General features: G+C 42.4%; 4 protein-coding genes across 6 annotated transcripts in view; 2 read left to right on the top strand and 2 right to left on the bottom strand.

Annotated features, from left to right (window-relative positions):
• Positions 1-395: 395 nt before the first annotated feature.
• ARHGAP25 (Rho GTPase activating protein 25) lies at positions 396-16666 on the top strand. 3 transcript variants are annotated; one of them, XM_048928230.1, is made up of 11 exons: positions 396-777; positions 4479-4672; positions 6758-6827; positions 7199-7318; positions 8065-8272; positions 9790-9922; positions 10357-10430; positions 10954-11075; positions 11305-11510; positions 12139-12722; positions 13480-16666. In XM_048928230.1, the coding sequence occupies exons 1-11, from the start codon at positions 717-719 to the stop codon at positions 13688-13690; spliced, it is 1983 nt and encodes a 660-aa protein (XP_048784187.1). In that variant the 5' UTR covers positions 396-716; the 3' UTR covers positions 13691-16666. The 3 variants fall into 3 exon arrangements, with proteins under 3 accessions (XP_048784187.1, XP_048784186.1, XP_048784188.1); XM_048928229.1 differs by having other exon boundaries at positions 6740-6827; positions 13480-16665; XM_048928231.1 differs by lacking the exon at positions 396-777 and having other exon boundaries at positions 4558-4672; positions 6650-6827; positions 13480-16664.
• Positions 16667-24045: 7379 nt separating this feature from the next.
• On the bottom strand, positions 24046-29909 carry BMP10 (bone morphogenetic protein 10). The gene is made up of 2 exons (XM_048928101.1): positions 29498-29909; positions 24046-26182 (listed from the first exon to the last, which is right to left on the bottom strand). Exons 1-2 carry the CDS (start codon positions 29829-29831, stop codon positions 25239-25241), a joined length of 1278 nt encoding a protein of 425 aa, XP_048784058.1. The 5' UTR covers positions 29832-29909; the 3' UTR covers positions 24046-25238.
• Positions 29910-41931: 12022 nt separating this feature from the next.
• GKN2 (gastrokine 2) lies at positions 41932-45474 on the bottom strand. Its single transcript, XM_048928283.1, has 6 exons — positions 45222-45474; positions 44632-44685; positions 43969-44100; positions 43283-43393; positions 42532-42685; positions 41932-42020 (listed from the first exon to the last, which is right to left on the bottom strand). The coding sequence occupies exons 1-6, from the start codon at positions 45231-45233 to the stop codon at positions 41932-41934; spliced, it is 552 nt and encodes a 183-aa protein (XP_048784240.1). The 5' UTR covers positions 45234-45474.
• A 12387-nt stretch (positions 45475-57861) lies between these two features.
• GKN1 (gastrokine 1) overlaps positions 57862-60948 on the top strand; it is a 3623-nt gene continuing 536 nt past the window's right edge. The window contains exons 1-5 of the mRNA XM_048928253.1: positions 57862-57949; positions 58583-58639; positions 59022-59183; positions 59610-59720; positions 60546-60699. Of these exons, the coding sequence (XP_048784210.1) occupies positions 57938-57949; positions 58583-58639; positions 59022-59183; positions 59610-59720; positions 60546-60699 (496 nt within the window). The 5' untranslated portion in view covers positions 57862-57937. The remainder of the gene's footprint in view (positions 57950-58582; positions 58640-59021; positions 59184-59609; positions 59721-60545; positions 60700-60948) is intronic.

Raw genomic sequence — 60948 nt, 5'->3', positions numbered from 1 at the left:
ACCCACAGCGTTTCCCCAAGCAGCAGCTCCATTTTGCAGGCACCACTGTTGCAAACCAGGTGCAAAAACCCTAAACCACCTTTGAGTCATAGAATCACAGCATGGTTGGGTTGGAAGGGACCTTACAGCCCACCCAGCCCCACCTCCTACCGCAGGCTGATTCCCCCCACCAGCTCAGCATGCTCAGGGCTCCGTCCGCAGCCTTGGGGCACCTCCAGGGAAATGACCCTCTTGTCACCTGGGGATGCAGTCAGACATTGAAGGACGCTATTCTGCAGCTGTGGTTGCTTTGCTGCCCAGCAGTGCATTTCCCAGAACCCTGTGCTGGGCTTTGCTGCTGTGCCGAGTTCAGCCACTTCCCCAAATTCAGCCAACTGCAGCCCTGGGCTCCTGGTGCGGGTTGGGGCCACAGCACTGCGTCCCCACACAAAGTGGAGCAAAAATTAAGGCAAAAGCAGTGCCTTGGCAAGAGGGGGAAGCAAGGCAAGAGCTTGGCGGGGCAGGAAAGGACTTTTATGGGGTTGCTTGCAGAGGAGGGAGGAGGAAGTAGGTTGGCAAAGCAGCCGTCAGCGGGCCCTCGCGCTGCGTTGGGGGATCAGACCCCAGGCAAAGGGGAGCCACGGGGCCATCCGAGCTCCACTTCAGCACTTCTCCTAAGCTGCCCCCTCTCCCCCCCGCCCCCCGGAGACCCAACGCCAAACCCTTTCTGATCCACAATGTCCCTCAAGCTGCCACGGAACTGGGATTTCCACCTGAAAATGGATGCTGCCAAAATAGGTACTGTGAGTGCTTCTTTCTGCCATTCTTCAGCCTTTTTGGGGTCTGCAGGGTGCTTGCATTCAAGCCCTGCAGCCATTGCAGCTGCAGCCCAAACCCAAAACCCTTCTGGGTGTCGGCATGGGGAGGTGGCCCTGGTGGCTGTGTTGGAGACAGCATATGGTTTGCAAATGATCGGCGAGAAATGCTTTGCAAGAATCTCTTTGCAAGAATTGCTTTGCAAAGCTGCACTGCTGTGTAGTGGGAACACAGCTGGGGTGGCCCTGTGGGGTTGGGGACAGAGGGACTGGCAGCATGGAGCTGCTGCCCACTGGAAATACAGGTTTTGAGCCATTTGCTCCTTTTGCTCAAAGCCCATTTGCTCGTTTTGCTGAGCAAGTCTTGCAGGAGGTGGAGCAGTGCAGGTGGAGGAAGCATCCTCGCTCTTTCTCAGGTTTCTTCTCCCACCTGACGTCACCAATTTCCTCTCACCAGAGGTGAAAAGCCCTGTGTGGCTTTGCTGAATGCTTTCCTGACTGCTCCCAGGCTTTGCACAGCTCCCATCCACCGTGGGATCCATTGCAGCATGAAAACCACTTTGAAATATCCTGAGTATATTTCCTCAGGAGGAAGAGCCCTCCATGTTGGGCTGTATGGCCAAAATATCACAGCATTTGGGTCAAACACCCAAGGAGAAGAGTTTAGATGTGAAGAAGGAGTTCATGAGTGTGTGCAGGCAGCAAAGCAAAGGTTCTTAATGGTGCCAAAACATGGCCAAGGTGAGCTTTGGTAGCTTCATTAACCAAGCAGTCTCTGCAGTTCTGAGTTCATCCTAGATTGCACATCAGCTTGCAAGCTCATCTTGGCTCTGTTTTCTTGTAAAGGCTGTTGGGACTTTTATCTGAAGCCTCTTTGGCTGAGGCTGCCAAGCATTGCTCTGCACATGGCCCTGGTCACCTAAAGCTGCACTGCAACACGAGGTGTGTGTGCAGGACCTTGAGAGCTCAGCTCCTTGCAGTGACTCTCATCATGCTTTGGGGTGCCTGCTCCTCTGTCTGCAGGGATGTGACTCACGAGTGGAAAATCATCTCAAATGAGTCACCATTGCCTTTGCTGGATTCTCCTGGCTCTGTGCACTTCCCTCTGCATGTCTCCAGTGGTGACCACAGCTTTGAGAGCCCTGGGACGGAGTGCTGAGTGCTGTGTGCTTCCCCATGCTGAGATGAACACACACAATTTATTTCCATGAAAGAGAAAGCTTTGTTTGCAATTCTCATTGTAAAACCTACTGTAGAATGTTTGCTTCTGCTGGGTTTCATTGCATGTCCCCAGCATTCCCTCCAATGGGAATGCTTGCACGAGATGAGGATTTGGAGCAGGGACCAATGGTGATGCGGCATCGCAGTGGCACCTGCTGCAATGCCCCCTGCAAATGGCACTTTGGCAGAGCTCCTCTCTGCGGTGCCCAGGGCTGGAGGAGGAGAGAGGCTGTTCTGGAGGAAACATTCAGCTTCGGAGGCGGTTACTGCAGGAAATGCTTTGGGGAGAGCAGTGTTTGCTCTCAGAAAACTCTTTCCTACCATGGATGAAGGGCTGCAAACGCTGAGCCACCTTGGGAATAACTTTACCTCAACCCCACGTGAGATCTTCAGTGCTGACCACAGGAGGTAGAAATATGGAAAAGTGGTCAGTGAGGGACCCACAGCCCCAGTATCTCTGGTTTTGTTTAAACAGAGGACTTTCTACTGGGCAAAAAATAGCAACACTGCTTGCAAAGCCAACCTCTCCTCAGCAGCTCCCATTGCACACCTCTGTGTGAACCCTGCAGCCAAAGACTGCTCATGCAGTGGGTACAAACAAGCCTGCAAAGCTCTTTTTTGTACTTAAGTCAGCCCAGAGCACAGGCAGAGCGAAAATACACCTGCATGCATCATGCTCACGTATGTAAGGGATCATGGCTGGGCCACACATGGTTGCATGTCTGGTGTTTAGGAAGAGCTGATGAGAAAGCAAAGGGAACGCAGTGTACTTCACTGTTCTGTCTGCATCAGGGAAGAAGGATGAAAATAGGAACAAATTGTATTTCCAGCAAGGTCTGGGCAATTTTAGCTCAGCAATTTAAGCAGTGTAGCAGCAGCAGCGAGGTCACTGCCTTGATGCAGAGCAGAGCACTGATGCTGTGGTGATGGGCCGAGAGATTGAAATCATCAAAAAAGGGTAATCAAAAGTTCCCTTCTTCATAAAAGAGATGATTTTTCCTTGCAAGCTACATGTCAATGCAGTACCTGAGCTGGGGAAGATCAATAGAGCTGACGGATGGAGACAGCTCAATTGGGATAACAGCATCACCCTGAACACCACTGCATCCCAAATTCCTGTCAGCTCAGCCGTGAGCATGGACCCAAAACTCATTGCCCAGGAGAGGGTGGCAAATCCCTTTCAAAGGTCCCTGCTCACAGTGTCCCACGTCAGCACCCAATGAGATACGAGCAGCACCTTCACCAAGCATTGGATGCTGATGTTTGGATTCACCATGCTTCTTTGGAAATGGATTTGCAATACTGTGGTGAGCTTGGAGTGCCCCATCCATGCTGAGCTCTGGAGGATGACGGCAGAACTCAGTGGAGCTTCTTGCTCCAGGGGATTTTGGAAGGGGAAGTAGGGCACAATCCTGATCTGCATCATCCCTGATAGATTTGCTAACCACACAGTGATAAATGCAAAATATTTTGCACCTTCATGCTCCTCACGGGTGCCTATGTAGGTGCAATCCCAAATACCACCAGGCTGCAACGGCTAAGTGTTAATTTTCCATTTTTTAAAGCTTATCTTTTGCACAAGGCCAAGGAATCCCCCAACACTGGCAGCTCTTGCTTTTGCAGCTCTGCTGACCAACTCAAGGGGAAAAGCATACACTTGGGTTCAGAGCACTGGGTCAGCCACAGCTTCCCTTTATCACCATCACCATTAGCTTTAGCAGGGGAGATGTCAGAAGTCACCATGTGCAGAGCAGAGAAATTGAATTCCCCTGCAGTCACACACTTGGTTCTATCCTAAATGCTCCCCCCACATGGCTGGGTGGGCACTGGGGTCCTACAGTGCAGAGTAAAACCCTGCCAGAAATGATTCTTCCTGAGGCATTTGCTAGCAAAAATAAGAAGCTTTTATAGAGGGGCCATGTGCTGATCCATGGCACAAGATGCATGGGAAACATCCATGCAATAGGAGATGGGGGCACCGCAGTAGGAGATGGGACAGCAGCAAATCTCCCCTTCCTCCCTTGGAAATTTCCGGTCTCACTGCAGGAGATCATCCCCTTTAGCAACATCACACAAAAGGCAAAACTTCATTTTCCAGGCAGTTTTGTTGCTGGTTTGTATTTTTTTGGGCCAGGCTGGATCACTCTGATCTCACAGCTGCAGCCTGTTTGGGGTGGGGATAAGAAAACACACACTCCCATTAGGGAGAAAGAAAAAAAAAAAAGAGAGAAAAAAAGAAAAAGCTTATGATTTTCTTCTCGCTTGCAAGACAATGACTCCCACGCAGGAAAAAGGAAGCACAGGCTGATAGATACTGCAGCCACTTCCTTTACAATTAGCCAGCCAGTTTGCAGGGTGCAAGCAGAGGGGCTGAGAGCTCCCGCTGCTTGAATTGGGCTGGTACCTCCATCCCCTCCATCCCCTCCATCCCCTCATCCCCCAATCCTGTCCCCATCCCCACAGCCCGCTCCAGGAGTGTGATGAGCGGTGAGGCTATGACCCCCCAGCCTGGCCCCCCCAGCGCCATGGAGCGGCCACTGAAGCTGGGTTGGCTGAAGAAGCAACGCTCCATTGTCAAGAACTGGCAGCAGCGGTACTTCGTGCTGCGGGGCCAACAGCTCTACTACTACAAGGATGAGGATGACACCAAGCCGCAGGTAGGCTGGGGACTTGCTTTGCTCTTTGGGGATGGGGCTGGAGTTTGGTTTTAAAGAGGGTTTGTTGCCTTGGGGTGGTAACAATGATGGGATATCCTCATAAGGATCTTCGTCCATGTGCTGAAATTTGTATGGTGCCCACAGGCATCGCCTGTCCTCCAGGACAACAGACGTAGGCCAGGGAGACGTGGCAGCGCTGTGTTTGGGATGAGCACACAGGGCACGTGAGATTGGACCCATCTCATGGGATGCTTGTAGGAGAAAGCAAGAAATCTTTTGGTCTTGAGACAGCCGTGACAGACCTCGTGGCTGGGGTGGGAGATGGAGTGAGGGGCTCCTCTGAGGAGAGAGATAAGGAAAGGAAATCTTTCTCCAGCCCTTTAGTTCACATCCTATCCTGGCAGGGGGTTGGGCCACGTGGATGGGGTTTGTTCCTTGGCCCTCTTCCACCCTGCACAGCTGCAGGAAACCTGTCCACTGCCTGCTCCTTTCAGAGCTAGAAAGTTGCTGTGTTTGGATGGTTTTTGGATCTCCAAGAGGTCACAGCATGCACATCACCCTGTGCACAATGCCTGCGATCCCTACTGCGGCACAATTTAGGTGTTTGTACCCAATGTCCCCAGCCTTGCCAGCCACACCAGTGTTTGGGTCTCTTTTGGGGCTGCGATGAACCCTCTGTGGCACCCACCCAAACCATTGCTCAGGGGATGTGTTGGAATACAATTGCTGGGAGGAAATCAGCTTGTTTTCCCTATGTTTGTGGATAATTTCAACCGTGTTCTCCACACTGTGAGAATTTTCACCACCATCTTTTGCTTGCTCTGGGGGAAAGAGCTTCCTTTTTGCCAGAAAAGATGTTCAGTGTGCAAACTGGCGCCAGCAGCAAAAACAATTCCAAGCTAACACAATTCCAAAGGGGAAAATGATCAGCGGAGCCTGGGGTGAAACAAGGGGCAGAGGTGACGGGACAGATACCCTGTTTATGGCTTTTTCCCCTCTCAGAGGTGTTTGGGAGGAGCTGTTTCCCCAGCTCTAACTAGAAATGTAGAAACTGAAAGTGCTGTATCAAAGCTGATTGCTGCTTTCAGCAGCCCTCCCCATCAGCACACCTCGCTTCAAACTGTTCCCACCAACATTCAGCTTAATGCCACCACGTTTGGGGCTCTTGGAGAGCTGATGGTTGAATCCTCACTGCCCATAGGAACCCAACAGCTTTCAGAAGCCTGAAATTAGGGAGAAACATCACTATTTCTGTCCCGGTAGGCTGCCAATGCTGATTCATACACCCACTCCATCCCACGCGCCTTGTCTGCTCCCCACCCATCCCCTCCCACAGTGACCAAGCTGTTGGCTCTGTTCATTTGTGAAAGGAAGAACCAAAGGAAACAGCTGCTTGCTGCTTTGCTTTTCTTTTTTTTCCTTTCTTTTTCTCAATTTTCTTCTTTTTTCTCTGCCCCTCTCCTGCAAACTTTTTCTGTTTTGTTTTTAAGTGGCACTGAGTTACATGAAGAAATTTCCTGTTCCAGTGCAGCAAAAAGAGGCTCTCTATGCACTGTCAACTGTCACGTCCCTTCTCCTTTGCACTTTCTTCCTCTATCCCCAACAGGGGTTAAAAAAACATGAGAAAGGAGGAAAACATGAGAGGGGAGGGAAAAACAAAAGAGGAAATCAAACAGTGTTCTCATTCTGAAAATAACTTCAACAGAAAAACTGGCACTTACAGAGTTATTGCTTGAAGTCATTTTTAGGAAATACACAGATATGTATTTATATATATATATATATATGCATCCTTTATGAAGTTATTTTGAGGATATATATATGTATATATAAAGGAGTTGCCATCCCAGGAGATGTTCAGGGAAAGAGTAGATGCGGCACTTGGGGACGTGGTTTAGTGGGCATGGTGGGGGTTTGTTGGGGTTGGACTGGATGATCTGCAATCTGTCTCAATTTCTGCAATCTGTCTCAAACAAGGGAGTCTGATGCCCAGGACTGACACTACCTCGTGTCACCTCTCAGAGGTGGGACGTGGGGATTGGCAGCTCCTGCTCTGCTTGGTCCTAGGGCTGCCTGTCTCTCCAGGGAAGCACCATCAAGGAGGTGGCTAGCAACCCAGAGGAAGGAGGGAAATTTATCTTTGAAATTATCCCAGGTGAGAATGCTTCCTTCTGTTTCATTGCATGCTTGTTGGGATGGACTGATGGCCCCAAACCATTTGGGCAGGTCATTGTGCCTGCCCTTTTCCTCCCATTTCTTTCCAACACCTCCCCCAGCACTGCATAAAAAACCAATGTCTTCCTTTCAACGTCCATGTGCTGGAACATCCCATGTTGTCACATTAAGCACTTTCTGTTCCCTTCTTAAAACTTCAGTGAGGCTGAAACATTAGAGAGCTGCTTCCTTTCTCAGCCAAGCAGATGTTATTAGGAGAACCAGGAGCCAAAAATATTCAGCAAAGAAAAGAAGAATTTGCCATTCCTACCCCAACCTTCACTATACATGGTCTATAAATGCTTTTTGCAGGGCTCTCTGGAGACCAGAGCCGGGCTGGGCAGGATACCTGTGTGCTCATGGCCAGCTCCCAGTCCGACATGGAGGAATGGGTTAAATCCATCCGACGGGTGCTGGGTTCAACCTCAGGAGGTAACAGGCAGTGGGATCAGCCCTTGGAGGGGTGGTTTCATAGCATCTCACACTCCATGCTGCTGCTGAGCAAGGGTTTCAAAGCTGGGCTCCTAATTCCAAGAAAATGGGACATGCAATGCTTTAGAGACCTTCCTTGAGGTTGGACCTCATGGTGTTGGTCTGCTGCAGAGTTAAGCAAATGGCCATCAGATTTCCCTGCTGCTTTCAACCTCTTTTGGGAGCCTCTTCATTGCCCCGTTGACTCCAGAAATTGTCATTCTTGAGAACAATTCCAATTCCTTCCTACTGAAGGATCCTATTCCTAGTTCCCCTTCCCACTCAATCCATTCTATGGTTCAGTGACATTCAATGAATCATTGATAAGGCACTGAAAAAAAGTCTCACCTTCTCCCTGCCACTGGCACAGGCTGCCCAGGGAGGTGATCAGGAGCTGTGGAGATGTGGCACGTGGGGACATGGTCAATAATGGGGATGGGTTGGGGTTGGACTTGGAGACCCTTGTGGTCTTTGCGACCTTAATGATTCCATAATTATACAATTTAATCATTTTGGGAATATAATTGTTTGGAGGATGTCCCATTTTGCTATTATTTCTCTGGGAGCAGTTCCCTTCGCACCTCAGCTTGCACAGCTTTTGGGAGCTCTCACTTTTAGGAAGAAGTGCTGCTGTCCCCTTTGCACACAGCGCTGAGCACCTCAAGCAAAGCTGTTGGGCTCCTCTAACCCCAGTGTCTTCTTCCTAGCGGTGTTTGGCCAACGCTTGGCAGAGACCATGGCCTACGAGCAGAAGTTTGGGCAGCACCAGGTGCCCATCCTGGTGCAGAAATGTGCCGAGTTCATCTGGGAGCACGGGGTGAATGAAGAGGGTATCTTCCGCCTCCCCGGCCAAGACAACCTGGTGAAGCAGCTCAGGGATGCCTTTGATGCTGGGGAAAGGCCATCATTTGACAGGTAATGTTGATTCCCTCTTTTCCGCTCAGCTTGCGCACCAAAATCTGGGGAAAAGTGGCCTCTCCCCCCTGCAGGATCTCAGCAGTGCACTGATGGAGACCTGGGGCCAGCAGAAGGGTTCAGCACACAGAGAGGGGCTCAGCAGAAACCCTTCGAAAGGGTTATTATGAGAGATGGATCTGTGGGAGGAGTTTAGGGACACCAGAGATCCACACAATGAGTGTTGTTCCAGACAGCAAAGAAGGCAAAGGGAAGAGCCTACAAAGCACATCAGCTAAGGACAGAGGTTTGGGGAAAGAAGAGCAAGAAGAGAGGTGCAAATATGTTCAGAGAATACCCTAAACCTCACAGAAGTAATTTCTTACCCTGACAGCCCATTGGCTGCTTTTCCCACAGAGAAATAAGAGAGGGATTTTGGCTGCTCAAAAGCTGCCTCCTCCCAAATCCCTTCCTCTGCCGGGCTGAGAAGGAAAAGCAAATCCCCTAAAGCCAAGAGAGCCCCCTGGTGCTGCCTATAACCCCCAGGGAGTCTCTGGGGAGAGACGTTTGCTGCTTTCGAAGCATAACAATCCCAGCCCTTCATTTTGCAGCTGAATATTTCTTGCCTTCTGTGTCCCCAACACACTGTGTCCTGTTACAACCTGTAGGGGGGTCATAGGAAGGTGAAACTTTTATTTTTTTGCATAATAGTGTTTTGCAGCAAGGGAAGCTGGCACTGCTCCTTGTACCCTGCCATGTTAACCCTACAGGGCTCAGATGAGCATCACTGCAGCACCTCCTGTGCACTTCACATAAAATATATCTTCAGCAAGGCCAGTAAAGGGGTTTCCAGAAAGGTGAATACTGCAAGGTGCTGGGTTTGCAGCCAGTTTGGGTTTGCACTGGCACACACAAAGCACAGCATGACTGAGGGGGGAGCCTTGGAAAACTGTTGGTAAAGCCTGGGCATCCAGGATGTCTATTGGTAGGCCCTACAAAAATATGGCTCTGAAAAAATTCCTCTGTGATTCTGTGGGTTCGTTAAAAAACCCCAACCAATCCTAAAAATAAATGACCTGGGAGATTTTTGCTAGAGGTTTATAAGAGTTTAAGCAACTTCAAGGTAGGTCAAATGAGACTTACTGTCTTGACAGTATCCTTTTGACATAATGTAAACTACATGGTATGCAAAGCTGCAAACATCTGGCCCGGCAAAACATCTTCAGTAATTGCTGTTAATCGTCCAAACCCCAGGCAATGCAGAGTGGGGAGCTCCTGCCAAACGTGTGAATGCCTGCAGACTGGGTTTGCATGCAAAATTCAGCACAGGCTGGGGACGTGCAGCAGGGAAAATCTTCACCAAGCAGATTATTTGGCCAAGTGGGGCCATTCCCTGACTTGGGGTGCCCTGTGAGCTGCTACTGGCTTTTTGTTGTTCCCTGTTTATAGTTCTGCAGCTCATGCATCTATACACAAAGCATGGAGCAGGGCAGGGATTGCTCGCCGGCTGGGTTTGGGTCTCACCTGTGGCTTTGCAGGGACACGGATGTGCACACTGTGGCCTCTCTGTTCAAGCTGTACCTACGGGAGCTTCCTGAGCCAGTTGTGCCATGGATACAGTATGAAGATTTCCTGCTCTGTGGCCAGATGCTGGACGTGGACCAGAAAAAGGTACAGAAGTGCATTCGTTTCTCTCCTTCTGGACTTAAAATCAAAGCTTAGGTTTCCATAGCAGATCTAAGGCATGACAGCAGCTTCTGCAGCTGCTGTCCTGTGGTGGAAGGCTCCAGGTAGCAGCAAGGATGGGAGCAGGGGTGTGGGTGGGAGTCAGATGAGTGAGATGCAATGAGAGCTGCCCTGTCCTAATGCTGTGTTTGGGTGGAAAAGCAAGAAGGTACTCGTGGGCACTGCTCCTATGCACATGAAAATGAGACAGAGAGCATCCCCAGTCTGTGCTGGGTCTCCCTAAGAAATGGCATGGCCACAGTTGCAAGCAAATGCCAGGAGGTGACACCACACAGGGATGGCTGAAGCAACACAGAGCCTCTCTTCAACCCATGTACACCCGTGCATCTTCACAAAGCTGTTCCTTAACTTGCATTTAGGGGCATCAGGACCTCCTGAAGCAGCTGTCTCTTCTTCCCAAAGACAACTACAACCTCCTCAGCTACATCTGCAGGTCAGTCCTTTGCATCAGATACAAACAGCTCCAGTTAGATGGTGAGGAGGAATATCACCCTAAAGACTGAGGCTGACTCCCCATCAGCCACTAGATCCTCACTTTTAAGAGAGTTTCCACCATTGGGCTGAACATCTCAAAGATATCTGAATGTGAATGCATACGAACTCACTTATGAACTCCTGAGAATATAAACCAGCATAGCTTTTTTTAACACAAAGCTTTGCATAATGAAGCAGCCAGCTTTCACTCTGAGTGATGTGTGATTTTTCTCTGGTTGTTAAATACTGGATGGATTTTCCCCCTTTTTTCTGTTTTTTGGGGTGTGTGTTGGCCATCACATGGTTGTTTTCTTACTGCCACCAACAAGACCCAGCTCCAGCATACATTTGTAAGGCACTTACATTCTTCTATGCTTGGGAATTAGAGGATGAGAACAGAGTAATTGGATATCTAAGGTATCTAAGGCTTTTGTACAGTCTTCTTTCTCTGATTGGAAATGCTTGCCCTTGGGTTCTGATAGGTTTCTATATGAAGTACAGCTGAACTCCGGCGTCAACAAGATGAGTGTGGATAACCTGGCAACAGTGATTGGAGTGAACCTCATCAGACCCAAGATAGAGGATCCTGCAACTATTATGAGAGGTGAAAGTGACTCCTGGAATAACTGATGTCTATTTGGTATAATGAAGTACAGATTTGCACCCACAAACTTGAAAATTAAAAACCTGAAATTAAATATTTTCTAACCTAAGGAATTGTGTATTCCCTCCAAGGATTTCATGCAATTCAGGAATTTGGTGAATTTTGCTTAGAGAGGTGTGAAATACTTAGAAAAACAAATGAAACTCAGAGAGTCTCTGATTTCTTCCAGGCACGCTGCCAATCCAGAAAGTGATGACCGTGATGATCAGCAACCATGCAGACCTCTTTCCCCCATCCAAGGACGTGCCGCCCTCCCCAACAACCCAACAGAACGACAAGAAAGCCCCCATCCTGCGCAGCTCCGTGGGCTGGGACTCTGCAGAGGACTCTACATTGCCCAGGGCAGAGAGCTCAGTCCAAAGGCAAATGGCAAGGGTAGGTCCTTGGGGAATAAAACAGGAGCCCAATAAATGGCTGGTTAATGACTGTGGGATCAAATGGGTCAGCAAGCCATATGAGGGCTTGCTATTTATAGGATAAAGAACCGTAACTGTCATCCCTGGAAACAGACCTGGAAAACAAGCTCTTTCCTCTGGAAAACTTACTGTTCTTGGAAAAATGGTTCTTTTACCTAAAGTTTTTTTAGTTAAAAGGCAGAAGAGATGAAGCTTTTTCCGTTTGTGTTGGTGATGTGAAAACATTGAGGGGTAAAGTCTTTTGTCAGAAGGAAATAACCTCAGCAGAGAACTCTTCTTAATGGAAAACGCAATGTAATCCAAAATGGAGTCACAGAGTGCCTTGGGTTGGGAGAGACCTCAAAGCCCACCCAGTTTCAACCCCTGCCAGTTTCAACTGGTTGCCCCCAAGCAGATCAGGTTGCCCATCCACAGCTTCTCTGGGAGCAGTGCCAGGGCCTTACCAGCTGATAAATACCAATTCTTATGGACAAGCTGTGGCCATTCCTGCTGTGTGAGTCAACGTGCCCTTTGTCAATATTGAGGTCTCTGCAGTCACTGCCCACAAACAAAATGAGAGATCCTAATGCTTCCACTCTGTTTTGCAGAAAGACAACCCAAGTGCCAGCTGTGCTCCTGGGCTGGCTGTGAGCTCACGTGCACCCAGCGAAGATACTGGCGTGCAACCATCCAAAGATACACTGGGAATGTGGAAAATGCAAGCAAGGAAAAGGACTCAGACTTTACCTAACAGAAAATCCTTCCTGACTGCTGCATCTCCAGGGGAGAAAGGCAGCAATGACAGGAACGACGTATTTAACAATGACTTTTGGAAAGGCTCCACACAGAGCAACCCACGTTCTGTGCTCACTGAAGGACATAAGAGAACGTTATCTCATGATCTTTTCAAACTGCTTGACCTTCACCGGGCTTCAACTTGTGACAACGTGCCCACCTCCCATGTGGAAAGCAGCAGCTCCAGCCCCAGTCCTGCCAGCAGCTGCTCTGATAAGGAATTCCAGCCCTGCCTCAGCCCCTGCCATCAGCCCCAGGAGCCAACCAGCCCTGCCAGCAGCCCTTCCGAGGTGTTCCAGCCTGCTCCAGAGAGCAAGGAGTCCCTGCAAAACATGGTCCTGAAGCTGCAGAGAGAAATGGATGCGCAAAAAGAGACTTACGAGGAGCAGATTAAAAGGTAACGTGCTGCCATGCGCTGCTCCAAGGGTTGGTAACATCTTTATTGCAGCAGCAGAACTGCATAGGATTATTTACCAGCAATACCCTACAGCATGTAACTGCAATGACTAAGGAAAAAATACAGCATTATAGTACATTATCTCAAATTCAATTCTGTGTGCTGTGCTCTCATGACTTAGTAGTGTGTTACTGCATTGTTGACATTCTGTAGTTCTTATTACATCACTGTATGCTACTGTAATATTTTTGCAATAATTACATAGTCGTATTTATCATTATTATACTATTATAGAATCATAGAACTGTTTGAGTTGGAAGGGACCCTAAAAGGTCATCTCCTCCAAACCCCTGCAATGAACAGGGACACCCAGAGCTCGATCAGTTGCTCAGAGCATGTCCAGCCTGACTTTGGGTGTCTCCATGGATCAGCGTGCACCATATCTCTGGCAACCTGTGCTAGTGCCTCATTGCCCTTATTGCACTATCCAGAATTCAGTAGCAGTATTATTACTGCATCCAATGGTTGTAGCCATCACTGTAACTACAGCTTCACATACTGTTATCATATCATTATATACCACAGATGTTGATTTCTTGCACTGTGATGCATGCAATGATGATCAGGGGATCAGGACAGCACCTCCTCTAGCTTGCTTTACTGCTTAACAACAGAGAGGTCAGAGTTCTGGAGAGTCAAACTCTCACTTCTCATCCCTCTTCTGCTCCAAACCTTTGTGTTCTGTTTCTGTCTGCAGCCTTGAGAAGGAAAACTACGACGTTTGGGCCAAAGTGGTGAGGCTGAACCAGGATATTGAAAGGGAGAAGAAGAAGTCTGAGGAGCTGGAGCTGAAGCTGAAGAACATGGAGCGCTTGCAGGAGGACTTGGAGAAGAAAAACAAGATGCTTGAGGAGGAGATAAAAACCATTGCTAAATCCAGGAGCAAAAGTGATGCCAAAACCAACTAGGAGATGACATCCAGCTGTGCACAAACATAAAATGCAGCTGCACGAATCCAAAGGAATTGCCAAGCAGGACCTGAGTCAGGGACTTGTGTGTCCAGTGCCCTGCGACTGGCTGTGGGCTTGTGTGGAGGAAGGAGCCTGGAACTTAGAGGCTGGTTTATGCTCTGAAACAGGAAATTTCCAAAATACTGTTTAGCTTTTTCTTGTGTGTTTTTTCAAGTCCTCTTTCAGCTGCTCAAGTTACCTGTAGAACAGGCCGATACCTCGTGCTGCTCAATCAGAACATCTTGCACACAAAAAACCCAAAGCAACGAGAGTCCTTCCTGCCAGCCAGCTGGCTCTGTATTGGAGACACCAGCAGTGCTTCTAAGTGGAACAGAACATCCCTAAATCCTGGAGCTGGGAAGATGGAAAACCCCCAAAGTCTTGGGTGGCACAGCCCATCTCACAGCATGCCTGGAAGCTGGGCTGCAAATGCTGTCAGCGACACAACCGAGACATTTGCATCAACATATGCACTTGGTTATTGCTCTTATAGAGCAAGAGAAGCCCAGACAGCTTGTTGTGTCCATCAGGAAACCTCGTGCCCCATCCCTTGTTGTGCTGTGCAAGACATTGATAACAAGGCTCCAGCTGTGAAATCACAAAAAACACAACTTCTTCAGTTAAATTGCTCTTCACGCATTTAAACTTGCTGATTCTTACAGCCATATGTATATAAACACAGCATGGTCGCTGTTGAGGCTTTGGAGTTTCACACACCCATACTTGGAGCTCTCTATCTTTCATTATTTCATCAGGATTCTCTTGGCCCCTTGGTGGAAACCTGGGTTTGCAACCCAGTGATGATGCTGGGTCTCTGCCCATCACTTGCTGCAATTGGTGTGAGGACTAATCAACATGGCTAATTGTAAACGTGTTGCTTTGGCTGCTTGCTTTTGCACTGCCTGCCAATGAGTCTCCACGTTGCTGCTGAAGGTTTTGGTGTAGGAAAAATAGAACAAGACCCTGAAACCTCATTGATATTCAGAAGGGTGACCCACAACACAGCCTTGGCTCAGCCAGGGTACAGAAAGGGGATCAGCAGGAGTTATCAACAAAGACTTGTAGGACTAAATGCACTCTTTTGTGCCAACCACAATGGAGTTAATGCAAATGGATTGCTGTTTCTGAGGACTTGAAGTGAAAGTTCAGCTCCAGACAGGCTGCAGAACTGCTTGGCAGAGATCTGCAAAGAAAAGAGGACTGAAGAGAGAAAGAGATGCAAAAGAGACTGTGAAAAGAGAAAGATGGGAGTGGGAAAGTGTTTGTAGAGAATAAAAACCATTATTGGGTACTTAGCACTTGCTGTGGGGGAGTTCTGTAGCACTGAAGCTGACAACTCCTCAGGCTGAAGCTCAGACATAGTGCATGTATTGAATCTGTCCTTGCTCAGCCATGGTTGAAAAATCCAGGTGAAGGAAATGTGTGTAAGAGTCGAGCTGCAGTTAGGAGCCTGACCCATAAACAGAACATTCCCATGAACTCAGACCTCAGAACTCAGACTGGTGGAGTGGGTTGATGGTCGGACCAGGTGATCTTAGATGTCTTTTCCAACATTCCTGGTTCTGTGATCTAGTCGTGAGGCCTGGGAATCATTTGGGGAGATGTTTCTCCATCAGGTCCAGGAGAAACATTGTGAGCATTGGGCTGGAAATGCCACACGCTCTTTTCTGTGCAGATCAAAAGTGTGAAGAGGCAAATAATTCCTCCACGGCCCACAGCAAAGCATGATGACGTAGGAAGGCTTGGCTGCAGCTCAGAATGCTGTGATTAGGACAAGTGCACGTTAATTTAGTATAAACTGTGCATTCCCCCATTTCCGTTGCAGATAGGCAAAATAACCTCTATCAAACCACAGCTGTTTCTGAGGAGCAGAGTAACTTCTTTGAAGATATTCTGCCCATTAAAATGTGGAGTGTTTATAGTGGTCATATTTAAAAGATAGACTTTCCAATGGAGGTCAGGTGGCCTGGAAATTCCTAAGTGCATGGGGGGAGCAAGCAGCTTCTGAGAGCAGCATGGGCATCATGTGAGCTGATGGGTTCTGTGGGATAAAAAAAAGTGTTTTGGTTGGTTTTTTTTTGTTTTTTTTTTCGGAGAGAGAGATAGCAATGGGTTTAGAGAAGCATGGGTCTGCCTATGACTGACATATAGAAACAGCCCCATGGGTACATCTCTCCACTCAAAGACTGAATGTTGGCCGTGCCCAAGTCCTGCTCTGGATGTAATGCACTTCCAGATCTTCTGCTGTAGACAGCAGGACATGAGGTTCTCTAAAAACTGAATGATGTATGATCTATGCTTCAGAGCTGCTACTGTCACATAAAAATACATTATTTTTGTTTACAAGAGAATAAATAATAATCCCTGTACGCAGATCAGTCTTGTCCTGGGCATCATAGAGTTAGAAAGTTGCATCACCAAAAAGGCTTTTTCAGGCCCTTAGCCATCACACTGCACAGCCACAGGGGATAAAAGCATCCCCTACAAGACAATGGGAAAGCTTGTGAGATTGCCTAAAAATCACCCATGGGATTATTCTTTCTCTGTAAGAAAGAAACTTCCAAATTAAAGCAACTAAACCCACAGATCTGAATGCACCTCAATCTACTAAATCATATAATTATAAGGGTTGGAAAAGACCTCTAAGATCTCAAGTCCAACCCAACCCATCCCCACCATGCCCACTAACCATGTCCCCAAGTGTCACATCTCCACCACCTCGCTGGGCAATAAGTGTCAATGCATCACCACTCTAAGATTTTTTCCCTATATTGTGCATTATGGAGCAGAGATGTGACTTCTTATATGACATATTTTAGCCCTGCTCTCATTGTCTAGCATTCTTTGCACTGTAGCAAAAATCAGTTTTGCTTTTCTTTGGGATTTATTGCATTCATTTAGTAATTCACTTTGTTGTATCCTGGCATTTAGTAGACGTGAGAGGCAAGAAAGTAAAATTATCCTTCCCACACTCTTCCTGCTGGATCCCAAGCCAGTCACGCTTATGCTGACTTGTCCCCTCATATTTTATCAAAATCACATTTTTGGCATGATAGTAACTTTCCTTTTTTGGCTTGGCTACTGCAGAAAATAGCAAGTTGCAGTGGGAGGTGAGGTAGACGTGTGGGAAATGTGTCCAGCCATTCTTTAGGATGGCTTCTGCAAAGGAAAGGAAAGCAGTGAGAACATGTTGTTCTCTCCAGGAATGAGAGAGCATTGTATGTCCTTCCTGCACATACTTGATACCTCCAAAGCAAGTTGATTTTAAGAAGAAGCCAGCTCTTAATTTCAGCCAAATACACAGCCTGAGTGATGCGAAGTTGGGTGCAGTTTTCCTGACTGTTAGGCTCAACCTTCAGCACACAGCAAATCCACCAAGATGAAAACCCCAATAAGCAGAGAGCTCAGCAAGGAGGCAGCATCTTATTTACCCCCTGTGTGAGGAGGCTTCCAAAAAAGCCATTTTTCATGCATAGCCCTGCCCAAAAGGGTGCCTAGGTGCCATCAACACCTTCTGAAAATCTGCTTTATCGCATATAAAAACACAACATGATATTTCAGCCCTCTTCACACCACACACTGTTAACAGGGACTGGGAACAGAGAAATGTTCCTTTAATGTTGTCAGCTGGCCGTGATGCTGTTTGCCACGTCCAGGGAGATATTTCCAAATGAGAGCATTTTGGAAGCAGCCAGAGAGGTGAGGACAGGCTTTGACCTCTTGTTAAAGAAGTTGAGATTGGTTTGGCATCTGCTTCCCAAGCATGTGAGACGACAATTTTTTGCTCTCTTTCCACAGAAGTGTTGCCTTGTTTCCTTCCTCAGCTTCCTCAGTGACAAGGACCAAGCACCCCAAGGACAGTTAGAATCATAGGAAAAGTAGAATCACAGAATGACTTGGGTTGGAAGGGACCTCGAAGATCCTCCAGTTCCAACCTCACTGCCATGGGCTGGGTTGCCAACCACCAAATCAGGTACCTGATCAGGTTGCCCCATCCAGCCTGGCCTTGAGCACCTTCGGGGATGGGTATCCATATCCCTTGAGCTGTTCCCAACACAACAGCTTCAGACAATACCTGTGAGCAAAATGTCAACTGTCCATGGAAACTGTGGTGCTTCCAGACACATACGTGGAGTGGGAGAATCCTTATTTCTCACTGACTTGTTCCTGTCCACTGTGAACAAGTCTGAAATGTGGATAAATAGCATTTACAGGCTGCACGGTATACAGGCTTACAAACTCACTGTTGCCATGGGACTGGATCTTTCCCCTAGCTGGCAGTGGGAGGAAGTTGGCTTAGGGTCAAGCATGGCACAAGAAGTTACAAAAAAGCTCCAGGAGATTAAATTGCTGTCATCCACTCTGACCTGCTTCAGCTCACTCAAATATAAAGCTTTGCTAATAATGGCAAGCGGAATTGCTTTTAGGAATAAATCATAGAAAAACCTCCGTTCCATTATATCAGGATACTCAGAAATCCTATTCAGGAACCCCAACCAAGGCAAAGCCCCCCCAGCATCCCATCAAAACATGGAGCCATGGGCATCTACACTGTCTTTTTAGGACACTGACGTCAGGCTCAAGAGATTAGTTTGCTTTTTGCTTGACCTTCCACATACCATAGCAGTCCATCCATTTAAGGTACCTGCCAACCAAAGCCGTTCTATGAATCTATGACCCTATTTTATCTTGGATGCCAGTGAGCGAGGAGCCCATTGCCATTAAGCTGAGCCTGCACCAGTGCAAGTCTTGCAGTGGCTTGGCCAGGAAAGGCAAAGAAGGTTGCAGCAGATGACTCAATGCTCAACGTATGAGTAAAAATCATGAGTTCTTCTGCCTTGACAAAAGTCAGATTTTTGTTTTCCAACACAGAAGTCTTTGAAAATGTTTGCACCATGCAGAACCAGAGCCAGATGCGCAAGTCTTGGATCCCAACATCTATAAATATTTGGAATAATAACTAGATTGCCAGACTTGCGAGACAACCCTTCCTGCCTGTCCTGGAGCTCGTTAGCCCCCCCCGGCTGTGCCAGGAGATGCATGCTCTGTTAAGCACAGCCTGGGCTTGTAGCTCAGGGCACGTTGCTTATCTATATTGCACTAATAAGGGTGGACAGAGGAAGCACAAGACATGCAATCTATATTGTTAAGCTAAATCTGTTTTCAGCCTTGATTGGCAAAGGGGGGTGAAAAAAAGCAATGCAAGCTGGAGAAATCCCAGGGAGAAAGCTGAGTGTGTCACTGCTTTTCCAGCAAGAATGATTTCAAAATTGATGCAAGCTTATAAATGAAATTCTAAAAGGAATTTGGACTGAAGTGGTGCCATGCTACTTTGTGCCTACTCCAGCAGCAACCAGCTGGTGTAAGCCAAAATAAACCACTGCAATGTCTCCACTGCTAGATCAGCCCTTGGTACCCCTAAATGTGCCTCAGCTTCCCAGGGACCCCCACTCCCATTTTTGGAGGAGTTTAAATTGGGATGTCCCAGGGTAGATCTGGTGCAGAGCAAGCACAACAAGCAATAATAAGTATTATAAGTTGAAATGCTAGGAAGGAATCATTTTTCCTACAGGAAAATATTCATTCTGCACGGCTCAGCTGGGTAACAGTCCAGGCCATAGGGCTCCCCGTATCAGGATCCAAAGCCAATCTAAAATCTGGCAATTGTATAAGCATGTTCAGTATTGCACAACAATTAGTTTCATTTTCCCACCTTTGCATTTCAACTCTGCCTGATTAGCCCAGTGGTGACAGCTCAGGAAATGGATTCCACCAAATCTCACAACAACTGATCTGAAATGCTGTAATCTCCAGGGCGATAAGGAGTTGCTATAGCAAAGCCAACATAAACCTGAGTGCTATGGAAGGTTGGGTTGTTGTTTAGCTCTGTTGCTAGTTAGCAAGCTGTGCCTGATTCCAGGGACCACCCTGTGTTTAAACCTTCTCACTTCACACGTATCTTTTCAGCACCATCCTGGACAGCATCAGCTGCACGGAGCTGAAGGACGTTGGGAGCTCTGCATCACGTTGAGCATCCCTTGGCCAAAAGTCACCGTGGGCAGCAGCTCCTGCAAAATGTGGTTGTGCTGATGTTGGATTCATGGTATGCATTTGCTCCTTTAAAATCAAACACTGCACATTGCTTTCGTTGGTCCTATCTCATAGAAAATTTGTAGTATTTGGAGCTAGGGAGAAAAAAAGATGCACTTCTTTTCCAGCAGCATTTCTCTGTGTCACGGAAATCCATTCCTCTCATATCATTTCCTTTATTGCAACCATGTTGATTGCTTTTATCCCCCGCATTTCCTTTGTTTACTTAAAAAATGCAATCAAAGGTCCCGCAAAGTCCTTGCAATGCTGAGCAGGGGGCTGATCAATTTGCCTCGCACACAGAATCGTGTTGGGCACACATCCAGCAGTGTTAAACAAACATGCTAATTTCCTATTCCCAATGTATGCTCATTTATTTGGATGTGATTTATCACCCCTGGCGATATATTATTACAGCGCACACATTAACAAGTCTACTTCTGAGTTTGTCCTTTCCAAAAAGTAGCTCCATTTGCAGGAGTAATGCAGCTGTATCCTGAAGGGTTTTGTTAGCAATCTGCTCAATGGAAGGGGCTGGATGCAGACAATTTCACAGGTCATTGCTGGCTGAAATTCTGCTTTCACTGATGCCCAAAGTGAGGCAGTACAGTCAGTTGGCATGCATCTAGCATGCACCTGAAAGCAAATGTGCTTTGTTGCTGCAGGAGCTCTTAGCAAGACCTCAGCATGTATCACCATCCACTATTCATCTTCTTGACAAGGGTATCAAAAGGTGGAGTTTTTCCTCTGTTTCCATCCAGGAAAAGCAGCAGTAACTCTAACAGCTGCTCTCTCCACAACTTTTGGTTGTGTTTCCCCAGCAAGATGCTCCTGTGCACGCACAGCAGGCACACTACGTGCTTCACGTCCTACTCCCCAGGGAACAGCTTGCAGCGATGCAGGCTTAGAAAACACGTGTCTGATCTGAGCAAAAGTGGGTGGGCAGTGCTGAGGGTCATGAGGAAGAGCAAGGCAATGGGTGGATGAAGGAAAGGGAGGCAGGGCACTCACCAGCTGGATTTATTCCCAAGGTCTTGAGGTCATTCGGAAGCATCTCCTTCTATTGGGACGTGCAGGAGAGATGTAACACTGACAAACCTGCCTGCCCACTGGAAATTACTGGCTTTAGGCTTTACAGAAAGGGAGGATCTCTTCTTTCTTTGTTTTTTTGTTTTGTTTTGGTTTTTGGTTGTTTTTCTTTCTTTTTTTTTTCATGCATGTCTCTATTTCATTGGGCTTGGAGAGTAAAGCATAAAATTATAAAATCACTGAGGTTGGAAAATGCCACTAAGATCATCAAGTTCAACTGTCAACAGAATGGCCTAGGTTGGAAGGGACCTTAAAGATCATTGACTTCCAACCCCTGTGGCTTTTTCTTTTCATTGAAAAGATGATTTTAAGAAGCTCACCACAGCAGTAGTTTTTATAGTCTGTTTTCATTAGGAATGTTAGGCCACAAACTCAAGTCCTCATAGGGTTATGGCTGTGCCAATGCTATGAGTGCTTTGCATGGCAGCTTGTTAACTTGTGGCCACAAATCAGTTTCATTATGGCTGAAGGAGGTTCAGGATGTGTGTATTTGGGCTTTCATCTGACTGCATTTAGACATCCACACTCTAGAAATGAGAGAAAAACCACATTATTTCTACCTTAGTCTTAGAAGTTTAGGGCAAAGCATGGGCCAACATTTGAGGCTCTCTGCAGCAATACCACCTCCTTGACCGCTCTTCACTCCTGATGTTGCCTGTGCCAGAAATGCACGTCTCCATCCAAAATGCCTGGGCCCAACAGTAATATTCAACAATAATATGCTCCATATAATAAACTTCTTCTTCCAAGGGGTGTTGATAAGAATTTCCATTTTTAGTCGAGGGCAAACAAGCCATTCTGCCTTTATTTGTTGCTGTTGTAATTGAAGAAGGAGCAGAAGCTAATTTTGTAACTTTTCCTGTAAATAGTGCATTAATGAAGACAGATGGGTCAGCAGTATAAACAAAACCTCTATCTCAAGCTAGTTTTGTTCTGGCTTTGTTTCCCAGCATAGTAAGCAACCCACCGCCACCCCAGTTCCCATCCTATTAACAGTGTTTGCACTCCAAATGTTGAACTGGGTTATAAGGAAGTTTAAATTAACCCTGGGCTGTAGTTCTTCAAATTCTTGAAGCAGATGTTCAAGTGCCAGGAAATCCTCCTTCTCTTTTTTTTTTTACTGTTTTGTTCTGTTTTGCTTTTTTTAAATAAGTGATAGATTTTGTTGGCATTTGACTTGGTGCAGAGGTCAGAAAATACTTCACTGAATCCCTTCCATTGGGCTGGTAGGTAATCCAGGCACCAAAATGCCAATGTAAAATGGACAATGCAGTATCTAGAGGTAGGGAGAAGAAGATGGGAGTAGGTTTGGCTGCAGCTTTTGATTGCTTTGAGAGATGGTTTTTCCTAAATGACCTCAGTTTTGGGGAGACTGAACCTCATGGCTTTGGCTCCAAAGGTGCTCCAAAGGTCAATGGGCATTGGGAAGAGTTATAGGGTTAAAATGGTCATGCAGATGTTGAAGAAGTTTGGTTCCACATGCAGAGAGCTTAAGATAGGAATCATATCGATATTATATACGTCATAAATGAAAGGAAGAGCACATTGCTACTTAAGGTGAAAAATAAACTCTTTTAGAAACAGAAGTCATGGTGCTAATGTGGATGAATAGGAGGAGAGAGGAAAGAGTAAAGAAACAAAGAAAAAGAAAGCATGCACTAGAATGCTCTTTCAGGGACTTGTCACCGATTTCCCCAGCACGTACAGCTTGATAGCACTGGCTCTTGTCATGCTCTCACCATGTTATTGTGAGTGTCATATCTATACAGACAGCTGTGTTGAAAGCCAAGCACTTCTGATTTCGCAGCCTTAATTTACTACTTAAGGAAAACACTTCATAAAACAAGTCTTCCAATTTTTCTGTGCTATTTTGCTTTATCTCTGCTGTCTAACTTCAGTAAATGTCTTTGCCTGTTTATTTTTAAAGGTAAAGTCAAGGTAAGGTTTTGCTAACAAAGCAGGAATGCAGGAATGCCTAACAGGCACACATTAATAAATGAAATACCGTTCTCAATAGTTCTCATACCCGATTATGAAAAGCATAGTTGTAGCTGAAGGATTCAAGAGATGCTTAGTTTCCTCCTGAAATAACGTAATACCCAGGTGTTATCTCAGGCTTCACCAGTTTTCAACACAACTTCTGTCTGAAATCACCAATCATGAAATCATTAGAGTTGGAAGGAACCTTTAAAGGTCATCTCATCCAATCCATGCTTGTTTTATTACAAAGAAAAATTGCTAATACCAAAAGATGGGCTGGCATGTAATCCCACACAGGTACTGTAGATATATCTGCTTATTTCTACTTGTGAATACATGTGCAGGTTTAATTACTGATAGAACTACATGGCTACCCACACTAGCACTGCAGTACTCTTGTATCTCATCTCCTCTATTAGAGCAGTAAGAGAGTGCGAAGGCAGCCACTCTGATATGCTTTGTGGTCACTTGGAAACGTGTAATGGTAGAGGGTGGTTCTACTGGGTCATATTTTGTCTCTAAGGCATAGATCCTCTTAATTGGTGAGCAGAAGTGTTGGTGCTGTTCGATAAAGGACAGCAGTGCAGAAGCATGTTGGGTGGATCACTGCCACAGGAACAGTTGCAGAAAAGAGCCGATAAAAGCAAATGTCGGATTATCTCCCTAATGCTGGATTATCACTCCTAACAAGGTGAATGGTTTGTCCTGGCAAATGGCTTCATAAGAATTGAGGAGAGTTTTGAAAGCATTTGCGTGGTGACACTTCAACCATTGGCCGCGGCGGTTCGTGTCAGCAGAGGGAGATATCACACCTCCCCTGAATTCCTGCAGCGTGCCATTAAGGACAGACTGAGATTGCAGTGTGGCTGTAGGGAAAGGCCCGTGAGCAGTGCCAGCTACCTCGGAAGGAGTGAAGCAGTACAGACCCATGGCCCAGCTGCTACTGGGAACCACGCAGTGGTCATGGAGTGGGCAACACCGTACGCTCACCAGAATGCTGCTTAAATAAACACTGGGGTGAATAGTTCTGTAAGCAATGGAGATAGCCATGGGGCGCAGTTTTTACAAGTTTCTAGGGCAGAAAAACATTGCCAATCCCAATCTCCACACAGCACAACTCAACAGAGAGAGTCCACATCCAGGAGGGTTGGTACAAGGTTTTATCCAAGTGGGGTTACATACAAGCACAAAAATAAAACGTTCTGTATTCTACATTATATTACAAAGGCAGGCAGTCAATAAATAGATCAATAAATTATGGGAAGCACAGAAGAGTATGTGTGAAAATAGGTGAGACTGGTTTTAGTTGGTGCATGATAAAGTCTTTTGTGTTCATTCCCATGAAGTGTTAGAGTGATTCTTTCAAAGGCCCTTATCACTTCCAGTGAAGATAACTTTCCCTTAAAAGTGTAAAACAGATGCAGGGACAGTACAGTAGGCTCTGGTACAGGCTAAAGACTCAGCGTCACTTACACTTTCCCAAGAATCTGACAAATTTGCAGCTTAGTATAAATAAAGTGACGGGTCTATTGTTTCTCAGCTCCGACACCTTCTTATCACTGCGATTTGTTGCAGAAGAGTGGCGGAAACATTGGCATGTGACTCCATCATATAGCATTTAAGGGGGGGCAGTACCTTTATGAATTGACAACTTCAGCACATACACAAAGGAAAGATCCTCTCTATCTAGCTGGCACAACGGGGTTTCCTTTTCTGTCTATTTCTATGCAGACTAAATGCAATGCTATTCAGCCATTTGAATTGGGCAGTGTGGATGTATGGGACATAGCTTACTGGACTGGCTGGGGGGACCAGTTTCTAAGCTGGTATAAACTGGTATTGTTCTAAACCTTTTGTTGGGATTTCAGAGCTACAGAGATAAATTTTCAAAGAAATATCTGAGCATGTAAAGATCTTTATAAAGATTTTACACTGCAACTAAACAATCTAGGCATGTATTGCCCATAGCTTTAGTCACTCTGGAAATCCCTACAGATGCCAATCACCATTTACAAGGCACAAAAAGATGCCTTTATTCCTGTGAATTTGAATGTGCCCCTTCTGGCATGAAGAGCCCACCCAAACAATCCAGTGATCTGCTCTATGCTCAGATATGAAGAAAGACAGTCATAATTTGAAAAGAATAGCAAGAAGCAAGCAACAGAACAAAATATACATTCCCTACGGTCATATGACTTGCCCATTCCCCGTGACAGGAAACATACAATTATCTGTACATGCCTCATTAAATAACCTTATTAAATAGGAAATCCGAAATGTACAAATTTACAGACTGAATCATTAAATACTTCCCTTGTGCACTCCCCTGTGCATGTGTTCCCTGCTACTATCTGCAGCCACACTCTGATACCACCATGCCTTCGTATTTGAACTTGTAGGTGACCACCCCTGCATCCATGTAGAGAATTGAGATAGGATCGAGTTTGGTGGGCACGCAGCAGGCCTTGGAGGCTTTCTGGGGATTCTTCAAGTGAACCAAAGTCTGGACAATGGCATGTTTTGTTGGGGTGACGTGCTCTGTTAAGGGGTAGGCGCATACTCCATGGCACTCATAAGCTTCATATCCTGCTGGAGCAATGATCCAGGAATCCCAGCCAATCTCCTTGAAATCTATGTAGAGTGGAGTCTTTTTGCAGTAGTTGCCTTTTGCGTTCCTTCGGATTCGAGCAGTGGAGTCATAAATGATGTTGGAACGCATCTGGAGCAGAGCCTCCTCACCAGGGTGTCCATGGAAATTGCCAACCTCCAGGTTCTCCAAGTCCAGGAGCTGCTCATGGTCTATCATTTCGTTCAGCTCTTGCTTCTCCTCTTTCTTATCGTTGCTTTGGTCATCAGAGAACACAATCAACAGGGGCACGTGCTTAGCCTCAGAGTTGATGTCGATATCGAGTTTCCCCTCTCCATTCTGCTCCTCCCCTTCCCTGCCCTCAATGTGAACCTCCAGTCGGTGCGTGGTCAGCCCTGCCCTTCGCCAACGCCTGATGGCTTCGGTCACCTCGAAGCTCTCCCACTCGCTGCTCGTGCCATAGATCTGTCTGGATGCCAGTGCCATGATCTTTCTTTCTTCTCCTACCCCCATATGGTCATTTTCCAGCACTTCAAAAATAGTGACCTTTCGGTCGAGCCCATCATAAAGCATTTGGTCCCTCTCCACCAAGGTGTAGAGCCTCAGCTCCGCCATGGTGATTTCTTCATGATGAGGGATGGAGACATTGAACAGAAGGGGATATTTCCGAACTCCTATGACACCAACAGGGTGGGAAGCAAGGTCTGGAAATAACAAAAATCAGGTATTTTAGAATGGTCAATATATCCAGTAACACATGCACTGAATTTCACCTGACATGTTTTGCACTGCATGGTTTCAGTCCAACAGTTTCAGGAGAGTGTTTTCTCCATTGTCCTTGGAAAAAAAGCCCACAGCTTTAATATAGATATCTAAGGACAGTGAGATCCCACATAAGATAAAGACTGTAAATCTGGACTTAAGGGTATTCTTACTACTTTCATGGCTTCAAGGGCTTCCTAGTCACCTGGAAGGACTACCTGTTAAACATGCATGGTCTAATACCAAAATGAAATAGCTTCTCGGTAATTATAAAAAAAATGAGACAAAAACAGTAAGTGTAGCAAAGGAAGGGAAGAAAGATATAGCACTGGAGTGAACATGAGATAGATGACACATTGGCTGCATATGCAATAACAACAGTCTCTATCTGTGTCTGCTGTGTGTTTTCGTGCTAGCAAGTATTTCCTTCTGCTGAAATATCCTCAGCAATGCAGAGCACCAAGCATGATAGAAGGAAAAGTTGCCTGAGAAGCTGTAAAGGCTCCAGGTTAGGAAGAGCAGGCAGTGAACATCCAATGTGAACCATCAGTCAATAGGAATGCTGCCACAGAGCCAGTGAGTTTCAAGCGAGCAGTCAGACAGCTGTACTCAGGCATTTTTGGCAGCTTTGGTTAATAAAACATGGAAGAAGCACACAGTATCTGCTAGTCATTCAGGCTGTCTGTCCTGCCTGCGTTGCTTGTTTATACATAGCAGTATGCATTTCTTCATGCAATGTAGGAATCTTACAATCCTAATGATTGTATATTTGTTACTGAATTACTACGCTGTCTACTTGTAACTTAGAAGACAGACATAGAGACTACATGTAAACTTTCTGCAGAAGCAAACTGCTTGGGACCTGTTGCTATCTTCATCTCTGACTCCTCCAATTTTGATATCTTTGTAGAAAAAGGACACTGATAAAACTGCAAGCATTGGCCAAACTCCATCCATGCACTTAAGCAAGCAGCTCACTTAAGCACATGAATTCTCCTATGGCCATGAAGTAGGTTTTGAGGCACCTGCCTTCTTTTTTCTTTCTGCTTTAGCAATTCCATCGGTTCATAAATTAAAAAATAAGGAGCTTGCATCTCCCTACCCATCAATTGAAAAGATGGGAGCTGATTATATTCCTCACAGCATCAGCATAGGAATGCTGAGAGGTGAAAAACACTGCTATTCAAGCTTAACCATGCTTAACCATGATCTGTGATCTGAGTGGTCTTGTCCAACCTTAATGATTCTGTGAGATGCCAACCGTGAGAATTCTGTGAGAGTGGAGAAATATCACCTGGCCACTGAGAAAATAGGCACAAGGTATTCACTACACCAGGGCTATGCGATATGTGACAAGCTGGGTCAGCACTAACAGGGCAAGAAAAGTGTTCATTTCTAAGTCAAGATGTGACTTTGCACTTCAACTACAAAGTCCATAAGCTGAGATAACTTTCTGCCACCAGTACATCCCTGGCAGGGTCAGGAAGGGTGATCTGAAATCCATAGGAAAATAGAAGTTTCCTGAGGACATTCACTGATAGAGCACTGCAGTTCTGTTCGCAATACAGCATTATACTCAGTTCCAGCTGTGCCTCGTGTTACATTTCTATAATATCTTTATAGCAATTACAAATTTAATAAAGGGCTTAATGAATAGCAATGAAACTACCATTACCACCAATTTTGAGGTGAGCAAAAAAAAGACTGTTTCTACTGCCTTGAAGATTACCTGTAATTAATTTCTATATTAAAAAAGAGTGATTTGGGCATGAAATGGCTGATTCTTCATTTCATGGATTTTAAAGATATAAAGAAAACCCAAACAATTGTATAACCATGTGCTTGTGAAGCTGTGTTAACATCAGTAGTCCCACTTTGCATCCTGCTGTATGGGATCAGCAGAGCTGAGAGGAAAACCTAAATGATGGAAAGTTACACCAAATTTGCCCTATCTCACTACAGAATTTTTGCAGTGATGAAGAAGAGATGGAACATCACACAGAAGGGCACAGAGCTGTGAACCCTGGCAAAAAACTCTGTTTGTTCCATTTTTGCTCGTTTTGCCAGTGGAATGATTCCAGATTTACGTCACTAAACCACACTGTGTTGTATTGGTTGGCATGTTTTACTCGACAAATTTCACTGTGTTCATTTCTCCTGCATAGTGCACAGTGAGAAAAGAACAACAGGCATTCCTGCATATGTCTGCATTTGTATTGAAATGAGTAACTGTTCACCCATGGTCTAGCTGGTTTGCCATCAACCATTCAATAAATTCTCCCACTCTGGAGGAAAGGATATGTATAGGAGATTTAAATCACAAACCAGAAACACGTTGCCAGTAAAGAGTATCCAGGCCTGGCAGGACTGAGCAGAGTGATAAAAATGCATAATGGCTGTTCTACATTACGTAGGGTAGCATGGAGAAGTCTTGCAGCGATTTAATAGTTGCACGTATCTCTAAAGAGCTAAATAGAATGGAAGCACTTGTACTTGCCAAGTGGAATGACTGGTATTTGAAAACCACTGGTTGAAAAACATTTTTAACATAAATCCCACATTGGTGCAAATGACTGTTAAGAAACTGTTGAATGTTATCACTGAAACTTATCTTGTCTTTGCTGAAATGAGGGGAAATGTTGAAACAGAAACATAGGGAACTATGTAAGGTCATGAATAAGCTTCCTTTTTCTAATATAATTTTTAACATGAAATATCCTATTTCTCAAAAAGAAAAGTTAAGTGTGATACAAAATTCTAGTTATTGTCTAGACCGTGCTCAGATATCAAAGGAAGAAAATGTTACAAATCCCACGGGGATCAAAAGTGGGAGGGTATTAACAGAAACCCACATTTTGTTTCACTCACAATCAGAAAATACTGCAATGTTGAACAATATGTAAAATGATTTCTTGCCTTAAATTCAAATAATACTATGAGTTTCCATTTGAAAATCAGACAGATAATAACAAACAAGTGTCATTCTGGGGACAGTGAAAACAATGCACTCAAATTACACTCTTAAACACTAGAGGAATGTCATATTTCGCTGAAAACTTGCAATCTCAAAAGCAATGGACAAGGGATCCATCTCATAGCAAGTGACATTAGTACAAGCAGTATTAAATGTCTGTTGCTAACGGCACTCACTGAAAGGCCTTTACTCCCTATTGTGTGCTCAATGCCTACTTGACTATATACGTGTATACATCACGTTGACTACCAGGTGACCATTGCTAGAGATGCACGTATCTTACCTTCATTTTTGAAGCTCCTAATGATATTTGCAGATGGCATAGATGTCCTGTCAGTGGCAAACTTGTTGTACAGCTCTAGCATGTACTCTGGTGGGTCCACTTTGGCCGATTCGTGCAGAGGAATGTCGGAGAGGTTCAACGTCTTCAGGAACTCGTTCTTCATATTCTGAAGCAATGTGTTGAAATCAACGCCATCCTGCTCGGACAGGAATTCATCGAAAAGAGGCTCGCCTTCCTCCAAGGAAGAGTGCTCCAAGCTCAGGATGGGACTGCAAGAGGCAAGGTGAACCAAGAGGCAGAGGCCAGCCCACACCTGGAGGACTATGGAATCCATGGCTTCGCTCCGGCCTCTGACCGCACTCAACAAGCTCTAGCTCCCGTGTGGGCTAAGTGGCGGTTTTATCCCCTTGTGTCACAGAGAGATGACAAGTTTGGATTGAAACTTGTGATCCGTCCTCTCTCCCTTCCCCCTCCCCATGTCTCAGTAATTGGATAGGGCTTGCTCTCTTCTATGGTCGCCTTGCCTCTCTTATCTCGTGTAGTGTAAGCTGTTCACCAGATTTGTTGCTATCTTGCAATCCCCTTTCCCTTAATGAGCTTTTTGTAAACATTCTGCTCTTGGACATGAGAAGATAGGACAAGTTTCTCCTTGGAGAGGAACTGCTCTTTCTGCCTCCTTCAGCGTGTATGAACAATTCCATCCATGCAGATATAGAGGAAACGTAAATTCGATAGAGCTTCTCCTGAAATCTACGAATTTTGCACCAAGGACAAAGAATAATTCCTTTAGTGTGATCAGAACATTAGCACAGGTTGAGTGCTGGTGCTCAGTGCTGTGTGCCATACAAGTGCTCAGAAACAGAAAGAGTAAAGAAAATCTTCACTTCCTTTCATATCTTATATACTTAGCAGGTAAGAATTTGTAATTCTTGATTTAGTTGTTGGAGAGTTTCTCTTTGCAAATACTAAGGGCTTTACCCAAAGAGCAAATCTAAACTGATCTGCTGATTTTTGCAAATCCTTCTTTTCCATTGTGGCTAAGCATATCCGGGGATTTGTTGCTTCATCCCTGCAACTTTCTTCCTTCACAGATACTCTGTATCTTCTTCAATATCTATTGTATCTTTCTTCTTCAAGACCCATCACTCTTGCAAATGGCCTCAACTCCAGTTAATAGAATTAGATTAATACTCAACCCATGGCTGTTTAAATTTCTCCTGTGTTTTTTGTTTGTTTGTTTGTTTGTTTGTTTGTTTTGTGGTTATCAATATCTTTGTGAAAATAACACGTGGTATTGATGTCACAGACATCAGTATGGCCTTTAACATTGTTTCATTCATCTTTTCCCCTTATAAATATGGGAAATTGATAAGAAAAGCAGAACAATTTATCAAGGTTACTACTACACTACACTGGAAGGAGATATTTGATATCTCTTCAGCCTTATCAAAGACTCATCTCTGAACACTGTGGCTTTCTGGAGCTAAGCTTAGAGAAACTTAGGGAAATTCTGGAGCTGAGGTCACTTATGTTAACTTATTAAGAAAAACACAATCTTCTTGCTTGTGATTCATCACCTGACTATGCTGAGCCAAGGTCCTATGGTCACAGAAATGGAAATTAACATTGAAAACTGTGAGAGAAGAGTGAGGGCACACAGTGCTCACTCTTCTGTGGCATAATTACTGGCTCCTGTATAGGAAGTTCTTCCAGCTGACTTCTCATCAGCAAATGAGCAGGTAGTAGATTTGCTGTAATATCTATAGAAATGGTTTAAAGAGGTCTTTTTTATGTTTAAACATTATTTTCAGAAGTGCACTGACTTCATATGAATACATACATTTATTTTTCCATGAAGAATGTACGCATGCTGGAAGAGCTCCTGCTTTTTGAAAGGCAACAGGTGCTGCATCTTTTCAGCACTTAGAGCCTTATCCTTACTGCTTGTCCATATCTGGCTTTTCTCCTCAGACAAGCATAAATAATAGCTTGAATGCAAAGGCAAAAGCGTGCAGAGATATGCCTTTCAGAGCCTGTAGGCAATGGGATACATAGCATTGCATGGCTTGATTCTTACAAGGTTTAGGGCTGAAAGCTTTGTGTTTAAAAGAAATTTCTGTGCATTTGTACCACTGATGTTTTTTAGCTCTCTCATGCTGGTGATTCTCAGGATTGTACCTGGCCATTAGAATCATAGAATCACAGAATCATTAAGGTTGGAAAAGACCACTAACATCATCTAGTCCGATCATCAACCCATCATCACTGTGTCCACTAAACCATTAATTACACACGGAGTCAACATCTCCTCTCACTTCTGTTATTCCTGATGAACAGTTCCAGAGACAGAAAGGTTTTTCCAGGTGCTCATGAGAAGCAAAATTACTGCTCAGACATTCCAGTAGTCTTTGTATTTCCACTCTTGTTTTGATAACTCTGTGAACAACAGCATATCGAAGGGTAATTCAGCTAATGAAGAGGGAGTTCAATACATAACAGTATTTAATTGTTATTCATTTTATAGCCTAAATGAACAGATTGCCCAGAGAAGCTGTGGGGGCCCCATCCCTGGAGGTGCCCAAGGCCAGGCTGGATGGGGCCCTGGGCAGCCCAATCTGGTGGGAGGCACAAGCTCATGCCAGGCATTTGGAGCTGGGTGAGTTTGGGTTTCCTTCCAATCCAAGCCATCCTGTGGTTCTGTGATTCTATGACCTTTAAGATCTCTCCCAACCCAACCATCCTATGATTCTATGGACTTTAATGACCCTTCCAACCCAAACCATTTTATGATTCCAAGATATGAAGATCCTCTGTTATTAGGAATAAATGGCTCATCAGGCAGACAGAGTTATAGAAAGGTTTCTTGGTCATGTGTTCATTTCCCCAGCGAACTTGCACTTGCACCATGGGAAAATGCAGCTAATGAAAACATAAGCCTCAGCACTGATCCCTAAAGCATCAAGAACAACACTCTGCACATGCAGGGCACTGTTTAGAATCATAAGATTATTACAGTTGGAAAAAAACACTACGCTCTTGAAGTCCAACCTCATGCCTACTAACCATGACACTCAGTGCCACATCTCCACACATCTCCAGGGACAGTAACTTCATCATCTTCCTGGGCACCTGTGCCAATACATCACTGAAAAGAAGGTTAGCCTAAAACCCAACCTGAATCTCCCCTGCTGCAGCTTAAGGCCATCACCTTTTTTCCTATCACAAGCAACTTGGGAGAAGAAGTCTGCACCCATCTTACTACAACCTCCTTCCAGGTTTAATTCACGTCATGCTCTTTCTGTCAGATCTGGCTTCTGGTGGAGGATTGGACACTGTCCATTCCTATGCCATGGTGAGAACCAAAGGGGAACATCATCCCTGGGCAGAGAGAGTGGTCTGTTCCCACTTCCAGCATTGAGCTGGGGCAGGAACACAGGTGCGGCTGACACGGCCAAGGCTATGCAGCAACTCCTGGGAACAGCTCACTGTTGCAAAGGTCAGTCCTGAAGATTGCAGGGCTCCAAAATAGCCTCTAATCTCAGGCACCACGCAACTTCTTCCAAGCCAATGCCTCCATGGCTTCTTCTGTCAAGAGGCAGCAGAAGAGCACGGGTTTGAGTAGGAATGTGTGAAGCAAGCTTAGTGCTGAAAGGCCAGAAAGCGAAGTAGGGCGCTACGAAGTGCCAAGGTCGACAATCTACCATGATTGAAAGGGCGTGATGCTCCTCTGGGAAAGGGGAAGTGAGAAGAAAGAATGTGAAGTGCTTTTTGACCATCCTCGTCCTTTCTTTGGCTGATTTTCAATATGGAAGCACACCTGCTCCCACCGACGCAGGCAGAGAGCTTTGAGATGTGGGATTTTTTCCAGGAAGGAGTGATTAACAGTTGCTCACGTGGGCTTTTGTGATGGAAATGGTTTCCCAGAGAACAAACAGAAAGCTTTCCAGTTAATTACCCATGTGTGATTTCGCCATGAGTAAACTCAGTCAGGTGGATTTGGTGAAGGTAAACTGTACCTTAACAAATTCTAATAACATTTTAAAGTCCATTTTTTAAAGACAAGGAAACTGAACAAACACTGGGCTTTTTCAGTATCCAGTGACCTCAAATCTTTACAGTTTTCATTTAAATTCATGCTTATTCGTCAAATCACAATTACATCTTTGCATATGCGATATATAAGAAAAAACAAATTATGTCCCTCAGGAATGTGTATTATATACAAAGAAAAGAGACATAGGAGAACAAAAGAGATGCATCCCTCTCTCATAACAGAAAATTGATCAAGCCACTTTCAGCCACACTTCCATTGCTGGAATTCAAAGTGCAATGCCCTGCTGCACCACGAGAAAATATCCACTCCTCTACTGTTCCTGCAAGAGATTTGCACTACAGCACAGAGCAACCTTTGTTTATTTGCAGAAATATTTGGGAAAAAAGAGTCAAGCTGAGAATATCTTCTACATGACTCAGAGAGTTCTCATTCTCAGCCATGACTTCTTTTGCCCATAAGTAATTCATTATTAGTAAAAGAGAAAAAGGTATGTTTTTTAACTCAAGAGTGTCTTTGGTGACATTAATCAGCCCTTAAAAAGAGACAGACCTGAAAAAACCCACATATTTTCCCACGACACCATGTTTAGAGGTGTAACATATCTCTGACACAGCCCTTTTGATCCGATCTCAGCATTCATACTGAACCATGTGAGCCATCTTGTTCAGAACTGTCAGAATTCCTATGGAGCAAATCTTCAGCCTCTTCCAAAATCTGTACAAAGGCTGGGTTTGAGATTCAGAGCTACTCTCTAATCAAGACACCATAGACAAGAATGCCATTTGAGGGAAGTAGGAGAGTGATGCAAGCTAATGTGCTCTAGCAATCATCCCAATATGTGATCTGAAATTTTCCAAAATACTGCCGCGAAATTGTTACAAATACGCCCACAGTGGTCTCTGTCAGGAGATAGCTGTGGCATGAGGCAACTGTTGGACATGATATGGGAGATAAAGAAGAGTGTGACACTGACAGTGTGATGAGCTTGCAATGGAATAACTAAAATTAGTTTCCATTCCTGCATCTGCCCAAGTCATTGCTGTATGCCTCGGTTCATGGCTGCTCTGGATTTCCTCTCCATAAATGGGCAGCTCCCAGCAGTGCTTTGTTCTGGTTTCAGATGGCACTGGAAATTGAAAAGATAGAACTAAAAGAAAGAGTGGGGAGAGAGAAGTGTGTCAATACATTAAAACTGGAATGTTAGAAAGGGAAAGGAAGAGGGAAGGAAAGAGGGAGGGCAAAAAGGAAAGGAAGGGAAGAAAAAAAGAAAAGAAAAAAGAAAAAAGAAAAAAGAAAAAAGAAAAAAGAAAAAAGAAAAAAGAAAAAAGAAAAAAGAAAAAAGAAAAGAAAAGAAAAGAAAAGAAAAGAAAAGAAAAGAAAAGAAAAGAAAAGAAAAGAAAAGAAAAGAAAAGAAAAGAAAAGAAAAGAAAAGAAAAGAAAAGAAAAAGGAATAAGGAGAGTCACAGCGAAAGGAGTCCATCCCTGTGCATTTGCACTACTGCAACCTGCTCTGAGCCATGGGTCATTGGCCAGGAGGTGGGATGATAAACAGCGATAAGCAGAGATTCTTCAGCACAAAGCCTCAGCCACTGAAACAGAAAGAAGACTGAAAACAGCTGGACAGTGCTTTCTTGTCAGTGTCTTGTCAGTCAGATTCACTGTGAGCACATGGCCTTGTTGTCCAGGCTCCTTATGTCTGGAAAAGCATCCATTTTCCAGTCTAACTTGAGAATTCTTTATGTTTTATTGGGAAATTTGGACTAGCATGCAGTCAACTATATAGCTCAGTCTTGTTGTGAAGGAATGATATGGAAAATTCTTAGATCCTTACATGAGGAGGATTAAGTCCTTTGTTCTTGTGTCTGGTTCTGCATGTTTCAGCATTTGATTTTAATCTTTCCTTAAAATATAACAACACAAGTGATCAAAATTACATTAATGTGACTACTTCCAGCAGCACTATACTCAACATTGGCTTATATCCTGCAAGAGATGGCAGGCATCTCAAGAAATCTATTTGTCTCCACACTCCTTATCTGAGAATATGCAGATCTTCATCTGTGCATATCGTGATTATGTCCTAATGATATTAAAAAGACCACTTGAAATTTAGTGCCTTTAAAGGTCACATCTTTTATTAATTTGTTCTTACAATTGAAATCCAATGGGACACGTTCAAAAATACATATATCAATGTATATCAATATGTGAGATCTTCACAATGAAAGTATATTGTAGTGCTAATTAACAGACATGTTAACTGAATTATTATTGAATACCAGGAGTTTTGCCTCTGCTGCTTTCTTATCACATTTAACAGTGTAGCTTAATAGAAAAGGGCCAAGAGAAAGTTTTAATTTCGCATTGTTGAAATTCCTTCTCTCATCATCCAGATATTTGGTGGTGTTTTGGATTCATCTGGGTGTTAAACTTTGGGCAACCATCCGTGACACTGACAGAAAGCAAAACTCCAGGACAAAACTCTGCAGAATTCTCCAGAGCTGTTCCTCTTTCTCAGCTCTGTTTGAAGAACAGCTTTCTTTAATAACAACTCCATTGAAATTTTCCCAAAGCCCTAAAAAGGCAAAGCTCTTGAGAGCAATGAGTAAATAATTCCTTTGTTTTAGAATTTTTAATCTTGAAGAATGAGTTTGAAGAAAATGGACTCCACTCATCAGAAATTATTTTGGTGACAACTTTGATTAATAACTCAAAATTGTTTAATTAACAACCTGACTACTAGGCAGAGCTGGAATATTTTCTGGTGGTTGGCTGATATCTCAGCATGAAATGGCTCTTACAAAGCCAACAGCTTGTAATCACATCAACAAAACACAAAGAAACATCAGACAAGCATGTCTAATGTTTATTCTGTTTATTTGATGTTAGGGTTGGAATAAAAGAAAAAAAGGAGATTAAATTTTATGTGACAGTAGAAGAGACTAATCCACCTCAAAAACACTGCCAAAATACAGCCTTAAAAATTGAAGGAATTAAAATGTATGGCGTTTCAGATTCTGTAATTTGAGGATTGGAATTATACTGGATAATTTAGGATGGCCATCAGCCTCCCTCCCTTATATTTCTCACTCAGTTGAATACCAAATTTTGTCTTTTCTACCACGCTTCTGGTCGTTCCTCAATTTCATTCACGAAATCCCCACATTTAAGATTGCAGCTTGGACTGCACATCTCCCAGTTTTTCTCAGAGTGCCTTGGCAGATAGGAGTGTCTTTTGAAGCGCGGATGGCAGCTTATCTCATTGAGAGCATGGAACAAGCCCCTCGCAGTCCCTGGTGTTAAAGGGCTCTGCTTATCAGGAACGAGTGGCAGAGTGCTCTGGCTCAGCTCTCAGTGCATTGCACCCAGGGGCACCACTTAATGTGACACTGTCAAACACCTCCCAGAGCGCTGAGGGCAGATTTCTCAATCAAGGAGTGTCCTTATGTGAAAACAGCCCCTTCTTCCTATGCGTGGGATGCAAAGGTTGGTGGCTACCACCGTTGGGTCAGTGTATCTGTGTGATACATCCGCTTCTCTATCCAACAAACAAGGGGGATAAGGAGGATGTGGGAGTTCTGGGGTTTCCCTCCTTACCTGTGGTCATGGTCAGGATGCTATTGGTGTGATTTATCTTTTGTTTGTTGCTGTATCCCTTTTCTGAAACAGGAAGGATTCAATTCAAACGGTGTCAACCTTTGCTACTTGTATTTCTATAATGATTTGAAAGCTGATTAATGAACCTCTGCAACTGTAATGCTTTATAAGAGAAAGGAATACGCATACATATATTAAAGAGATTTAATAACTAATATTATGAGATAGGAATTCATTTTATTTTATTTTTGTGTTGTGGTTTGCACCCCATTATTGTTTTCAATAGCTCAATCAGATCAAGGTCTCACTTACTAACAAGCTGGACTCCCACTGAAATACACACAAAAAAGCATAAGAATTGAGATTGCTGTAACAATTTGCCATCTAGTGGTCAACAAAAATCACATTCAGCTCTTATCTGAAGATGAAAGCAAGAAGAAAACTCCTGGTATTCAATAATAATTCAGTTAACATGCCTGTTAATTAGCATTACAATGGACCATCAAGATTGGGCTACATGCCTTGGAGTATCTGTTGTGGCCCATTGGCCAAGATATTTCCTCACACAAAATGGAAAACCTTGGAAAACCAAACTCACCTCCTCTTTGGCCAATAATTTAAGATCTGAGTCCATAAAATTAGGACCTTGATTCTGAGCACATACATTCCTTTTAGTGAGATAACTCCTCTTTTATTCTTGCATATGGATGTTGCCATGTTGCTTTGTTGAGGTTTTTTTCCCCACTACTGTGCATCATTAGTACTAAAAGAGTGGGAAGACTCAGGAAAATGGGGGCAATTAGATTCACATCCTTGGCTTGCTGGCCCAGACAGCACAATTCATGTTTCAAGTAATGGGCTTAATTCTTCAGCCTATATGACTTCAAGAGAATTCAGTCCTATAAAGCGGAATTTGGTGGTGGTAGCTATTCCTCTTTGTTGCTTGATACAAAATGGAAGGTATTTTCTCATATAAAATCATAGACTGTCCCAAGCTGGAAGGGACCCATAAACATCATTAAGTCTAACTCCTATAATTGACAATATCTACAGGAAAATCTGTCAATGCTCATTTTAGCAGTCTCTTTCATTTCAATGGTATTGCTCACAGGAGTAGGAGTTTCTGGGTTAATCTCTGATTTTAAAATGGCCACAGATTGACCTTGAGAAGTCTTGTGTACTACTTACGGCGTGGAAGTTCTCTATTAAATGAGTTCAGTGTTAAAAAAACCATAATGTGCAGCACAGGTGACCAGATAAACTGGTGTCCTTGGCAGTGAGGAACCAGAGATGCTTCCTGCCCACTGATATAAAGGATCAAGAAAGGTTAATTGCAGCAGACATGGGGATGTGACTGGAATGTGTGCTAATTCTGCCATCCCCAAATGCTTCACGTATTTTAGCTGCCTGTCAGTGTGTATCCAATGATACCATTGCTCAGATTCCAGGCATGCCTTTGAAAACTTTTTCAGCTTTTAAAAAGCTAGAAGCGAATAATCAGGATTATTAGATATTTTAACCTAGGATAAATGCTGTTTTAACACATAAATGCTGACAATGTGCATGCACATGCAGACTCACACTTGCCCAGGCATACTCCCAATGCATTTACTTCTACATATATTCTACACCTTTTATAGGAAGAGACTAGATGTAAAGCTCTTGGATAGATTTGATAACTTTTGAGATGGTAAGAGTCACATCACAATAGTCTTCTCTAGACTCATTGCACCATACTCTTCTTTTCTAGTCTCCTTCTACCAATATTAGCATCTAAGCTTGTGCATTGTCTCCTTTCCTCATTTTCATGGTAGATCCGGGTTCCAGTCCTGGTCGGATCACCAGAGCCCTTTACATATTCTCACACAGATATGCCAAACACTTGTGCTGTTTTCCAGGCGTTTATCTTATGCTTAAGGCTAGTCAGCCTCATGCACAATCAACTCTGCACATTAACCTTTGGCAGTAGCACTCTCCTTTGTTGACTGTGAACGTAACTTTCCCATTGTTTCCGAGGGTGGTTGCTGGCTGCTCTCCACTTAGGAACTTCAATGGGTTTTGTGCTCTATGGGTTCTTTTCATGGAAAGCAGTGGGAATTTTCCATCCATTCCAGACAAACATCTTAGAATTCACAATATAAAAAAATCCTTTCAATAGATGACATCTAATAAACTGTGATAGCTGATGCTGCATAATATTTAGAACACGTTTTAAAAGAAAGTTTTAATTTTCCATCAGATTATACATTCACTTCAGAACTTTGCTGTCAGGCTGTGGGTTTAAAGGTCAAAAACAGTTTCAGATTAAGGTTGTTTAAGGCAACCAATGGACCATATATATCTCAGGGATACTTGATCTCTTGTTGCTTTTACTTATTAGTCTTCTGCTGTACTCCAGCAACAACATCCATCATCCTGTAAAATTGTGAAAACAGATTAATTGTAGTATAAAATGGGTACACAGAACATATGGCAAATGGTGGCACAGTCAGCAGGAAACAGCACGGGCCAACTACAGTATCAAAAGATATAATATCAACATCTTTTTCTCATGCATCTGTCCTTTTTTTCGCTTTCGTTCAGAAGTGGGTGTACATTTCTGTTTGTCCTGTGGTTACGGTTACCAAACTCTGAATTAATTTCCTCTGCTCTGCAGCCATTTCTTGTATGATCTTTGAAATCAATTATATTTTAGTGGTGCCAATAGGATTACATTCAAGGTCTAAATTGCACAGGATAGTGCAATTTAGGATCCTTCACTTTCTCATCAGTAATATAAAGGCAGCAATTCATCCTTTATTTTGCCCATTTAGAAAAGTGTTCAGCATCTGTAAGCAATTACACAAGAGAAGAATAGGACTTCCCAGAGCATTGCTCTTATTCTTTGGCCCTGCATCTCTTACGACTTTGTATAACCACTTTGTTGTTGTAACCAGACCTCATTTACATGTCTGAGAACATCCTCCTTTAATCAATACAAGTGTAGTACACACAGGGTTGCTTTAAAGCCACTAATTTCAGTTATACTATTAGCAACAGGAGCAGTGTCAAAGGAGCATCACTACACTGCACAAAATGTTCAGTCATCAGTACTGCAGTTAGACAGAAAACCAAACTGCACTAATTCTAATTCTTTTTTAACAACTTAATGATAGAATTGTTTGTAATTTAGCATTTACATATATTATTTATAGAATATAATCATAGAATAATAAGATTTGCCTCTCCGAACGCTCTATCAGTTTGTTCCTTTGGGATCTACATCAGTCTCAGGTGTAGTTGATGCCAGGTCACCATCCGTAGAGAAATGATGCAAAGTTATACACAGCATGAGATAATTAAAGCAATTATTTTCTACATTTGCAGAGCTCATCTGACTCGGAGGGGTTTGTGATGACTTTCGTGCCCTGTAACAGAAGAATAATACACAAGGAAGGGGTTGAAATGTGGTGGTTGTCACTTGGAAAGAAGATTATGGCTTCCAATTTAGTTTTTTAAGGCCTTCGTTTTTAAAGAATATTCTCTCAGAAACTTGCAACACCGAGAAAAGTTTTGAAGGTCAAAACCCACGTGAACACTCTTGATAAGCAGTGCTATCAAAGAGTGCTTTGAGGTGCCTCCTGTGCATCAGCCAAGAACATCATAACTTCAAGTCCCACTTCCACTTCCCACCAGTGAATGTCACTTCCAAACAGAACCTATTCCTTATCTTGGAGATACACATAAATAATTTTGGATTTAATTATTGAAGTTTGACTCTCCAAAAACATTATCTGGATCACAAAGAACCTGTGGGCAATTGTGATTAATCCAAAAGAATAGTTTTACCATAAGGTGATGAAATGCTCTTTTAATACATGGCAGATGGCTTGACCATGAGCCTAATCTGAAAATAATAAATCATGGACCTGAGGCTAGCTTCCTGGACTCCAAAGGGATACCTTGCCATTTGGCAACAAGGCTCCAATAAACTACAGATATTCAGTCTTCCACCCCAAAGTACACACCAAGCATGCATGTGTGATCTCAACCATTTGCTGAGATTCACAGGAAAAGCACACAGACATCACCAGTGTTGCTTCATCTTGTATTTTAAGCAGCTCCAGAGATATCACAGAACCATGGAATCACGAAGGTTGGAAAAGACCTCTGCAATCCCCAAGTCCATCCCCAACCCATCCCACCATGCCCACTGACCACGTCCCTCAGTACTCCACAGTTCTGGAACACCTCCCTGGGCCTTTGTTTCAGATGCTTCTCTAACAATAAAGTTCAAATCAAATCTAATTAAAATTATTATGAAGTATTCCCGTGACAATTGATAACAAATATTTACTCCCTCCCTTTTTCTATCCATTCATTTTCTTGTTTCCTCAGTCCCTCTCTCCTTCCCACTAGCAGACATATGTGAGTCAGTCCCTGAAGACCATGGGTGCTGGTGTCAACGGAAAGATCTTCAATGGAAAACCCATTCTTTTTCTCCATTAGCATGACCCACTGCCTATGTCATGTCACAGCCTAAGTGTACAAATGCACCAAAGCAAAACACATCTTTTCTGGAGGAAAATCTCTAGGAAGTCCTAGTTCTGTTCCACTTTCAAATGAAGTAAGAAGACAAAGCATTTGAATTACTACATTATCTTTATTTGTAGAGCATATGTTTGTTGCTTCCAAAGCTCAGGACAGGTAAATTGATTTTGTTTTCTTCCATTTTAAGAACATGTGTACCATCAGAGAAGCACATAGAGAAATGAGCCACTTCCAAGCAGAAGGACTGTCCAGATCAGTAGTTCTCTCTGAGTTTCTCACAGATGTTAAAGCCCAAAATGGATGGAATTCCTGCACTGGCACAGCCGTTGGAATTAGTCAGTGCTAAAACAAAAACAAAAAAATGAAAATATTTTCAGTGACGAGATTCCTGTGTCCACCAAGGAAGACTCTGTTAAACACATAAACACAATCCCTAGTCATTGTTCAAGTCTCCTGCTGGTCTCAGTGAACACTGTAGAAAATTTTTATGGTGTAACACAAAGAAAGGAATTTAAGCCATTTATATGGCTTTAAATCATCCTTGGACTCCTCATTTCCAGTCACAGTATTCAGCAGGTATCACTGTGGGACCACCATACATACCATTGGATACAACTGAGTCCTCTGTGACACTAGACAAACCACTTTGGAACAGCTGTACTAGATATTCAGATGCCAAATGATGGCAAAACATGCTTTAATAGATTTTCCAAAGCATCCTGGAGCCTTACTCTTTCAATTTTGCCAAGCAGTTTACTCCCCCTCTCCAAAATGGGACAATATGTCCCTGCCTCTCAAAGTTGCCATATGAACTTAGTTTTAAAGGCAAAAATGTTTTCTTTTTCCTACTTACGTTCAATCCTTGTAAGCTTGTAGAGAGGTAGACCCTTGCAGAGTTGCTCAATGGGTTTACCATAGCGAAGCCACTCTCTGATGCTCCCAAACATGGCATTACCGGGTTGAAACTGTACCCACATAACTCGTGGAGAATAAATTTTCCTCATAGTCTAAGGAGAAAATAGTAGATGTCATTAGTAGCCTAACTTTGGTTTCATGTGTCTGAGGTACCCTTTGAGAAAAATCCCTAAATCTAATATCTTTGTCTCATACAAAGCTTTAGCTAAGGAATACATTTTTAAAATATTTTTTCCAACCTGTTCAGAAACAAATTTCACAAGATACTATTTCTATCAATACAGTTAAGCTGAGTTGTATTGATACTTAATAAATTGTTAATTGACTGCATAGTCAAGCAGTTTCCAAATACATTAATCCTCCCAGTCCATAAGGGTGCCATAAGAAGTGCAATAGCAAATGTGCTACTGTTGGACTGTCATAAGTTGTGCCAGAAAAATCACAGTTCAGTCAAAGTAAATTGATTTCTGAATTCTGTTCTGCAAATGAAACTATTTCAAATGATGTCAAACCCAAAATATTGACATGTTCTGTGTGATATTTCCTTGAAGTTTTATTTTGTCAGATCTGTTCCATCATGGCTAACCACTAGTAGGCATTCCTAAGAACAGCAGGTCTTCTTAGAGCCCTGTAGCTTGCACACACTAGACATTTTTTTGTATACAGAATGACTTTTTCTACAAAATTACCTGTCTCTCAAAAGCCTGGCGTCCAATCTCTTGCAGCTCAGGGATGGAAGCTCTATCAATTTTCATGATGAAACAAGCATGTCGTGCAAACAGCCTTGTTGCAATATATCCCTGTGATAAAAAATAAAATAAAATAAAATAAAATAAAACAAAATAAAATAAAATAAAATAAAATAAAATAAAACAAAATAAAATAAAATAAAAACTAATTCACTAAAAATGGCTACCACTAATGTTTGTTGATTCTTTCTCCTCTATAGGGCCATTTAGAAGAAACATAAGGTGGTTACAGTGACTACTGTAGAATGACTTCTTTGCATTTTCACCTATGGGGAATAAAAGAGAATTCAATGTCTGTCTGTAAGAGTTGAGTGCTCTTTTCCCATGGATTCCTGCTCCATTTGCAATATACAAGTGATGGCAGCCATTTCTTGACTCTCTTGCACTGAGGTCAGTGACAGCCTTCTCACTTTCACAAGTGACCACCATGTCATCACAAGTCTCATAAAAATGCATCATCATATGTGTGAAAAAGAAATTACATAAGAGGAGAAGAGAGGGGAGTCTTCAAAGAAACTGTATTTCAGGGCAATTCACAATGAAAGCACACCAATACAACTTATCTGAATTTACAAACATCTTCATAGAGATTGTTAGATTCTAGGCAGATTCTTAGATTTACTTACGTGCTGGTAGTCAAAAATGGTGTCAGAGGAGTACATGCCAGATCGGACATGGACATCAGCATAGTTCTTCTTGTTGTCAATGGTCATAGACCCAGTGACATATTCATTATTAGGTCCCGGCAGGAGATAACTCTTTGGTAAAAAGCATAAAACCATTGTTCATCTGGTTTGCACTTTTAAAGACACAGCATAAACCAAGAATATATGCCAATAAGCATGATTGCTTCATATAAATGTGAAACCCTCTAACTCTCTAGGAATCTCAGGAGGCACTTGACATGGGGACTAATTGTGGTAGTGGTTGAGTCATGGTGAGAGGGGAGGGGACAGACCCACGCCACAGCCCAAGGAGAATTATGTTATATTTATTATTATATTTATATTACATTGTTGTACATGGCAGCAGAGAAGGCTGCAAGAGTCTTTCAACTTCAGGCTGAGCCAAGGGGACCTATGTTGCCTATATTTCTTGCTACTATACAGCTGTGCAGAACTGCCTCTTTGTCTTTTTGCTTCTTGTCATCTTTGATTAAAGCTACTTATTCTGTGCTTGGCAGTAGGCATTATTTTAATTTCTTCCATTCTTCCTATTATATTCCTCCCTTCCCATCAATCTAATGCATTTTAAAGTACATGCACCAGTAAGCTTGCCAGTTTACTTACCTCCAATGCAGAACTTTGAGTCCAGAAGACTCCCAGCAAAATGAAAATTGCAGCCTGTAACAAGAGGAATGAGCATTTCACTCAACGGAAACACTGGGCAGTGCCATATCAATGAACAAGGCGAGACAAAAAATTCAGCTCATAAACTGAGGTGAGCAGCTATGCTGTCACTTTGAAATACTACCCTCTCCAAATGTGTGCTAGTTGAAAGCAATCACAGTTCTGCATTGTAATATTACTGACATTAGCTTTTTTTGCTTCTAATAGTAAAAATGCAGAACAACAGTGGCATTATTTGCATCTTTCAAAGTCACATTGCAGGTTACTTCTTAATTTGTCTCCACAATTGGAATTATTTAATCATTACTAAATCCCTGTTTTGAACTGTGATCAGGTCCTACATCCTCCACTGAAATAATGTTCTTACTGACTTCGGGGAGATTTCCCAATGAACAACCAAAAAAAACCCCAAATACATAGATCCTGTTAGTCCCAGTACTGCACCACTACTCAGAACATCTTCTTTTCTATATTTTAATTTTAAAATGAACATACTATAATATAAATTGAATAAAAATGTGTATACTTACAAATGCCTTCATTTTTCCTTCAACAAGAGGCTGTGGAGGATAGGAACTCAAGAAAACTCCAGAGACCTTCAACTTTTATATCATCCAGTAGGTGTGGGTAACACTTGACAGAATTGTTCACTGACCACAACAAGTCCATATCTACATGCCAGAGTATCTGGTATCTGAAATTTTGGGCTGGCATAGATAACCAGATCTTGATATGTTAAAAGCAGTCAATACATCAGCTTTTGTGTGATTAATCACTCCCCAAATAGCTACTGTTTACTGGTTTAAACTTTAGTGGAATTTCCACTCCTTCTATTTCATTTTTTTTTAATATTTAACAGGATATTTTCTAGAACAAAAGGACATCAGGAACAACTCTGCTATTCATTCATACAATATGCATTTTGTCTTCTGAAAAACAACTCCTAAAAGCCTGATAGTCTTCAGAGAAATCCTAGAAAAAAATTCCAGCACCACTCATGCTTACGTGTCAGCTACTGAACAGACCAGCTTTTCTGCCATTTCTTCCATCTAGTATGTGCATGATCTTTTCTAACAAAAAGTAATGCTAATTTTTGATCAGACACTATGATATCTATCAGATGCATTGAAAATAGTGACATTGTTGGAAGTAACAATTTTGCTGCACAGGCACAATCTGTTTTACTGATTTTCTCCTCAATGCAAAAAGGAGTCACATGAGACTTCAGAGAATGTGTTCACATATGGCCACAAGAGAAGCAGAACGGAGATTCCTCCTTTAAAACTACAACTGTATCTTATATCAAAAGTCAATGACCATGGGACACCTCCATGAGTATTCTTCTGTGATTATGACCTTGCCTGACCTCCTCATTTCATAGAATCATGGCATCATTAAGGTTGGAAGATAATCTAGTCCAACTGTCAACCCATGCCTGTGACTGCTCTACACCATGTCACTCAGTACCACATCTAACCTTTTCTTGAACACCTCCAAGGATGGTGAATCCACCACCTTCCTGGGCAATCTGTTCCAGTGCCAGACTGCTCTTTCTGAGAGGAAACTTTTCCCAATATGCAACCTGAACCTTCCCCTGGCACAACTAAAGGTCATTGCCTCCTGTCCTATAACTCCACATCATTCAGTGCGCACACCTTGACCAATCACACATAACTTAAATGTTGTAATTGAATCCTATTCCCTTCCCACAAAATGAGAATCTAGACCGAAAGCCAACAAATTGCTGTCATCTTAGTTACAGAATCAGAGAATGGTTGAGATTGGAAAGGACCTTTGCAGGCTATCTGCTCTTATCCACTTGCTCCAGCAGGGCCACCAGAGCTGCTTTCCAGGACCACATCCAGTTGGCTTTGAAGATCTCCAATGAGGAGACTCCAGCACATCTCTGGGCAGCCTATGCCAGCTCTCTGTGATCCACACAGCACAGAGGTGCTTTCTGATACTTAGACGGAATGTCTTGTTTTCCAGGTTGTGCCATTTGTCTCTTGTCTTGGCACTGAGCACCATTGGAAGGAGCCTCAGTCTGTCTTCTTTGTATCCTCCATTTAAGTATTTACATAATTTGTTGAAATGTTTGTTAAGCCTGAAAGTTTCTCAGCTAAACACTGCCAGCTATTTCATAGAAGAGGTACTCCAGGCCCTTCAGCATCTTTGTGGCCCTACACTGGAATCCCTTCAGTACATCCAGGTCTCTCCTGTACTGTGAAGCCTAGAACTGGACCCAGTACCCCAGGCCCACCTTCACTTGGATCGAACAGGGGAAAAAGACTACCTCCTTTAAATTGTTGGCAATACTTTGACTGATGCACCCAGGAATGCTGCTAGCCTTCTTAGTGGCAAGGCCACATGGCTAGCTCATGGTCAACTTGGTGTCCACTAGGATTCCCAAGGCTTTTTCTCCAGACCTGCTTCCCACCTGGAGGACTTAAGAGTTACTAAATTCCTTCATGACAGGTGTAGAATGTTGTATATCCCTTTGTTGAACTTCATGAAGTTCCCATTAGGCCGTTTCTCCAACCTGTCCAGGTCCCTTTGGACAACAGAATAATCTTCCAGTGAATCTGCCACTTTCTCAGCTCTGCATCATCTGCAAACTTCCTGAGGGTACACTCTACCCATCATTCAGATCATTAGTGAAGATATTGAACAGTCATTAATCAACTGAAGAAAAGGTGAAACAGGTCATCCAGGCCTACAAGTAAGCCTCAATATAAAAGTAAATTGCATGCATTTGCTTTACACCACGCAACTCTACATGGACAGTGTTATCTCCAGTGTAACAAATCTGTGCTGCTAAGCAATATATCAGAACATAAATACAAACACACATGAAATTGTGACAAGCGGGGTTAGATTAGTTTAAATTAGATTAGATTGATGTTGCCCTCCTGTTGAAAGCTGGCCCTGCCCCTTCTTTTCAAATGGTTGTTTGTTTGCAAGATTACAACCTTTCACAGCAGGATTCATGAACAAGCCCAAATGAAAACCTTTAATAGGTTTAAAACTAACGTTAAATTAAATTTCCAGTATTCATTATGTCTTTATATATTAATTTCTTTCGAGAAACTGCCATGGCATTGAAGCATGAGCTTCTGCTTTCCTAAGCCACACATGAGAGTAGATTAATCAGCAGTATTTAGTGAAGGAGACATACAACAGTGGCTGTGTTCTCATTATTTCCACTGTATGTTGAAAGGATTGAATTTTGCTGATCCTCTCAGGTGAGGCCAAAAATAAAAGTTTACTTTCTAAAAAGCATTTGACTAATTAATCTTACTGCAAGAGAGAACACACTTCTAGTTGGCTCGTGTCAGTAACTTGAAATCCATAAATCTCCCAGTAATGTATCTGAAATTATCATAGAATCATAGAATCATTACGGTTGGAAAAGACCTCTAAGATCATTTACTCCAACCATCCACCTACCACCAATACTGGCCACTAAACCACGTCCCTCAGTGCCACATCTCCACCTTGTTCTTCAGCGCCTCCAGGGATGGTGACTCCAGCACCTCCCTGGGCAGACTGTGCCAGTGCCTACCTACTCTTTTGAAGAAGCTTTTCCTAATATCCAACCTGAACCTCCCCTGGAGCAACTTGAGGCCATTGTTTTGCATTCTCTTGCAGAACTCTTCCCCAACCCCAAAATTTTACAATGGTATCCACTCTCAATGCAGTCTTGTTTCAGATAATTTTGATCTAAATGAAGACTTTCAAACTTTTCCCCACATGCATGGTTGTGATAACTAGATGATCTTAGAAGTCTTTTCTGACCTTAATGATTCTATGATTCTTACTGATTCTACACAGTCAGCTGTTACGCTTGCAGTCAGATCGGTCCTATCAGCACAGAGAAGCTTATTCAGAAAAAGGAATGTATTCCTACAGCACAGAAATGTATATTGTTGCAAAAAACTTATTTCTCAGCTCATTTCATAAGGCCAAGTATTTTAAAATACATTCTAATTTACCTCAGTAAAATATTCTTAAGTTAGCCTTAGTCTATGTGATGAAAATTACATGAGGAATTTGATACACTATTTGACACCATCATCCAGTAAAAATCATTTAAACAAGCAAACCCTGACTATCGTATGAAAAGAATACTTGTATAACTTCAGTTCACGTCTGATAACCAAACAGGAATTTCAACATACAAGGGAGAGAGATTTAATCAAGTTAATGTGGGAATAATGCTATCAAAACAAACTTTCTTGGTGACTAATGCTTTTATTCATGTTCTTTTGATAAATATTTGCTTTATCAGGGAGTGAGTAGGTAGTGGGAGGAAAGTAAAGAATGAAGCAACGCCTCAAAGAGCAACAAAGTTCTCTGTGCTTATGTTTGCATTCAGCTGGGCACACCAAACATGGGATCAAAATCCATGTTGTCCATGGATGGGGCAAGCAGAATTTGTCAAATTCAGCAGTTAAGAAAACAAGCTTATAGGGTTAATCCACCAAAAATTTCTGTAGTTTTTATTCTTTCTATACTATAAGGTATGAAAAAAAACCCTACACATGAAAGCATAAGTCTAGGGTTAAACATTCCTCAGCCTTGGGAGTTTGCTGCACAGTGGTACAAGAACTTATTACAGAAGCAGAGAATGCTTTTATCAGAGCTTTAAAATCAGGCAAAGAGATATAGAAAGCTTGTGTTGGAAAAAGAACAAGATCTCATACTGTAATTGCATCCCCTCCCTGCCTTTATTCCTGGATTCTAATACTGCAGTTAGTTCCATCAGCGATTCTTAATGTGAAATGCTCTAATTGTGTGTTTGCCATGCAAAGTACTTCAGTAATTGAAAGTTGATGGAAGATTTGGAGATTCAGGCTTCCAAGTGTGATGCATCATAATAATGGCCAAATTGGCGATGGTTGTTAGAACAAATGGACCAAACCATTTGTTCCAGCTCATTAGTAATGACACCATGGGGACAAGCATTACAGAGTTCAGCTTCTCAATGCGTTTCTTGGGAACAAGTCAAAAATTAAATTTCCAGAGACTATGAGCGGATTTCACGACATTCAAAATAAACTCCTGTATAGTTTGGATCTTTGAGTCTAAGAACATGCAGGTCTCCATTCTGCATCCGCAGATCAACTGGAAGAAGGAAATCCTTGTGCTTAGTAATGTATTACTTTCATTCAATGTACTGTACACCTCATGCAAATTGCAAAGTGGGAGCAAAATTGAGGGAAAAGCAGTTCTTTCACCCACAGTGCTGCAGTCCAACAAGACATCCATTACTAATAAAATGGAGCCGTCACTGTTACAAATGAGAATTAGGCCTCATCTTCTTAATTAAAGTCAGATTTCCTGACCTTTTCAATTACTCTTATTCAGCAACTGACAGCATTGGATAATTCGTTTCAGAGACATTAGTTCATATCAGAATTCCCACTGTGCCATTCCAGAAATACAAAGGAAACAGAGTGTGCCAACCCATACCAACTACTGCAAGGTGCAGGACTGATGTACTGATAGAGCTGCTGTTAAAGAAGAAATGGTTTTCAAGTATTTAAATGAGTACCTCTTAAACTGCTTCTTCTTTAATGAGCAGAGCCAAGAAACAAATCCAAATTATCTGGGGGTATGTAAGGATGATGACCATGTAGATGACCTTTAAACGTCCATTCCAACTCAGATTATTCTATTCTAAGTATCTCTGTACATTACGCAGCAATGGAGATCATTCTTGGGAAACAAGAATCGGACTTCTTCATGGGCCAACGAAAATATTATGCAAACATTTTGAAAGTTTTTGCAGCAAACAAGGCCAATACATTTTTCCTTTGTCTCCATATGTAATTACCAAACTCAGATGAACATTAGAAATCAGCTTTCTACATAACAATTGATATAAATGTCTGTTGTTATTGCTCCTGCCTTACTCATCTTTTATAATTTCAAGTATAGGGTCCCTTTCTTGAATAAACTTTTGTTTTGTAATCAGCATGTCTGTAAATTGTAATTAGTACTTTTGTGCAGAGCTGAACATGCAGAGGCCAGGTCTCAAGGATAGAAAGCAGATCCTAAGGACAAAACAGTACTAAAGGATTCACGAGAGAAGGCAAGCAAAAGGACTCAGTAACTTCTATTATATAGATCCAGCTCTGTCATTGCTGGGGACATGAATTAACACCTTTTACATCAACAGAGATGGTAATATTGCTATTTTTAAAATGTAATGAGCTATGAATAAAAAAATTAGGCTGAGTTCTTCATCACACAAAGAACAACTACAGATTTTATTAGGCATCCATTTTCTGGTTCTGATTTTTTTTCTCCTTTTAGAAGTTACTGTTGAATTCTTTCATCTTACCATTACAAGATTTCTTTAATCTTTCAATATGTAATGAGTTCGATTAGGTTTGTATCAAAGCCTACTCTTATCAGACTGCTTCCACAGGAAACTCGTCATGATTCTGTGAACAGAGGACACCTGCCAAGAAGGTAAACCCATTTTACTTTGGGATATTACTCTATAAGAAGTAAGAGTACACATCAATTACCAGCAGAACCTGCCTCATCTACCATCAAAATGAAGTTCGCTGTAAGTACATATATCACTTTCTCATAAAACTGCTAATGTTGGAGAGTTTTTAAATTATTTTGAGTCTTTCTTGGCACCTATAGGACTATCACTGAATTATGTAGGGTTTACAGAGCAAAAAGGCCAAATGGGTTGCAACTTCGTGGGTGAAATTTCATTTTTGGCAGTGACCTCATTCCATAAGCTTAGCCAAACAAGTGCTCTGTTTCAAGGGTGAGATGCACACGTAAAATCTAGGAAGGGCAATGCTGTCTCACTCACAAGTCAATGGTCTTCCTGAGCTATCTGAAGTTAATTTACAGCTGTCTGTCAAGAGCATAAGAGAAGAACCGTGAGCTGTGGGGGACTCAAATGCATGCATGAGAGAAGGGCAGCGGTATTCATAGCGGTCTGAAACTGCTGCAGGATAATTTCCCAAATGTTAAATACTCTGAGTCACACTTGGATCTAACTATTAAAAATTCGCCTTTGAAGTCAGCGAAATTTTTGATGGGTTCAGTATTTGACGATTTGTCTCCAAGAGAACGATTGTCCACAATGGTTATTGTTACAGAAGTATTTAGTATTGAATCCTACATAAAAATATATCAGCAGGACTTTTGACCCTAAGGAAATCTGAACATGAAGCATGGGATCATCGAAACAACATAATTTTAGAGAGGGGTAGCAATGTGCTTTTGTACAGAAATACACTGCCTACCCTCTTCAGCTTTGTATTTGGATGCATGAGATCTGTTATGAGGACTTTCAAGTCCCATTTCTGCTGTGTTCCAAGGACACAGCTGCGCTGCACGCTCATATTCCAACCCTTTGCAATGGTAGACATGGATGCTTGCTCTGAAAATCAAGAAGCTCATTGAAAAGTTCACTCTTAAAAAGAAATACTTCAGTCCAGCTTTTTCCAAGAGGGCACAGAATTGGGGCTGGAAATTTTTGAAAAAACAGTGTTTAGATGAGCTTTTTTACCTGCACAAAATACAATTCTAAGGTTAAGAGCAATTTATATGAATTGATTATTTGATTTAACTGCATATTTATGTACTCATCAGATAAACTCCAGAAAAATGCTGAGCATGAAGCTAAGCAAGAAGTAAAGCTTATTTTAAGACAGAAAATAACTTGACGCAAGATGAGCATATGTTATTGTTCATTTCAGATTGTGCTTGCTCTCTTTGGAGTTCTCCTGGCTCCAAACCTTGCTGAGGAGGTAAGTATAGTGCAAAGATGCACCACTGCCATAAGAACTGATGGGTTTTAGTTGTGACAACTGAAAAACATATTTGTGAAAATGAAGCTGTGTTCTGAAATCGGACATTTAGCATGAAACTACCTTTTTTTACACTAGAGAACATATATAGGTGGTAGATGTATCAGGAGAAAATATCAATTGCTAGATATGAAATCAGCAACCAATTCTGACTTTCAGATTAGCATAAATACTGTTAAGTATTTATGAACATAGTATGGTAGCAGTGAATACAGTGAAATATGGTAAATTGTTGCAAATTCCTCTGGTGAAAAGGAAGAGCAATAAGGAACTATTTCATTTTTCCTACTTTTTTTTTTCTTCCTAATTTCACTCTCAATATCAAGTCTAGCTTTTAACTTTAAAGGAAATCACCCAGTGTTTAAATGTTTTATACCCAACTTTTCCACCTGGTCTGATACTCTATAGAGGGGGAGAGGGAGGAAGGGTTGGAGCAGTTATGTTAAAGCCTGCCTGCCTTCACAGAGAGGATGCCAGTAGATATACATGGAAAACAGGTCTTACTGAAGTCTGAATGTAAAGTTTGATGCAGAAGTACTATGGCCTTTGCAGTGCCGAGGCTGGAATTTATCTCCTTTTTATTCTGGCCTTTGAGAGTAATTATTTTCCAAAGTATGGTTACCAGAACAAGAACATGAAACACCTCTGGGAATCTCCTAACCTAAATCCTCACTATCTTTAATTTGTTTCCAAAACCAGAACCACAGGAGGGCTGAGGGTGAAGGTCCAAACCTTCCATCCCGTAATGAAGGTCCACCCCGTCCATCCCTTGGCGAAAATCCACACCTTCCACTCCATGGCGAAGGTCCACCCCGTGCTGAAGGTCCACACGAGCCAGCCCGTAATGAAGGTCCACGCCATGCACGCCTTGGCGAAAATCCACACTATCTAATCCACCATGGAAATCGACGCCATCCACCTCGAGTTGGAATTCCAAACCACCCACGCCCTCATTTTGGCAACCGTGGGTTTGCCATCAGGCCACCTATGTACCCTAATAACTGGAAAACTGTCTGGGATGCCAAGACTGTAAGTGGCTGCCCCTATGGCTCAAGCAACATTTTGGCTTCTACCACAAGGGGTCACAGCACTAGCTGATAATGAGTAGACACTGGTGTTACTTGGTTGGTCTCGATTAAGGTGTAGGATGGTTGATGTAAGAGCAAGCAGTCCAAGACAATCTGTGGGGACAACCAACCAAGTAACAAGTTGCACATTTGTTCAATGAGTTCAACAAAGACCATGTAAAGCTGCAAACCTGCTTCTTCTCACACTGCTGCAAAATCCAAATTGGTGCTTGGATTAGCACTGGAAAAAAAATGTTTTTAAGAAGCACCTAAGCTTCAGCAAGATCATGAGGCTTTAGAGACAGTGCTTTAAAAATCCTCTTATTTAAATATTCTATAATTTCTGATGCCCTGAATTTCATATGGCCTAGATAATATAACACCACATACACGTGGCATTACCAGTCAAGGCAATTTATTTTACTTGTGTCAAAGTCCATCATTAGCCACCATCATTTACCTAGGCAATATAATTTACGTTTTCCTTCCCTATGATTAATTGTACTATATAAAGCCTTTGGAGTGCAGGTTTTGTTGTTGTTGTTGTTGTTGGTGGTGGTGGTGGTTTTGTTGCCATTTGTTTTTGTTTTTGTCTTTGTTGTTTTTTAATAGTCTTTCTTTTAAATGTATATTTTAATAGGGTTTCATCGCAACCAAGGTACTGGGAAAAAACACCTGCATCATTAGCAAAGCTGACACAGGATTTAATGGATTTGAGGTATGCTGGTGAATGAAAGTGCTGAGAAAGTTAACCAGCTGGGAATTATCAGTCTTGGGGAATGGCACTGTGGGGAGGGTGGACAATTGAATTTTATGATCTTAGAGGTCTTATCCAACCTTTATGATTCTATGATTCTATGAGCATGGTAGGGATGGGTGGATGGTTGGACTAGATGATCTTGGAGGACTTCTACAGCCTCAATGGCTCTATGACTATTATTCTCTATCAACGTAAATGAGAAAAGTTTCCTAAAGTGAAGTTTCTCAGCAGGGTTGAGTTGCTCTAAATACCTCAAAAGCTGCATCAAGTTAAATAAATAGAAGTTGAAAAAACCCTTCTGTATTATGAAAACTCTAATTTTATTTTATTTTGCTAAATGCTGTATTCTGGTGTTATGTCTTTGACACTAGGGAGCTACCTCCCCTGAGTTCCTTCCACCCATAGAGCATCGTTACGTGATCTCAAACGACAGACTGCTGAACCTGTACCCATATGGAGCACGCATTCAAAGACTGTGCAGAGGAGTTCCCACTTACTTTGCTTTCCCATCTCCTGGTGAGTATAATGGTAACTAGCATTTTGCATACCAAAATAAGCACTAATAAGACTTTTGTCTAAGATGACTGCACCAGCAGTGGCTTGTAGCATACATCTACAAATCAGTTTTTAAATTCAGCATTTCTGGTGGTAGAACATAATGATAGAAAAATGTCATCTACATTGTTCTTCTGTTTCCTCAATTCAAATTTAATCGGCTTTTTTCTTTTCTTGTAGGGTCAAACTTCTCAGAGGATGAACCCTCATGTATCAGAAATACGTTCAGAAATATGAGAATCATTTACTGCAATTTCTCCTGGTGAAATTTTGAAGAAAATACACAGATCTGTGTACCCATGAAGAAGCCTTTTTTCCTTGATGATCTGATCTTGATCACAGTGTCAATCATGTATCTGTCTTCTCCTTTGCTCTTTGTGGAGCATATTTTCTTTCAGTAAAATGCATCATCAGCCTCCACTAGTCTGTGTTTTTACTGACCCTTTTAAAAAGCAGAAGCAGCACGAAAGCTAAGTTGCTAAGCTGTAATTCCTAAAAATTCCAATTTTGGCATTTAAATCTGATCTTGTAGTATTTCCCAAAGAGATTTGACAGTAAGAATTTCCATTACTGCTAAAATAAAGTGGTGTTACACACTACATAACCATATAAGAAAGAATTAAGTCCATATGTATAAAAACAAGCATATTTGTGAATTATTTCAACTTATTGCTAAAATGCTGTTATACCATGTTTTATTAAAAAAAAAAAAAAAGCACTGCAGTGCATTACAGCCAAATACACATGCAGAAATCAAGCTTTCAGTAACAGAATCATGAAATGAAATGCAGTTTGTGATTGAATATAGCTATTATTTCCCACTGTTTCACCAATATTTAACACAGGAAATAAAAAAGCCCACACCCTAATCAAACAAAAGTGCTGACGGACATTTTAGAGTTGAGTTGTAGTTAGGCCAAAACTAAAGCAAAATGGCTGGAATTCTTTTCTTCCATGGATCTGAAAGGATTAATCCAGTGATTGGGGTTGGCTGGAGGACTCTTGTTAGATGCTCTTTTCCTGGAGTTTTAACCTATGAGATGCTTTATTTTTCATAGAAGTTGATGATTAAGTTAAAGATAAAGCAGCCTTTTTGCTCAGCAAAATGTAAAATGAAAGCAAAACCAAAGCTTGTTTGCCTGTATCCCAAGTTTTTAGAATCTCCAAACAAAAGTAACCGTGTGGCTGCAGTATTTAAACAAAGCTCCTGACCGACTTGCCGGGGGTTTCTTCTCCTTGTCCAGCTTTACCCTTCATTTTCCCTGAGACAAAACAGACACTCTACTTATCCAATTGCTTGTCACTGGGAAATGTCTTTCGAGGGGCCTTCTAGTCTAGTCCCTGTGACAGATGATGCACCCAACAAGGGGCAGTGCTGCTCCAGTACTGCCTCCAGTTAAGGTAAAAATTTCAGAGGGCACAAAACATGAGCAGCAAGATCCAGCTTCTGCCTAAGCCACTTAAACTACACGGACATAGGTTCCAATTAGTGCATTATCACACACTGCAACATGAGACTGCAAGAGTACCGGTCCCAAGATGAGCCCCTGAGGGGACAACACTTGTCACCACCTCCATTTGGACATAGGTCCATTGACCACAGCCCCCTCTGGCTGTGATTGTCCAACCAAATCTTTATCCACCTAGCAGTCTACCCTTCAAATCCATATTTCTGCAATTTAGAGATAAGAATGTGGTGTGGACTATGTCAGAGGCCTTGTACAAGTCCAGGTAGATGACACAGTTGCCTTCCCTTTGTCCATCAACACCATTGCTCCATCATAGAAGGCCACCAGGTGGGTAAGGCAACAAATCAGTTCTCCCTCCTCATTTACTAGAGGGGCTACACTATCCCTTGCCTGTCTCTTCTGACCAGTGTATCTAAAGAACTCCATCTTTTTATTTTTCACATCCCTTCACAAGTTCAACTCCATCTGTGCCTTGGTTTTCCTGATCCCATCTCTGTAGCTCTGTTTTTCTTCCATCACACAGCAGGCATAATACGAAGATTCAGTTGATCTTATGTCTTTTTTCAAATGGGGAAAAGTTTCAAAATCATGACTTGAGTAAAATTTAAAAAGCCATCAAATAATCAAACAGAATAGAATCCAGGACCCTGATAGAACCTAATTTGCAAGAGTGCATAAAAAGCCCCTTAGGATGTGCAGACTTGCCTCAGTTGTGCAAGAATTTGATCTAATATTGCTCCTGCATCACAGGTTAGAGGTGATTGAGAGAGAAAAGAAAAGAAATTCCCTCAGTTTTTGAAAAATGTGCTGAATTGCAGTTGGACAATCTCAGACTCTTCTGGTTTGCACTGATTGCACACAAAATCGAACCGAGCAACTTGAGGGGAAAACCAATTATTAAAAAAAGTCCCTGAGAGAATCTTCGTCTCTTCACAATCAATTTTTACTTCACTATGGAAGATAAGCCATGGCAAGGCGAAAAAAGCTGTTGTTGATGGCTACAATAATAAAGACAGCCATAGACATTCGCATATGTTGTAATTCAGCTGAAATTTTACTGAAAAGCAATTTTTGGTGCCAATGTTGCATTTAGGTTGTACATTCTGGTGGAGCTGTGGTTCTACAGTAAAGTCCAGTATGTTTTGGAGGGTGCAAAGGCCCTAACCTATGTGTATTTTCCCTAATGCAAGGATATTTTATTACGACCTTAGATTATCTCTGGTCTCCATTTTGATGTAAATTTTCAAAATTAGACAGCAAATATGTCAGAAAGTTATCGCAAAACACATTTCCTTTTTCACTGCAAATGGATACTTATCTGATAATTCTGTCAGACTGATAGGTCAGAATTTGCATAAGTATAACCCCTCCATTCATGAAACAGTTATGGCAGGAAATAATGTCCAATGACACAAAGACTTGGTTACAAATTACTAGATAATTTTCTTTCCATACTTAATCATTCTGTGCCTGATCCTGAGACCAGCGTATATAAGCTGGATAGTTTGCCCCATTCGTTCCATCTGCACTTGCATCCGCTCTGCAGTCAAGATGAAATTCACTGTGAGTATGCAAGCTACTTTCTTATTCAATACCAAAACTCAAAGCTATTGCCTTTTACTTCTTATATACTATAACTCAAAGCTATTGCCTTTATACCTTGGAAATGCCTTTGCTCATTTATAGTGAAAAGTTACTCTCTGGGGACATTTCGCTCCTCCATTTCAGACTGTATTAGCCTAAATAGATGAAGGGTAAGGATCTTCGTAAAAGCTGATTTATGCATTATTCAGTCTCACAAGAGATCTCCAAGATCAGCGCCCATTTTTGCCAATGGGCTTTTTGTGATCTGGAGCACCATGCTATGAATCAAACCACTTTCTTGTGATGTGTGTGCAGAGGAAATTTTAATTCTCTCTCCTCACTCTTGTAAAATATCTATGTATATTGTATCAATGCTGTATTGATCTCTGTAGCAAATTCAGATCCTGCTCCTAGAAATGCAGATTGCCAGTATGAGTTATTCTAGCATAAAGCAAGGATGAGTCACTTCAGGTGACCATTGTAAAACCAGTATGGAAGCAACAGGAATCCAAGGAGGACATCTCCACATCAGATTAGGAAAAAGGATTCTCATGACAAGATCTGTCAGCCAGACTTGCAGTTACATTTTTATGCTTTCAATGTTCCTTTCAGATTGTTGCTACCGTCCTTCTTGGACTTGTGCTGACTCCAGCTCTTTCACAATTCCAAGTGAGTACAGTGACCAAGTTATACATTGCTGCTCTTCTTCTACATTCCCTACTTCCTGAACTTTCCTCCTCGCTTCAGAGGAAAAAAATCTAAATGTTTTTCATGCACGAAGTCCTGAAACCACAAGAGAACCACTGTAAAATTATCTATTGTAAATTATTCATTAATATACTAAAATTATTCTTAGAGCTACTACAGAATGCTATGGCCTTACTCTTTCATCATTTTGACAGTACAGTGGCCACTGAAGGCGCTCCATTTTGAGCCAGCATTTGTTATATCATAGCACTGATTTATCTAATTATTTTCTGATTTTCAGTTATCTCTGGTGAGATAACTGGCTATCAATTGGAAGTCTAAAAATGTTATTTTTGTTTTCTAGTTTCAGAATGTGAAAGTAAATGGGGGACAATACCCTAGGACAATCACCGTCAATGTTGGCCTTGGCCTCCAAACACTGACCATCAGTCCAAATTCCCTTGTGGCAATTATTCAGTCAGATTCGGCTGAGAATGCATGGACAACTGTTTGGAACTACGGAACTGTAAGTGACAAGGAGCATGCTTTTTCAGAATATTTACAAAGAGCCTAGCTCCTATAATGCCCAGGGAGGTGGTGGAGTCATCATCCCTAGAGGTATTCAAGAACCGTGGAGAGGTGGCACTCAGGGACATGGCTTAGTGGCCATGGTGGGGGTGAAGCAATGGTGATCTTAGAGGTTTTTTTCAACCTTGATGATTCTATGAGTGGTGCATGGTGGTGATGAGTTGATGGTTGGATTAAATGTCTGAGAGATCTCTTCCAACTTTAACGACTCTAAGATTCTATGAAAGCTGACCAAAATAAAGAATTATTCTTATCAAGTCAAAGTTCGGGGGTAGAAACACTCTATGTTCGTTACTTTGTTTTTTAATACAGATCTCTATGATTTAAAAGCTGAATTATTGCGTTCCAACTTTTTTTTTTACAGGGCTACATTGCAACCAAACTTGGACAAGAGGGAGTCTGCTATATTTCCACATTGAACAGAGTCCTGATGCCTGCTCTTAACTCAATTGCTGTCCTTGCTGAAGAGTCTAACGTAAGATAAAAAGGGGCAGTTACTTTTCAGACTTTCCCAAAACAACAAACAACTAATGACTATAATAGCATGAGTGTTCAGCTTATTAGCCTTTTATAGATACAGACTCCATTTAAACTCTGAGAACTAAGTCATGAGAGAACATGGATTGGTGGATGGTTGGACTAGGTGACCGTAATTGTCTTTTCCAACCTCAATGATTCTGTAATTCTATGGGCATGGTGGTGATGGACTGACAGTTGAACTAGATTATCTTAGTGATCTTTTCCAACCTTAAGGATTCTACAACTCCTTAATTCTTTGAACATCACATATTCATCTCAGCCTCCACATTACTGGTATGATTTAGAACAGGAGTCATGTGGCTGTGGCTGAGTTATCTATACAAACCAGCACAAAGTCTAGGTTGTGAGAGAAAATACAGGTATCCAGAAATGGTGTCCAATGGACAAATCACTTAACAAGGAAAATATGCTTGAAATTCAATGAAAACAAAGAACTCTGGAACAGTTAAGAGAATTTATCCCATTAAAACATAATTCTTAAGATCGTAAGAACTGCTTTCAAATTATTTTAATGTAGATACATTTGCCAACTTTCCTATTGCTCCCCTTGGTTCCAGTTTTAGAAAATGGAACTGATTTCTTCTCTTTCCACTCTTCCAGTTACGTCCCAGGTACCTCTATGGTGAGAGATTTATAAGTGACTGAGGAAATCCTTTTGTACAGTTTTAGTAGAACAGCAAGCAGTCTCATTGTTTCAGAAATAGGAATGTGCATAAAATTAAATGGATCAAGGCACCAAATTATGTCATTTGATGTTTAGAATGTGAAAGGCGAAAGCGTGCTCTCGAGTTCCATCAGGTACGTCGTCTCCAGAAGACAAGTTGGTGACCTCATGTCTTACGGAAACGATATCTTCGCTCTCTGCAGTGGACTCCCAGCCTTCCTTGCTTTCGAAGAGTCACAGCAGGAGGGTGGTAAGTTTTATCATATGAATTATAAGCTAAACAGGTGATTTTGTTTCCTTTGGCAATACACTATTTCTCTTGTTACCACTGAAGGTAGACATAAGTCTAAAACTTCAGGCCTTGAATGGAGGGCTCAGGATTGGAAGAATGTTTTGTTACTATTCTCCAGTTCAGAGACTGCTGACAGTTTATAGGACTGTTTGATAACGACAAAGCCTGGTAGGGCCTATTAAATATACATACATACCTGTATAATAC

Source organism: Lagopus muta, chromosome 27 (genome assembly GCF_023343835.1).
Source record: "Lagopus muta isolate bLagMut1 chromosome 27, bLagMut1 primary, whole genome shotgun sequence".
In the NCBI taxonomy this organism is placed as follows: Eukaryota; Metazoa; Chordata; class Aves; order Galliformes; family Phasianidae; genus Lagopus; species Lagopus muta.
Note: the sequence above shows the minus strand (reverse complement) of the source record. Positions and strands in the feature narration are given on the sequence as shown.

What these genes read in the sequence shown, in the direction of transcription:
- ARHGAP25 (XM_048928229.1), top strand. Translation starts at nt 717, where the DNA reads ATGTCCCTCAAGCTGCCACGGAACTGGGATTTCCACCTGAAAATGGAT. An exon ending in AGGATGACACCAAGCCGCAG is followed by an intron (nt 4,673 to 6,739) that starts GTAGGCTGGGGA and finishes GCTTGGTCCTAG; the next exon opens with GGCTGCCTGTCTCTCCAGGG. An exon ending in TCCAAAGGCAAATGGCAAGG is followed by an intron (nt 11,511 to 12,138) that starts GTAGGTCCTTGG and finishes TCTGTTTTGCAG; the next exon opens with AAAGACAACCCAAGTGCCAG.
- GKN2 (XM_048928283.1), bottom strand. An exon ending in CCATTTTTGACTACCAGCAC is followed by an intron (nt 43,394 to 43,968) that starts GTAAGTAAATCT and finishes TTTTTATCACAG; the next exon opens with GGATATATTGCAACAAGGCT. An exon ending in GCCAGGCTTTTGAGAGACAG is followed by an intron (nt 42,686 to 43,282) that starts GTAATTTTGTAG and finishes TTTTCTCCTTAG; the next exon opens with ACTATGAGGAAAATTTATTC.
- BMP10 (XM_048928101.1), bottom strand. Translation starts at nt 29,831, where the DNA reads ATGGATTCCATAGTCCTCCAGGTGTGGGCTGGCCTCTGCCTCTTGGTT. An exon ending in TAGGAGCTTCAAAAATGAAG is followed by an intron (nt 26,183 to 29,497) that starts GTAAGATACGTG and finishes TGTTATTTCCAG; the next exon opens with ACCTTGCTTCCCACCCTGTT.